At 45.1% G+C, this 72,089-nt stretch overlaps 2 protein-coding genes and 1 pseudogene across 2 annotated transcripts; 2 read left to right on the forward strand and 1 right to left on the reverse strand.

Annotated features, from left to right (window-relative positions):
- The first annotated feature begins 15,406 nt into the window (after window positions 1-15,406).
- LOC125547970 (histone H2A.1-like) lies at window positions 15,407-16,220 on the forward strand. Its single transcript, XM_048711692.1, has 2 exons — window positions 15,407-15,677; window positions 15,766-16,220. Exons 1-2 carry the CDS (start codon window positions 15,501-15,503, stop codon window positions 16,030-16,032), a joined length of 444 nt encoding a protein of 147 aa, XP_048567649.1. The 5' UTR covers window positions 15,407-15,500; the 3' UTR covers window positions 16,033-16,220.
- Window positions 16,221-19,491: 3,271 nt separating this feature from the next.
- Window positions 19,492-20,136, forward strand: LOC125547971 (histone H2B.2-like). Its single transcript, XM_048711693.1, has one exon. The coding sequence runs from the start codon at window positions 19,567-19,569 to the stop codon at window positions 19,999-20,001; it is 435 nt and encodes a 144-aa protein (XP_048567650.1). The 5' UTR covers window positions 19,492-19,566; the 3' UTR covers window positions 20,002-20,136.
- A 17,571-nt stretch (window positions 20,137-37,707) lies between these two features.
- On the reverse strand, window positions 37,708-39,305 carry LOC125547972 (annotated as a pseudogene).
- Window positions 39,306-72,089: the final 32,784 nt, after the last annotated feature.

The following is a 72,089-nucleotide window of genomic DNA, read 5'->3' on the forward strand; positions in this document are numbered from 1 at the left end:
TGAGTGACATGTATGAAAGAATTATGAATGGTGGCTTTGCCACAAATACGATGTCAACTACACAATCATGCTAAGCAATATGACAATGATGAATGTGTCATGATGAACTAGATGGTGGAAAGTTGCATGGCAATATATCTCGGAATGGCTATGGAAATGCCATAATAGGTAGATGGTAGGTGTATAATACCGGCGAAAGGTGCACGGTATTAGAGAGGCTAGCAAAGGTGGAAGGGTGAGAGTGTGTATAATCCATGGACTCAACATTAGTCATAAAGAACTCATATACTTATTGCAAAAATCTAGAAGTTATCAAAGTAAAGTATTACACGCATGCTCCTAGGGGGATAGATTGGTAGGAAAAGACCATCGCTCGTCCCCGACCGCCACTCATAAGGAAGACAATCAATAAATAAATCATGCTCCGACTTCGTCACATAACGGTTCACCATACGTGCATGCTACGGAAATCACAAACTTCAACACAAGTATTTCTCAAATTCACAACTACTCAACTAGCATGACTCTAATATTACCATCCTCATATCTCAAAACAATCATCAAGTATCAAAACTTCTCTTAGTATTCAACACACTAATAAGAGAATTTTATTATTCTTGAATACCTAGCATATTAGGATTTTAAGAAAATTACCATGCTATTTAAGACTCTCAAAATAATATAAGTGAAGCATGATAGTTCATCTATTTCTTCAAAATAAAACTACCACCATGCTCTAAAAGATATAAGTGAAGCACTAGAGCAAATGACAAACTACTCCGAAAGATATAAGTGAAGATCAATGAGTAGTCGAATAATTATGCAACTATGTGAAGACTCTCTAACATTTAATAATTTCAGATATTGGTATTTTATTCAAACAGCAAGCGAAGCAAAATAAAATGACATCTAAGAATAGCAAACATCATGTGAAGAAGCAAAAACTTAGGATCAACCGATACTAACCGATAATTGTTGAAGAAGAAAGGTGGGATGCCAACCGGGGTATCCCCAAGCTTAGATGCTTGAGACTTCTTGAAATATTATCTTGGGGTGCCTTGGGCATCCCCAAGCTTGAGTTTTTGTGTCTCCTTAATTTCTCTCATATCAAGGTCTCCCTAAACCTTAAAAGCTTCATCCACACAAAACTCAACAAGGACTCGTGAGGTAAGTTAGTATAAATCATTGCCAAAACCTTATTATACTCTATTGTAGCAAATCACTAAAATTATTATTCAACATTTCATACTAAATGCCTCTGCATATTTAATAGCTCTATCATCAAATAGAATCATTAAAGAAGCAAACATATGCAAACAATGCAAACATAACAGCAATCTGCCTAAACAGGATAGTCTGTAAAGAATGCAGCAGCATCCATACTTCCCTAGCTCCAAAAATTAGGAAAGAAAATTCCCACTGTAGTAAATTTATCAGAGCTTAATATGCAAAAGGTTTCAACATTTTATCACATTCTGACTTTTCTAGGAAATTATTGCAACAGCGGTAAACTTTCTGTTTTCAAACAGCAACATGTATACTTGTAACATAGGCATAGTAAAGGCTATCAATGCCACTTTTATTGAAATAAAATATGCAAACCATTGTTCTAAATAACAGCAAGCAAATCCTAACAAAATAAATTGATGCTTCAAACAAAACACATATCATGTGGTAAATAAAAATATAGCTCCAAGTAAAGTTACCGATGAACGAAAACGAAAGAGGGGATGCCTTCCGGGGCATCCCCAAGCTTGGCTCTTGGCTATCCTTGAATATTACCTTGGGGTGCCTTGGGCATCCCCAATATTAGGCTCTTGCCACTCCTTATTCCATAGTCCATTGAATCCTTACCCAAAACTTGAAAACTTCACAACACAAAACTTAACAGAAAACTCGTAAGCTCCGTTAATATAAGAAAATAAATCACCACTTCAAGTTACTGTAATGAACTCATTCTTTATTTATATTAGTGTTAAACCTACTGTATTACAACTTCTCTATGGTTTATAAACTATTTTAATAGCCATAGATTCATCAAAATAAGTAAACAACACATGAAAAACAGAATCTGTCAAAAACAGAACAGTCTGTAGTAATCTGGATTAAACGTATACTTCTGGAACTCATAAAATTCTCAAATAAATTGCTGGACCTGAGGAATTTATCTATTAATCATATGAAAAAATAATTAACTAAATAGCACTCTCCAAATAAAAATGGCAGCAATTCTCGTGAGCGCTAAAGTTTCTGTTTTTGACAGCATGATCAACAAGACTTTCCCAAAGTCTTCCCAAAGGTTCTACTTAGCACAAACACTAATCAAACACATAAAACCACATCTAAACAGAGGCTAGATGAATTATTTATTACTAAACAGGAACAAAAAGCAAGGAACAAAAATAAAATTGGGTTGCCTCCCAACAAGCGCTATCGTTTAATGCCCCTAGCTAGGCATGATGATTTCAATGATGCTCACATAAAGGATAAGAATTGTAACATAAAGAGAGTATCATGAAGAATATGACTAGCACATTTAAGTCTAACATGCTTCCTATGCATAGGGATTTTGTGAGCAAACAACTTGTGGGAATAAGAATCAACTTGCATAGGAAGGTAAAACAAGCATAACTTCAAAACTTTAAGCACATAGAGAGGAAACTTGATATTATTGCAATTCCTATGTGACGCCCCCGATTTAATCGTACACTAATCATGGTCGAAACTACGATTGTAAAAGGCCAGATCCCAGATATAATATGAACTTATACCAAGGAAGTAATTAATTTAAGAGAAGCTTTAATGATAAGATCTACATCGTGTCCATGGGCATGAACACAAAGTTCAAGGTCGACTCCCACTTCTCCAATGCATAACCTTTCATTCACTTCTCGCGTTCGATGAAGTTGCAGTGTTGAAATTTTATCTGGCGAAGCACCAGAAGAGTATGACCCGTGAAAACTTCCGGGTTCACACGGTTTAGAGAAGGCATATGTTCAACCCATAGGGGCTTCTTAGAAACATATACCACAAGTTTCAAGAGTAACTAACACAAGTCTGAAAACAGAGCATGGTTGACAAAGCAGAGGATACAATTTACCAAAGGCATTATGTACCCGTGGAAAGGCTCACAAGGTTATTGAATATGAAGGACGAGGTCAGATGAAATCCAACCATGGATCGGGCAATCCACAACGGAGCTGATGTGAGTATCGGTACTCAATCAGACGAAGAAAGAATGCACGGTTATCATTTTATAGAACATCTGAATAATTCGAGGTTTAGATACCAAAGGAATTATGATGTCCAAAACAAGGGATCAGAAGCAGACGCTCTGATCAAGAATGGATCAATTGAATATACCAGAGGCACAATCGACGACAGATAATTTGGTCGAGAACCAGCTCATGTTCAAAATGACGTCTGAGCCGGAAAGATAATCCTAGGACTCGACTGATGATTGTGAACATTCGCACTCATATTGAATCAACAGACTCAAAATGATAATGACAAGGGATGCCATTAAGATTACGAGACTTATGGGATTAACCATAATGCAAGCAAGCAAGAATTTTAGGAGCAATAGGTTGCTGAGGATCTTCGGAAGACCGAATGGTATTTCGAAGAATTTTGTGAACTGCATGAATATCTGGGGATGAGCGGATACTCGATAAATGCGAGTAATTATCCGTAGTGGTATGCATGTGGCAAAGAACTTCAAGGTAGTAGGCACAAAGTATTCTCGGGGTATCTTATAATAACAAGATCGACTGGGAATAAAAGTAAGCACGACAGGTCTAAATACTTGTCCATAGGGATATTTCGGTGGTAGGGAATTGCAAAAGCAACGGTATAAGGTTTCGGGAGAACATCAGAGAGTATTGTCAGAATCTTCTGTTGAAGCAGTCGATCATCTGGCCTGAATGGGGCTCTCCGGGAGGAAGTATTTTCGAGAACCTAAAGTTAGATTTAGCAAAATTCATTTAACCCGAATAGAAGAGAGTTCAGAGTCCCGGAGTAAGGATCGAGGAGTAAAAGATCCTAATACCACCCAGATGGCGACGTGGGCCCGTAAGCCGCACAGCCATGTTAGTAAAAGTTTTTCAATGACTAGACTCGACTTCGGCCAAGGAGTTGGAAGGGGGATTCCTACAGGCAGTCGGCTCTGATACCAACTTGTGACGCCCCCGATTTAATTGTACACTAATCATACACGCAAACGTGTACGATCAAGATCAGGGACTCACGGAAGATATCACAACACAACTCTACAAATAAAATAAGTCATACAAGCATCATATTACAAGCCAGGGGCCTCGAGGGCTCGAATACAAGAGCTCGATCATAGACGAGTCAGCGGAAGCAACAATATCTGAGTACAGACATAAGTTAAACAAGTTTGCCTTAAGAAGGCTAGCACAAACTAGGATACAGATCGAAAGAGGCGCAGGCCTCCTGCCTGGGATCCTCCTAACTACTCCTGGTCGTCGTCAGCGAGCATCACGTAGTAGTAGGCACCTCCGGTGTAGTAGGAGTCGTCGTCGAAGGTGGCATCTGGCTCCTGGGCTCCAGCATCTGGTTGCGACAACCAGGTAGAAAGGATAGAGGGAAAAGAAGGAGAAAGCAACCGTGAGTACTCATCCAAAGTACTCGCAAGCAAGGAGCTACACTACATATGCATGGGTATCAAATGGAATAAGGGTATCATATGTGGATTGAACTGCAGAATGCCAGAATAAGAGGGGGATAACTAATCCTTTCGAAGACTACGCTGCTGGCAGCCTCCATCTTGCGGCATGTAGAAGAGAGTAGACTGGAGTCCTCCAAGTAGCATCGCATAGCATAATCCTAACCGATGATCCTCCCCTCGTCGCCCTGTGAGAGAGCGATCACCGGTTGTATCTGGCACTTGGAAGGGTGTGTTTTATTAAGTATCCGGTTCTAGTTGTCATAAGGTCAAGGTACAACTCCAAGTCGTCCTGTTACCGAAGATCACGGCTATTCGAATAGATTAACTTCCCTGCAAGGGTGCACCACATAACCCAACACGCTCGATCCCATTTGGCCGGACACACTTTCCTGGGTCATGCCCGGCCTCGGAAGATCAACACGTCGCAGCCCCACCTAGACCAACAGAGAGGTCAGCACGCCGGTCTAAACCTAAGCGCCCAGGGGTCTGGGCCCATCGCCCTTAGCACACCTGCACGTTGCGTGGGCGGCCGGAAGCAGACCTAGCCTAGTGGCGTTCCAGTCCAATCCAGCGCGCGCCGCTCCGTTGCTGACGTCACGAAGGCTTCGGCTGATACCACGACGTCGAGTGCCCATAACTGTCCCCGCGTAGATGGTTAGTGCGTATAGGCCAGTAGCCAGACTCAGATCAAATACCAAGATCTCATTAAACGTGTTAAGTATCTGCGAACGCCGCCTAGGGCCAGGCCCACCTCTCTCCTAGGTGGTCTCAACCTGCCCTGTCGCTCCGCCTCAAAGTAACAGTCGGGGGCCGTCGGGAACCCAGGCCCACCTCTACCGGGATGGAGCCACCTGCCCCTTCAGCCCCCATCTCCCAACAGTATCACAGGTAAGGTAACTGTGTAAAGTATATTGTATATGCCCGTGGTCACCTCCCGAAGTGATCACGGCCCAGTAGTATAGCATGGCAGACGGACAAGAGTGTAGGGCCACTGATGGAACACTAGCATCCTATACTAAGCAGTAGGATAGCAGGTAATGGTAACAACAGTAGTAGCAAGGATAGGCTATGCATCAGGGTAGGAATAACGGAAAGCAGTAACATGCTACACTACTCTAATGCAAGCAGTATAGAGGAGAGTAGGCGAAATCTGGTGATCAAGGGGGGGGGGCTTGCCTGGTTGCCCTGGCAAGAGAGAGGGGTCGTCAACACCGTAGTCGATCGGGGTACCAGCAGCAGCGTCAGTCTCGTAGTCTACCGGAAAGAAGTAACGGAGGGGGAACAAAATAAATAACAGAGAAATCAAATGTAACACAAAGCAAGACGCGACAATACGTTGCTAGGGGTGACCTAACGCAGGGATAGGTGATATCGGCGAAGGGGGGAAACATCCGGGAAAGTATCCCCGGGGTTCCGCGTTTTCGGACAGATGAACCGGAGGTGAAATGTTGCAGGTTCACTATGCTAGGGACGCGTGGCGGACGAACGGGCTGCGTATCCGAATTCGTCTCGTCGTTCTGAGCAACTTCCATGTACAAAGTTTTTTCATCCGAACTACGGTTTATTTTATATTAATTTTCAAAGTTTTAATTCATTTTTAGAATTATCAGAATTAATTTAATTAGGAAATGCCATTATGATGTCAGCATGATGTCATCAGTCAACCGTCGGTTGACTGGGTCAACAGACGTGTGGGTCCCGATCGTCATTGACTCGGTTAACTAAACATAATTATTAAGTTTAATTAAGTGATTAATTTAATTAAATAGAGTTAATTAAGTTAATTAATTAATTAATTAATTAATTTTATTTATTTATCCTTTTTTTAATTCTCTAGGGCGGGCCCGGTTGTCAATGAGAGGGTAAAGGTGATTAGCGCCCTAATTAAGCCGGTTAGGCCGGCGGTTAGCTGGAGCACAGTGGCGTTGGCCGTCCGGCCAACTCCGGCGTAGGGAGGGCGCGCGGCTAGGCGTGTTAGAACGCCCCCAGAGAGGCGAGTGGGGTGGTACCCACGGTTCGTGCCAAGGCCGCTGAAGTCGCCGGAGGTGAGCACGACCGCGACGGCTGCAGAGAAGCGACTGCGCGGACGAGCGGCAGTGGCGGAGCTCGCGAGCGAGGGTGGGGGTACGGCCACGGCAGGTGCAGGGGCTCGCGGCGAGCGCGGACGGGGATGGCCGCGGTGACCGTGGGCGTCTGTCCGTGGTACGCGCGAGCGATGGTGGTACAGCGAGTAAAGCAGAGGGGGAAGAAGGGAGCACGCTCACGAGCGTTGAAGGGGAGGGGTCGGCGTGGCTCGGGTCGGCCGACGAGGAGGAGATGAGGAGGCGAGGCGAAGACGGTGGGGCGGTGCCGGGCGGCGTCGAGGCGGCGGGGATCCGCGATGGGGTAGGGGCGGTGATGAGGCGAGGCCGCGGCGTCAGGCGGGCGCCGCACGAGGAAGAGGAGGGGGCGCAGAGGAGTCCCTGAGGGGCGGCGCCGAGCCCGGCTAGCGGTGGCCTTAGCGGCGCGGCCATGCGGGAGGAGGAGATCGAGCAGGGGCGCCCCTCCCCAGGCACGAGGCGTGTGTGTGTGTTGCGTGTGGTGACGGCGGTGTGGGAGACGAGGGGGAGGTGGGGATCGTGAGGGGAGTGGACCATTAGGGTTCCGGTCGGGGTGGGGGCTAAGGAGAGGCCGGTTGGGCCGGCCTGGCGGCCCATAGGCCAGCTGGGCCATGGTCCAGCGGGGGGGAGGAAGGGAGTTTCTTCTATTTCTTTTTTTGTTCTTTGTTAGTTTTGTTTTCTGGTTTTATATTTTCTTTTCTTTTTTTTATTTGTAGTTTCTTTTATTTTTAGTTTTATAGAAATTACCACTAGTGCCTAAATTTGTATTTATCAACAAACTACTGTGAGATTAATTCTTAACCCATAATAAAATAGTTTTAGCATTTTATAAATTCAGTAGGCATTTGTTTAATTGTTTTCACTACTGTCTTAATTGTTTTAGAGTCTTTAAACATTTTATCAAAGTTTGGATTCTCCACCATAATTATTTACGATTTATTTGACACAACCCGAACATTTTAGTTTTGCTATTTGAAAATTTTACTATTTGCCTATATTTCGAATTTGACTTTGAATCGGTTTCGAACTAACGCGAGATTAGCAATAGTAATCGAGGTGACGTGACATCACTAGCAGAGGTTTACTGTAGCTTGATTATCCGGGCGTCACATCCTACAAGCATATATTCCTCCCTCATAATAATTTTCAGTAGCATCATGAATGAATTCAACAATATAACCAGCACCTAAAGCATTCTTTCCATGATCTACAAGCATAGAAATTTTACTACTCTCCATACAAGAAAAATTCTTCTCATGAATAATAGTGGGAGCAAACTCAACAAAGTAACTATCATGGGATTGAAAATTGAAATCAAGATGACAAGTTTCATTGTTATCATTATTCTTTAAAGCATACGTGTCATCACAATAATCATCATAGATAGGAGGCATGCTTTCAACATAATAAATTTGCTCATCAAAACTTGGGGGACAAAAAATATTATCTTCATCAAACATAGCTTCCCCAAGCTTGTGGCTTTGCAAATCATTAGCATCATGGATATTCAAAGAATTTATACTAACAACATTGCAATCATGCTCATCATTTAAATATTTAGTGCCAAACATTTTATAGATTTCTTCTTCTAGCACTTGAGCACAATTATCCTTTCCATCATACTCACGAAAGATATTAAAAAAATGAAGCGTATGAGACAAACTCAATTTCATTTTTTATAGTTTTCTTTTATAAACTAAACTAGTGATAAAATAAGAAACTAAAAGACTCGATTGCAAGATCTAAAGATATACCTTCAAGCGCTAACCTCCCCGGCAACGGCGCCAGAAAAGAGCTTGATGTCTACTACACAACCTTCTTCTTGTAGACGTTGTTGGGCCTCCAAGTGCAGAGGTTTGTAGGACAGTAGCAAATTTCCCTCGAGTGGATGACCTAAGGTTTATCAATTCGTAGGAGGCGTAGGATGAAGATGGTCTCTCTCAAGCAACCCTGCAACCAAATAACAAAGAGTCTCTCGTGTCCCCAACACACCCAATACAATGGTAAATTGTATAGGTGCACTAGTTCGGCGAAAAGATGGTGATACAAATGCAATATGGATAGTAGATAATAGTTTTTGTAATCTGAAAATATAAAAACAGCAAGGTAACTAATGATAAAAGTGAGCGTAAACGGTATTGCAATGCATTGAAATAAGGCCTAGGGTTCATACTTTCGCTAGTGTAAGTTCCCTCAACAATACTAACATAATTGGATCACATAACTATCCCTCAACATGCAACAAAGAGTCACTCCAAAGTCACTAATAGCGGAGAACGAATGAAGAGATTATGGTAGGGTACGAAACCACCTCAAAGTTATTCTTTCCAATCAATCCATTGGGCTATTCCTATAAGTGTCACAAACAGCCCTAGAGTTCGTACTAGAATAACACCTTAAGACACAAATCAACCAAAACCCTAATGTCACCTAGATACTCCAATGTCACCTCAAGTATCTGTGGGTATGATTATACGATATGCATCACACAATCTCAGATTCATCTATTCAACCAACACAAAGGACCTCAAAGAGTGCCCCAAAGTTCTACCGGAGAATCATGACGAAAACGTGTGCCAACCCCTATGCATAGGTTCCCAATGTCACGAAACCCGCAAGTTGATCACCAAGACATACATCAAGTGGCACATGATATCCCATTGTCACCACAGATATTCACGACAAGACATACATCAAGTGTTCTCAAGTCTTTAAAGACTCAATCCGATAAGATTACTTCAAAGGAGAAACTCAATTCATTACAAGAGAGAAGAGGGGGGAAGAAACATCATAGGATCCAAATATAATAGCAAAGCTCGCGATACATCAAGATCGTATCATCTCAAGAACACGAGAGAGAGAGAGAGATGAAACACATAGCTACTGGTACGTACCCTCAGCCCCGAGGGAGAACTACTCCCTCCTCGTCATGGAGAGCATCGGGATGATGAAGATGGCCATCGGAGAGGGATTGCCCCCTCCGGCAGGGTGCCGGAACGGCTCTAGATTGGCTTTCGGTGGCTACGGAGGCTTCTGGCGGTGGAACTCCCGATCTATTGTGCGTTCTGGAAGTTTTAGGTCACGTGGAGTTATATAGGCAGAAGAAGCACGTCGATGGAGCCACGGGGGCCCCACGAGGCAGGGGGCGCGCCCCCCACCCTCGTGGGCAGCTCCCGTATCTTCTGACGTGGGGTCCAAGTCCATCAGATGTGTTTCCTTCCAAAAATAACTTCTCCAGTTGATTTCGTTCCGTTTCGACTCCGTCTGATATTCCTTTTCTTCAAAACACTGAAATAGGCATAAAACAGCAAATCTGGGTTGGGCCTCCGGTTAATAGGTTAGTCCCAAAAATAATATAAAAGTGGAAAATAAAGCCCATTATTGCCTAAAACAGTAGATAATATAGCATGGAGCAATCAAAAATTATAGATACGTTGGAGACGTATCAGCTGACACATGGCAGTAGCGCGTTCTCTGTGAAAGGCGCTACTACTAGGTCGTTTAGGAGTAGCGCCTTTCTCTATAGCACGCTACTGCTAAGCCATTCCATCTCCCACCCCCAATCTCCTCTATCTGATCCACTCACACTCACACTCACTCGATCTCCCCCTCACCCCCCCTCCCCGCGCCGGTCCTCCCCCGTCGCCCCTCCTCCCTCTGCTTCGCCGCCACCTCCTCCTCCTCGCTAGACTCGGTACCGGCCTCCTCCTCCGTCCTCCCTCCACTCGCCGCTCGCCGGCCCCTCCTCGGTCCGCCTTCCTCCTCCGTCCTCCCTCCACTCGCCGCCGGCCGGCCCTTCCTCGCTCCTCCTTCCTCCTCCGTCCTACTCTCTTCTCCCTTATCGAGTCACCCCTCCTTCTCCCTCCTCCCTCCTCCATCCACAACCCCTCCTCCCTGCTACATTTTGATTTAGTAGGCTAGTTCATATGCAACATTTTGATTTAGTTGATTTAGTAGGCTAGTTGATTTAAAACATTTTGATTTAGTTGATTTAGTAGGCTAGTTGATTTAGTTGATTTAGTATGCACCGTTTTAGTGTTATTTTTTCTGTAGATGGATAGCTAGATGCTTTTGTTTTTCTGTAATAAGTTATTTTTTGGCAAAATGTAGGTGTCAATTTAGTCAAATTTGCTACTTGCTTTTTTAACCAATTATCTTAGGCAATAGGGGCCAAATTAGATGAAATGTCTTGGTAGGTGGTACCCTGATTTGGTAGATATTTGTGAAAAGATTTTTCGGCAATAGGTGCCACCGAAATGTTTTGGTAGGTGGTACCTTGTCATCTAATATGTTACTAGATCTTAGGATTATAATTGTTCATCAAATTGCTTCTCGTGGAAGAACCAAAAATAGCACGTGATACTGTTTTTCTTTTCTGTGAAGTGGATCGTTAATCCTTTGCTCATATTGCTTTAGGAAATGGCGCCACCACCACCACCATGTCTACTGTGCAAGTCAAGGTGCGCCAGCAGCCTTGCAACTGGCAAGCTGTTCGGCATCTACTTCCAGCCGAGTTTTCGTCATGCGGCGGTAGGAAATTAGATGAAATATAACAACTATTTTTATTTTTAGTGTTGGCATTACTGCATTGTGTCATTTTGCTTTTTTACACAAATTGTCCCATGCGATGGGAGGTTGAAATTCAACAAGCTGGTAGGAGACACTGTGACATTTGAGGCTCCTGGGGGGCGTACACTATGGAGGTCGAGAAAGGACGGAATATGTCGCAGAATGGAGGAGATGGATGGGCCCGTTTCCTCGCCCGCATGCGTCTTACTGGTGGTGAGTTGATCGGCTTCTCCTTCAGAGCAGAAAGACCAAAGCTGGCTGTCATTTATATCAACCTAGTGGAAGATGATGAAGATGACGAAGATGATGAAGATAATGAAGACCCACTCGATGAAGATGATGAGAACCCACTTCATGAAGCCATCGTAGCTCAAAGAATGAGGTTGGGCGAGGAGGAGGTGTGCAACCTATGGGACATAATTCCGCCACGTGATGACTTTGTCGGGGTGTCATTCGTGACCCGCCTGACAAGTACCATGGTCGATCGGCATGAAATGGTATGTTATATTGACTGTAGTAATTTGATGATATATATATATGCTTTATTGTTATATTTACAAATGCAGATTATCCGATGATATGCTTAGTGTAGAGTCCAATGATATACTTTGTGGAATCTAGTCGATGATATGCTTTAGTGTAGAGTCTGATCGCATGCTTATTAGTGTAGAATTCAAGGAACTATTAATAGTGTAGATAATCCATATATACTTATTAGTAGAATCCATGCTTAATTAGTACAAATGCGTAGTACTGTGTCTTTTGATAGTGTAGAAATCTATACTTGATAGAAATATATTTGCAAGAATATGTGCGAGGCTATTTATTAATTGATATAGTTTTCTTATTCAGAAATTGCCAAAGAACCTATCTGTGAGTTATGGTATCGAGCCTGATGAAGAAGGCTCAGTTGGACTACGCCTTACCGCAAGGGGCTCCGTCACCATCTATACTTACCGCATGGACGCAGACGGTCGCACACACTTAAACTCGGTTGGGTGGAAGAGATTCCTTGTTGGCAAGAATCTTTGTGTTTGACAGCCATCCTAATTACTATCAGGAACACCCACCGCCCATGCTTCAGGATGATGATCGTCATCGATATCATCTAGAACTACATATGTGTGTGTGGCTATATCATCTAGAACTACATATGATGATCATCGTCGATGTCATCAATTTCATGTAGAACTACATATGGTGATTGTCGTCGATATCACCTAGTACTGCTTGAGGATGCATGTTGACTATATATGAAACTGTTATCTAGTAGTACTACCTAGTACCTATAATGCTTTATGAAATTGATATGTAGTAGTACCTAGTATCTGGAAATTGCAGTTTATTGAAACTGAAACGGGGTAGGAATTGGGAAAAATTATGAAAGATATAGCAATAGCGCGGGGTTAGGAAACCGCTACAACTAACTAATACTAGCGCGTTTCGGAAAAGCGCTGCTGATATAGTCTATAGTAATAGCGCGTGTACGGCACGCACTAATACTAATAGCGCAACCACCCGCGCTGCTGATAGCATCAAAACCCGCGCTACTACCAGGGTTTTTCCTAGTAGTGTTACCATATGTATCAAATGAAAAATGCCATGTTGACTGCTTGAAATTTGAAAATCCACTAGGTGTACCTCATATAATTCCTGTTGTGCTAAAATCAACTGATAAAAAAATGAAACAGAAAAAGCTTCACAAGATAGCTCAGAAGAGAGCATATTGAAGAAATCCTGCTGTGCTAAAAATGGCGACGTTGATCCCAAGCCTCCTCCCAGTGCCCCTCGGCAAGAAAAACCTCCTCCTTGCCCCCTCGTCAGGCCCCGCCTCCTCCCGCGGCGGCCACCCGCACGCTCCTCGCAAGCAGCTGATTGATATGACAACAGCGGGCCCTGCAGAGGTCGATGGAGACGAAGATGGGGGCCGTCGAGGGCCGCTTCCATGTCGCCGGGCCGCGGCAGCCGCGGAGGCGCACCCGTCGGCCAGCAGCACCTCCACGCACGTCGGCGTCTCTTCATCGGAGCAGCGCGTGCTATTCCGATGACCACCCGCGTCAGGAATGGACGGTGGCAAGCAGGAGAGTGCGCGACACATCGTCGCGAGCTCGTGCAACTCCCGCACCACCTCGAAGTCCCTCCGTGCAGTCTGTCGGCGAGAGGAGCGGACATGGCTGCTCGAAATCTTTCGTTCGCCCCACACCGTCGCCCCCCTACACGAACTCGCCGCCGAGCACCCACCTCCAACGACGCATGAAGGAAGACAGCTACCCCGCGAAGAGAACCTCGGTCGGTCGCCTCTCTCGAGTGGAAATGGCAGAAGACAAAACAGGGGAAAGGAATAGGGAATGGCTAGAAATCAGTGAGGTGAATTTTTTGTTTGAGGTCACTCAATTCTTGAACCGTTGGATGGGGCCCAAGAGTCTTTTTTGTTGGACATGTCTCCTTCCTTGAGCCGCCAGTAACCACTGGCCTAACCGCCGGGCCCCGCCGCCCGTGGCCGGTGGCGCTCCCGCATCGCCTCGTCGCCCCGTCCTCCTCGGAACCACTTCCCACCGTCGGTCCTCTGTCGCCATGGCCATCTCTCTAGAGCCCCTCGCACTGAGCTTTTTCTTCGACGAACCCCCACACCACCGTCCCCCACCATCATCGTCCACCACCACCCTCACCCTAAACCCCAAGGTAGACATTGGGGTGATGACGGCGGCCCCTTCCTTCTCCTCGGCGAGTCTCCCCCCCTTCTCGTTCCTGCTTCTTCCCGGAATGAGAAGGGGGCGGCAACAGGTATAGATTGAGGTGGTTACAAGACAAGCTCACAGCCGTTCCATGCTTGAGTCGGGGTCGGCAAGATGGGATAGGGGAAGAAGAATATGTACGCGAGGAAAATATCTGGAGTTTTGCTTTTGTTTTGGCTGTAAAAGGAATGGACGGAGAGGGAAAATGTTGTAGCCGTTGGATTAATAAGGGCATGTACAATGGTTGATAAGATGGTTTTATCTTAAATCTTGCATGTAATTTAGAGATGATAATTTTTTTTGTCTACAATGGACCATCACTTAACCTTATTTTCAATAATTAGACATTCCTAAATACACTAGGAGTCATAAAACTTGCACGTGACGGTCAGTTTGATGCATAAACTTGCAAAATACATAATTGTGGTCAGCTAACTTGTCCTCCCGTTCATATACGATGCATCCGTATGTATTCCTTGCCTCCGTGGCTTGCCAGCGTAGCGGAGGCCCATTGTCAGTGACTATCAGTGGCGGAGGTGCTTGGTCTAGTGGCTGTGGCTATTTTTTTGCAAAAGCATCCCCTAATTTTTTTCGTAATTATGTCTGTGTAAACGCATGTAGCAATTACTTCTTTTTACATCTGTGCGATCCACTTGTCGGTCGACCTACTCACAACCTGTGCAGGACCTATCTGCCATGGGCACACGAAGGAATTTAAGATTTAAAAAATATTGCCTATGAGGATTCGAACCTATAGGTAATGCATGCGCTAACCACGAGAGTCGACGCTAATTGCTGCCCCATACAGAGATGCATATCATATTCTATGGGCCAGCCCGACAAATAAATTCAAGGGTAGGTGATTTTTTTTCATTTCGCTCAAAAAATTAAGTTACATTCATTCTGAACTATATTTTCGTGTATTTATACTTTCAAATCTAAAATTATTCGAATTAAAAAATCGTTTATTTGACCGAAAGATTTTTCATACATTCTTTCTGAACTATATTTTCCTTGATCTAGATTTTTAAATTTAAAATTATTTGAATTCAACTAATTTTTTTGTTGATTTGTCCAACAGAATTTACATACATTCATCCTGAACTATATTTTAGCATTATCTAGATTTTTAAAGTGAATCAAGTGCTAAAACAAAATCTCTGCGCTCTGATTGGTCGGCAGGGCCATCCCACGGATCACGCCCCCTACTAATCTCCACCGTCCACTATGCCAAGATCCAACGGTGAGCGCAGCATGTCACGCGGATCGCTCCCTCCTCCTGCTTCCCAATAAAACCCGCGCCCTCGCCGCCGTCCAATTCCACGAATTCAGAGCGGTCCGATCCACCGCCGCCGCCGCGTACACCACACCTCGAGAGTCCTCGTCGCCGGAGAAGTAGCAAGCAAGATGGCCGGAAGGAAGGGCGGTGACAGGAAGAAGGCGGTGACCCGCTCCGTCAAGGCCGGGCTCCAGTTCCCCGTAGGCCGCATCGGGCGTTACCTCAAGAAGGGCCGCTACGCCCAGCGCGTCGGCTCCGGCGCCCCCGTCTACCTCGCCGCCGTCCTCGAGTACCTGGCCGCCGAGGTATGCGCCGATCTCTCCCCTCCTCGAGCCTCTGTTCTTCCCTCCTCTTGTCCCGATTGACTGATTTCGTTGGCTTTTGAACGCGCAGGTCCTGGAGCTTGCCGGCAACGCGGCCAAGGACAACAAGAAGACCCGCATCATCCCGCGCCACCTGCTTCTCGCCGTCCGCAACGACCAGGAGCTCGGCAAGCTGCTCGCCGGCGTGACCATCGCCCACGGCGGCGTCATCCCCAACATCAACTCTGTGCTGCTCCCCAAGAAGTCCCCGGCCGCCGCCGAGAAGGAGGCCAAGTCGCCCAAGAAGAAGACGGCCACCAAGTCCCCCAAGAAGAAGGTCGCTGCCACCAAGGAATAGCCGCCCCCATAACCTAGTTGGTGTTGCTTAGATCCATTTCTCATGGACTAAGATGAGATCCTGCATGTAATGCCTGCTAGTCTTTAGTGTCTGTCAGATTCGTCGAGCAAGGATGACATTGTACCTGTGATTTCTGTGAGGATGGCTAAAGATGCAATCGTTTCAGTCTATGGCTGCAATCACTTCAATCTCTTGTGTTCTACCTATCGCTGCCATTGATCTTGCGAAATTTTCCGTCTATACGTCTCAAGGTCACTGCTAAATACAGTACGCTTTACTTGTAAATTCTCTCTTGTGTCATCTGAAATTTTCCGTTGGTCTGTAATTTCCAGCGATTTATCTTTACCTCCTTGTGAAGTTCACTTCGGTTTTATTCCTATCAAGCTGTGGGTAACTGAATCTACGAAGAACTGGCACCTTGGATTCCCAATCATCCTCCACCTCGCCCTGCGTGCGTGGCAGCTTACAAATCGAGCTTCAGAAGTCCTGCAGTCAAACATTTCAATTTAGAGCTTGACCACGCTGAAACATTTTGCAGAAATGTGACCTTGATCATCCTCTCTGTAGTTGAGCTGGTTACATGTTGCTTTATTCATGAGCCAAAAGAATTCTTAAACTTGGAGTTGAGCCGACAACATGCCAACTGAAGTTTGGATAGTTGTTTGATGCAGGTAACTAGCCAGATGAGGTGCTGATTTTGTAATCAGATAAAGCTGAAACAGATATTGAGGAATTTAGATAGGATTAGTCAGGCCCTTGAAAGACTCCAGTACAAAAATGTTCTTCACCGGAGTGCATAGGATGTCCTGGGTAAATAAGCAAGTTAATGTTGCACGGTGGGAACAATAATAAGCAAGAATTTCAGTAAAACTGATGAATAGGAAAAATATAGGTTGAATGCAGAGTGGGTATTCCGTATATTCATCAGTTATTTTTTTTAATCCAAAATAGGCCCAGTGGCGGGTTAACTTTTCTCCATTCTGCTTCCCCGTTGAAATTTTAAATTTGTTGGGAAAACAGGCATGTGGTATTTTTGAAGTCCGGCGGATGATTGTTTAGATATTTTCTACTTTAGAAAAACAAGCTAGATAAAACAATTTAGATGTTTCATTCTAGCTAAAAGTTTTCTAAAGGAGCTAAAGACTTTTCAATATTTCCGCATATACTGACAGGTATGTTTGATGCATGATGTGGACATGTTCAAATGAAACACTTTGTGAACCGGCATGAGCTGTGATTCTGGTTCGAGTTGTGGTATGACCGAACGCGCTCATACCACTGCTCGTCTTCTGTTTTGTTAAATCTATGGCTTGTGTCCGACTTCTTCTGTTTTGTGGTATGCGTGGATAAGTTTGCAGACGCACTCGTACGAGTAAGAGTGCTCGTCAATCCTTCTGACAACTTGGTCATGCGTGGTCTCTGGTGATACGAGCTACACTATGACCGGGGACTGTTGTATCACTAGTCAACTGATGGTGCCACGGCCCAGGGGTGCCTCACCTTGTCGGTTATCGGTCCAAGTAGGACGGCCCGAGGCCCCCTAGGCCGGTTCCGCTTGGGCCATCTTGTTAGCCCATTGGCCCTCTAGGAGAAAGAATTTGAAGCCTTTCTGTTCAAGAGAAATAAGTCGAATCCGTGGAGGACTCCTTTCCGCCGATGTAGCCAACTAGGACTCTTATAACCCTAGGGCCCTCGATATCTTATATAAACCAGGTTTGGGCTAGTCGACAAAACATACTAGACATTACAATCCTTCGGTATTATATGTACTTCACCCCGGTCGAAATATACACAAAGTAGGAGTAGGGTTTTACCTCCATCATGAGGGCCCGAACCTTGATAACTCACTTCTTCTTTCTCCTCTAACCTAATTGCCACGCCGGGATACCCTATCGAGGGATCTACCAGAATCATCTCCGACACCATAAAAGAACCACATCAGGCGTAGAACAACACCACATCAACACCGATACTACAATACCATTAGAGGGACAAACTTACTGTTAAGAAGTACATGTCCCATAAGAAGTAGGATTGCCAGAACCCAAAGAACAAGCTACCTAAGCGATAAGGTAGGAGATAAGGATACTGTCAGGTAGCATAGAGGTGGATGGTTGCTCCAGATCCAGGCAAGGGCATGGCGGGGCACGGTCCGATTCCGGGCGTGGCAAACGGGCGCATGCACGCGATGAGAAGGTGCGCATGGTCCAGATCCGCATGGTGCACGACGAGCTGGAGCAGGCCGGTGTAGTAGGGCCTGACCAGAAGGTATTTATGATCCAGATCCATGTGGTGCGTGCTCCTAGTGGCGTGTTGCTCGCGAGTGTGCACTTTGTGGCGCGATGGAGGAGCTTGATGCAGGATGCTAGTGCGATGCGCAGATGGCTTTTTAGGGGGCTGCCTGAGTCCCGAGGTTTGGAGGGTGATGCCGGCGAAAGCTGTACTCTGACGATGGCGCCTTCGGGCCCCCTTTCCTTGTTGGAGGTGTCAAGGTGGTAATCCTCACTTTTCCTTCCGACAATTATGATGAAAAACCTAGATCTGGTTTACCCAATCGGGTGATGGCAGCGTTGTTAGCTTTGCTTGGTGTTGCACGCATTCCCTCTTGATGGCATCGTTTCGGAGGTGCCGGTCGGAGGGACTTGTGGCTTGTGGAGTTGGCCGGTGACGACTAGTGCGTTTTCGCCCGTGTGGCGTGGTTACTGAATTGGGTGGTGGGTAGTAGGAGAATCCTTCACATGTGACGTGCGTCTGGTGGGGCATACCGGCCAACCTTTTTTTTTGCGATAGAAAGAGAGTTTTATTCCATAAACATAGGGTTACGATCAAGAGGCACCAAATCCTCAATACAAGGAGGGCATCTTCCTAGCCAACCTGATAGGATGAAAACTGCATATGTTCGATTTAACGGACATATCATGCCTCTCTGGCGTTGTCGTGGTTCGTGGACAATCTAGTGACAAGCCCAAACTAATGCAATGGTTTTCGGCGTGCAGTCTGGTAGCAGCGAAGGCGCTGGAGCCGGTTTTCCTCCATAAACCGAGCGCCCCCTTTTTCCATTCTTCTTCTCTAGCACATGCTTATGGAGTGCACTGCTTCTTTGAGGTGTTCTTGTAATACCCGTTTCTAATCAACGCGTTTTTTTGCGGGGTTCTAATCAGTGGTTTTTATTTTTTTTCACTCTTTTTTTTGCATGCTCTGCAACGTGCAATATGTACACGGGCTGGAGCGTACGTCGTCCCACAGTCGACACGCCATGGATCCGCGCCGATCCAGCGTACGTCATCGCCACGTCATCGATCCGCGCCGAAGCGCATCGGGTCCGTCCGTTCCAAGCATCATCGAGCGGCTGGAACCACTCCACGCCATCGATCCGAGGCAGCATCCTCTCCGCCAACCGCAGCCCACCTCCTTCCTCCTCCCCGCTCCCTACATAACCTCGCCGTCTCTACACATCTCAGCATCAGCACTCAGCAGCCCCCCTCACATAGCCCCCAAGCTCAGCCTCCCCACACGCTCCAACCACCAGCACCCATGGCACCCAAGGCGGCGGAGAAGAAGCCGGTGGCCACGGCCGAGAAGGCGACGGCGGGGAAGAAGCCCAAGGCGGAGAAGCGGGCGCCGGCGTCCAAGGAGGCCGGCGGCGAGGGGAAGACGAGGGGCAGGAAGAAGGGCAGCAAGGCCAAGAAGGGCGTGGAGACGTACAAGATCTACATCTTCAAGGTGCTGAAGCAGGTGCACCCGGACGTCGGCATCTCCTCCAAGGCCATGTCCATCATGAACTCCTTCATCAACGACATCTTCGAGAAGCTCGCCGGCGAGTCCGCCAAGCTGGCCCGCTACAACAAGAAGCCCACCATCACGTCCCGGGAGATCCAGACCTCCGTCCGCCTCGTCCTCCCCGGGGAGCTCGCCAAGCACGCCGTCTCCGAGGGCACCAAGGCCGTCACCAAGTTCACCTCATCCTAGACAGCTTAGGCTTGATCCTCGTCGCTTCATGCCTTCTGTGTGTACCTAGTCGGCAGTATGATGTTACAATCTTTGTAAGGATTCTGCTGCTTGCTTGCGGCCTTGAAAGAAATAGTGATGCTGTTGTCTGAATCAGTGTTCATGTGTGCTTGCGTGTCGCCTCAGTTCAGACTCTTCTTCATGCCATTTGTTTATGTCAAAAAATTTCTGTTTCACTCATTTTAATTTGCTGCCATTTTATCTACTGTGGTAGTTTCTAAGTCTACAGACAGAAACCTCTAATGGCAAGAGGCCAAGAACAGCTTGCCAACTCGCTCATAAATTTAGAATGCATTGGATTCAGATTAGCTTCTTGAGATAAATCAGAGGCTTTTCACAAAAAAGAAGATATAAATTAGAGGCGGCGCACCTATGTTTTTTTAGAGTCAAGGAACATGCCAGATGCAACCATCATCTTGAGTATTGAGACATGTGAGTTCTTCCTCTACTATGTTTATACTACACTAGGTATTTTTTTCTTTCTAGTACTGCTACACTAGGTAATTTGTGATCACGAAGCGACCAATTTTGTGAAGGCGCAAAGTTTTTCTAATGATCCATTTCTCTATGTTTATGTATATTTGTATGGATATATGAATTCTAAGTTATGTGCATTGGCAAGAACCATTCACCATTTGCCATCTTTGGGTACGGGAGCGGTTCCTCATTTGTGTTAGATGATGTTACTGTCTTGTAAGAGTTGTGTCACGTGAATATGAAGAAATAGCATTGCTGCTGCTTAAATTAATGTTCAAGGTAGGCTTGCATGTCACATCAGATTCTTTGCATAGAAGTTTTTAGTTTGAATTTCTATGAGTTAAATACACTAGGGGTTCAACATGTTTTAGAATATGTTCATCAAGTATTAAAAAATTGGTGTGTAAAATTCTCCTTACAATTCTACAAACATGGTTGACATGTTTTGGTACATTTCTATAATTTAATATTATTACACAATCATTTTTATATATGTTGAATAATTTCAAAAAATACAATGTTGTCATTTTTTTTAATAATTTTGTATTTTAGAAATACAATGAAGACGCACAATAATTGTGTATGCTTCTGATCCGGAATGAAGATATATAAAGTTACACAATAATATTAAATATTCATTGAAAATTTTAAATCCACAAACAAAATTAATTTTACCTCTTCAAAGTACACAATAATGAAAAAATTAAAAATATTTAAAAATACACAGTAACTGCATATCAATAGCTATTATATTTTTATATGGAAGAATTTACGTGTCATAAAACTAAAGCGGAACTTGGGAAAAAAATAAAAAATAAAACCCACGAATTACGCATCAGCAAAATAGCGACGCGACACGTGGAATTGGTCTACATAATTTTCTAGCTATTACTGTACGTACCGGATAGTTTGCCTGCGTGGGCAGATCGTGACGTTTGGTAACCTGGAAATGTAGGTTAGAAACACCGCCATGGAGATTTTTTTTCATGTTATTTCTCTCTAGCATACTCTGTATTTGAGGGCTTTCCTACATGATTAAATAAAATATAAGGGATGTTTTTGCAAAATAATTCCTCCCTGCACGTACCCACTTACATGTGGGTCACTGCCATGCTGGCACTGTGCTGGCACTTCATGCGGGCAAGGCGTATGTCTGAATACAGAAGGATGCACCGTATTTGCACGATTGAACAAGTTCGAACACTAGTTTTATGTATTTTATAACTTTAGGCACCAAACTGACCGCACAGAACAAGTTTAGGCACCTCTGGTGTATTTAACTCGAAAAGGTTTGTCTTCTCAGAGAAGACAAGAGGTGATCTCTTAGCATAATATGTCGAGTTAAATACACCAGAGATGCCTAAACTTGTTCTGTGCGGTCAGTTTGGTGCCTAAAGTTGTAAAATACATAAAACTAGTGCTCGAACTTGTCTGGTCGTGCAAATACGGTGCATCCTTGCCCGCATGAAGTGCCAGCATGGCAGTGACCCACATGTAAGTGGATACGTGCAGAGAGGAATTATTTTGCAAAAACATCTCTTGTATTTTATTTATTCATGTACGAAAGCCCTCAAATACAGAGTATGCTAGAGAGAAATAACATGAAAAAAAAGTCTCCATGGCGGTGTTTCTAACCTACATTTCCAGGTTACCAAACGTCACGATCTGCCCACGCGGGCAAACTATCCGGTACGTACTGTAATAGCTAGAAAATTATGCAGACCAATTCCACGTGTCGCTTTGCAATTTTTCTGATGCATAATCCGTGGGTTTTATTTTTTATTTTTTTCCCAAATTCCGGTTTAGTTTTATGACACGTAAATTCTTCCATATAAAAATACAATTACTATTGATATAAAGTTACTGTGTATTTTAAATATTTTTATTTTTTCATTATTGTGTACTTTGAAGAGGTAAAATTAAATTTTTTTTGTGGATTTAAAATTTTCAATGAATATTTAATATTATTGTGTAGCTTTATATATCTTCATTCCGGATCAGAAGCATACACAATTATTGTGCATCTTCATTGTATTTCTAAAATACAAAATTATTAAAAAATTGACAACATTGTATTTTTTGAAATTATTAAACATATATAAAAATGACTATGTAATAATATTAAATTATAGAAATGTATCAAAACATGTCAACCATGTTTGTAGAATTGTAAGGAGAATTTTACACACCAATTTTTTAATACTTGATGAACATAATCTAAAACATGTTGAACCTGACAAAATTTGAAAACACGTTATAACTTCTGAATACATGTGAAACATTTTCCAAAAGCATGAAATGCACTAGCACTTTCTTTTAAGTTTATGGCAGTTGTAACTTTTTCTTACATTTCTTCTTTCAAAAGGTAAAAACATTATCAAAGAAAAAAAATGAACACAAACTTGAAAAACTAAAAATAAGACTTGTGTGGGCCCAAACGAGCTCCATATATAAAAGAATCGCTCGAAGTGGTACATAGCAACCAAAGCTGATTTTCGGAGCACGCTGGCCACTGGGCATTTTTTAAAGGTTAAAAACTGTCACTTAAAAATTCAGCTTCTTTATTTTATTTTATTTACACCAAAACGTACGTATGTGCTCTGATGCTCAAATTTCGTACGAAACTATGTTATATCATACCCTGCAATGAAGACAAAATTCCAGCCAAAAAACAAGCTAGTTTTGCATGTATTTGTCTTTTTTGTATCTCTCACATACAAACGCGAATTTTGATGAAAATTCGCACAATATATTACACTTCTATGTGTACATGTTTAAAAGATTTTGGATTTTGTAAAAATTCATTTCTCTGAACTTCAAGAAACAGGCACAATGCGCCCGTGCTCCAAAATTTCCTTTTGCATAACAACACCGTATATATAACTAGAAGATACCCCGCGCGTTGCGGCGGGAATCCTCGAGAACTTGTATGGAAATTCTGTGTTGAGAAGCAAAGGAAAGTTATCTACAAAAAAAGGGTAAAATGAAGGGAAGTTTAATATGCATAGTGTAATAGTTGCAATATGAAATGTCTTTTGCTTTTATTAATTCTCAATGTATTATGTTAAGTCTAGGAATCATTGGGTAATCAAACAGAGGAACCAATCTGCATCGATTACATTTTAATCATGAGAAAATGTATTATTATTTGTGATGGTTACACCGAGCAGACAAAATCAATAAAATAAGCCAAAGGGTAGATAAAACACATCATAAATAGGAGGTGAAGCGAGGAGACGAAGTGTGGATGGCCCTTGTATTTTGAATTGTGATGACATGATATGGCAAGTTCGCATGGGAAGGAAATATAGTTGGTCCAGATCAACTTATTGCTATAGGATATGATGTAGGGGTTGTGTTGTGTTATAAAATTGAGATGTATATATGCATGTATCAGTGCATTATTCATCACCAAAAAACTAAACAAATGACCTGTACAATGAAAGATAGTTGCAGGGTTTTTATGAACATAATCGACATGTAAGAATAATATCACTTTGCAAGAACATATAGGTGTAAAAAACCGAACTATAGTCTATAACCCCAAAGAAAAATAACACACACCGGGCACATCACTATAGAAATGATCATTACAAAGGGTACAACTGAAGATAGTTTATCCAGAGGGTAAGAACAATTGCACCTTGTCTTTTTTTTTCTGGCCCTTTCTTATCCCGCTATGAGAAAAAACTGAAGTACAATATATGATTCCAACTGAAAAGAAAACACACTGAGCACATCAGTAAAGAAATGAACACAACCAAGGGCAACCAAAGTGAGTTGGTATCTGCGTATATATGACAGATGTAATGAAATGGTCTACTCAGATTTGCAGGCATGAACGGAACACCTGGATAATGTAAGACGCCGTGATAAATTGTAGAGTAGCACCGTTTGAGAATAAAATTGTCCATATCACCATCAGACTGAGAATAAATGGTCATAATCACTTAATCAGAGAAGGGAAAGGAACCACATGACCATTAGGGCATCATACAGAATATATGCAAATATTATTTACAATCCGATTTGTTTGTCTGTACCTTGAATAAGAAACACCCAGCTTTAATCTTTCTCGTGTACATAATGTGTTCAACCTGCATATCATCCAGACTACAGACAATTTTGGCAATAGTTTGGAAGAAGTCCAACTTGAACTGCTGCTGGCTGGATCAAGACAGAGGAAGAAAAGAGAGAATAAATTTGCTTCTTGGATATCTGCTTGATGGCGCGCATCTAGGAGGAAAAATAAGGCACTGGAAACATACAAATGTGTCATTGGATTCAAGATGCAAACCTGTATGCTCTTTCAATGGTTCTTCTACCCCGTACAACATGTGGATGTGCCGTAGCTGTGTGAAACCTGCTCCTGTGTACGGGATCAAAATCCAACAGATGAGGATAGAGATCCGAACCTGTCTGATCTTTCAATGGTTCTTCTACCCCGTACAACATGTGGATCTCCTGCAGCTGTGTGAAGACCTGTTCCTGCACGGGATCAAAATCCAACAGATGAGGATATAAATCGAGATCGAGATCAAGATCAAGAGAGAGCCTGTAGATAGGGAAAGGCGGCCTCGTCCATCCATCATCACGCTCGAGGAAGACGGTCAGCGGGAAGCCCTAGCGGCGGAGGAACACCTGGTTGTGGCTGGTTGAAGTAGATGTCGAGTTGTCTGCCCTCTAGTGGGGAAGGGAAACGATGGGTTCCCAAGCAAGATCGCCCCTCGGTTACAAACTGTAGCGGATCTTCACGGCTGAAACGAAAAACATGGGAGCCGGAGTGATTGTCACCAGAATACTAAACGTTTTCCTAAGCGAGCGAGGAACTATCCTTTTATTACGGAGAGAGGTTGAGCTTTGATCGGCTGTTCCGTTTGGAAACGGACCTGCTGGGAATTAAATAGAAGTACATAGTGGACGGTGGCTTGGAAAAAACCTTGCAGGGGGATATGCCAGCAAGCGATGGTAAGTATATGCGGAGAAGGAAAAATAACTAAGAAATGAAGTGACGTGGGTGGAATTTGCTGAGGTGGCATGATGATGATGTGGACGGGCTGCATGTTGAGAGAATAGGTAGTAGTGGGGATCAACTTTTTAAGAATGTAAGATTCCACCTCTTAAAAATCCACTGTTCATATTTTGGCGTGGTAGATAGCCTGTGCTTACAATGCAATCCGCAACCATGAGATCTCAGCATCGATTCTACATCAAGCAATATATTTTTACTGTTGGCTCTGATACGTGATTAAATAAAATATGAGGCGATTCCTCACACACGGGCTACCCAGCTCCTCTCTTGCTCTCAGCCACTTACACGTGGGCCACTATCACGCTGTCATGGCATGCGGGCATAGTGTATGCCCACATACAGAAGGAGGCACCGTATTTGCACGGCGAAACAAAGTTCGAGCACCAATTTCATGTATTTTACAATTTTAGTCACCAAATTGTCTGTACCGAACAAGTTAAGGCACCCCTAGTGTATTTAACTCAACCTTTTCTTATGAGTTTTCTCTCTTTCAACTCATCATTTATCCTACGTGGCACGTCTAAGATAACACCATTGTACGGAAAAAATTTCTGTGCAGACCGGTTGTAAACTGCTGACCTGAAGTGATCTGCTGCCACGTGTCCTTCGGATGCATCACACGTCGATCGTTCGCCCACTCCTGATTGTCTCCCTCGGCTTATTTGTATCCCCATGCACGGCTCCAAAACCTGCTGAATTGTTCTTCGACGGCCATGGCGGATGAACCGTCTGCTCCTGATATCATGCTGCCATGGCGGAGGACCCATCCGCTCTCCAACACTTAACCATCTCTGTCGCCGCCGTCTCCAGGTCGAGCCAACACACCCGCGCCTCCCTTTGCCTCCTCCCCGGTGTTGGACAAGTCAATGCATACACATAGATCATACGTACAGAAAAAGATGCACGCATCAAGCAAGCATTATCTGATCAATCAAACATCAGTTTTACATAAGACACGCATCATAATCATCAAATTCGATGATACAATATACAAACTGTAAAATTACTAGTCACATACAGGATACAACCGTACGTCCACCCTTCCTTCAACAAAAATCCGTACATTCATACGTCCACACGCCAGTCGTCGATGGCCTCGATGCATGCGATCATGGCAGATAGCTCGTCGCTCTGCATAGGGTTGCCCAGCTTGCCGGCGGGAGTCTTCCAGCTCCCTCGTGTGATGCTGTCGTCAGTTTCAATCGAACAACTCGAACACGTGCGCCAGATCTGCGCGATCTATAGTCTTCCCCGACGACATCTTGCAGGCGACGGTGACTGTGAGTAGGCCGTGTTGACGGCGGAGGCCACGTCGCAGCCGTGGACGGGGGGATTGAGGAAAGTGCCGCGGCCGCCACTCTCCTCGCCAGATCCGTTGTGATCGTCGGCTTCTTGAGCCGCCTGAGCCAGTGAGCCGAGGGGAAACGAGCCGGGAACATTACGATCGGGAGCCGAGCGACCACTGTCGAGCCGACGGAAGAAGCGCCCGAAGTGCGCCGTCCGATTTTCTGGCTGGACACGTGGCAGCTGATGGCTCCGGGTACGCATGGATGGAGGTTTACAACCGGTCTCCATGGAATTTTTTTTTCTAATGGATGAAGCGGGAGCACGGATGGGAGCACCGAACGGGAGCAGGCAAGCCCCATCCGTTCTTTCGCAGGATTTCAAAGCACAAACGCGCCGCCTTGGCTCGCAACCGCCAGAGCCGCCGGCCGGAACGGACGACCGGCGGCTGGGCGTCTCTCCCCACGAATATAGTCAGCCTCGTCGCAGACCTGATCCTGGATGCCGTGGACTACGTCGCCTTCCATGCCGTCTGCACCAGCTGGCGCGCCAGCACTCCCTCTGGCCCCAGGACTGGGTGGCGCTCTGCGACGGCGATGCGGTCCGCCCGGAGGACGCGCGGGAGATCGCCCTGCTCCACTCGCGCACGGCCAGGAGCGTCCGCGTCCGCCTGCCGGGGCTACGGGGCTACCGGATCGTCGGCTTCAATGACGGCCTCCTCGTCCTCCTGCGCAAGAGCACCGCCGCCGTCCGCGTGCTGCTACACCCCGCTCGTCGCCGTCGACTTCCAGTCCCTCACAACCGTGTACCACGAGGAGGTCGATGACATGGGCTCTCTCCAGGAGATGGAGGCTGCCGTATGCAGCAGCAGGGAGCCGTCAATGAGCTCGATCGCGGCCGTGGTCCGGTTCCCCAACGCCAACGGAAATGTGGTGGTCGCCGCTGAGGCCGGCAAGGGCCATTGGGAGGTCCTCCAGCGCCGCCACTGGAAGCTCACTATCCGGAACGCCTTGCCCTTCCAAGGGAGGCTCTACGCCACCACTTCACACCCGGCGTCACCGGATATCGTGCAACTTTACCCTCCCAGGCCAACACTCAACAACATGGTCTCCACGGCGCCGGGCGCCATGCGCTTTTCGCGCTACCATGACACCCTCCACCTCATCCAGTCCGCCGGACGGATGCTGCTCGTCGTTTGGCATGTCATCGTCCGGGCAAGCACAACTCAGAGGTGTTAGATTGGATTGGTGAAGCGTTCCTACTCCTCCGTAGAGGAGCCGTGGGTATATATTGGTTCGGGGCAGGAACAACCTCTGCCGTGGTTTACAAGGAATCCACCGATCGCTAGGATTCAGCAGGATGAGGGATAGGAAGTTAAACGGGAGATGATAGAGGAAGTAGTTAAGATTACATGAACGTTAATATCTCTAAGTCTAACACCCTCCCTTAATCTGAACTACCTATCCTAGATTGAGATTGTCCTTGAATGCTTCAAATGGCTTGTATGGTAGAGCTTTAGTGAACCCATCAGCCACTTGATCTCTGGAAGGAATAAGCCGTACGTATCTCCAACTTCTTCTCTGCAACTCTTTCTCGTACAAAGTGAAAATCTATCTCAATATGCTTGGTTCTGGCATGAAAAACAGGATTAGCACTTAAATAAGTGGCACCCAAATTATCACACCATAGGCATGAAATACGATGTTGCTTCACACCCAATTCCTCAAGCAAAGATTCAAGCCAAATAATTTCAGCAGTAGCATTTGCCAATGATTTGTACTCAGCTTCAGTACTTGACCTTGACACTCTTGTTTCCTCGCACTCCATGAAATAAGATTAGAACCAAAGAAAACAACAAAACCACATGTTGATTTTCTATCATCACTGCAGCTTGTCCAGTCTGCATCAAAAAAAGCACTAGCAAGTGTAGAATTGGAACGTCTGAAATGTAGTCCCAAACCCACAGTGTGCTTAACATACCGTATGATCCTTTTGACTCCAATGAGCAGAAGTAGGAGCATGCAAGTATTGACATACTTTGTTAACAACAAATGAAATATCTGGTCGTGTCAAGGTTAAACATTGCAAGGCTCCAACGACACTTCTGTATCTAGTGCTTTCTACCTCCTTAAGTGGCTCCCCTTCATATGCTGACAATTGTTCTGATGAAGATAATGGTGTGGGTGAAGACTTACAATCCTTTATCCCCATCCGAGCCAAGAGTTCAGTGGCATATTTTTCTTGTTTCAACACCATACCATCCTGAACCTTCTTAACTTCAATGCCTAAAAAGAAACTCAAATCACCAAGATCCTTTCAGGCAAATTCTGAGCTCAGATCATGCAGGAGAGCATTAGTAGCGTTCTGAGAAGAGCTTGCAACTATAATATCATCAACATATATGAGCACAAAAATAACAGTATTTGCTTTATTGTATATGCAGAGAGATGTGTCAGCCTTTGATGCAATAAACCCAAGATGTTTCAACTGCATACTTAACCTGGAGTACCATGCTCTAGATGCTTGTTTCAAACCATAGATGACCTTGTCAAGTTTGCATACATGATGAGGTTTTTGTTTATTTTCATAATCTGGTGGTTGCCTCATGTAGACCTCCTCTTCCAGAACACCATGCAAAAACACGTTCTGTACGTGTAGCTGCCTTATGCTCCATCCCCTAGACACAACAATAGCTAGCACAAGTATTATGGTTGTAGCTTTTACCACATGACTAAATGTATCCTCATAATCAATACCATAACGCCGCTTAAAACCTTTAGCAACGAGACGTGCTTTATACCTCTCAATGGAGCCATCTGCCTTTTTCTTGATCCTATACACCCACTTACAAATAATATTTTTACCTTTCCAGTTTGGCACCAAGTGCCATGTTTTGTTTCTCATTAGAGCTGTATATTCCTCATCCATAGCCTTTTCCCACTTTTGATCTCCAAGTGCATCATCCAATTTTGTCGGCTCACCTGAGATGCACAACATGCCATACAGTATAGTGCCATCAGTTCTTATTTTTGGATTTTTAATACCTTTTTGTAGCCGAGTTGTGACCTTGATGTGGCTGGTAGAAGTTGTTGTACACGCGTACGCACAACATCACTGGTTGCAGAAGATCCCGGAGAGGAACCAGGAGACGCCACATCAGATCTAGTGGCTGCTGGTGTGGCCTGCTCATTCATGGCCGCACTGTCCGTTGCCACATCCGACCCCACGCCAGGTGGGCCTGTCGGCCGCATGTGCGAGCCACGCCTCGCGGTTGGCTGCATGCGCGGGCCGACGCTCGAGGACGATTCTCCGCGTGGAGATGTGGCGGTCGCTGATTGCATCGCCCGGCCCTGGCCATGCAGGCCGACCGGCTCGCGATCCGGGGCGGATATTCGCGCCCGATCCGAGGAGGATTGACGCGCAGGTGTGGCAGGCACCGCCATATCATCTTCTTACGCCGTGCCGGCTTCGTCTTCTTCTTCCACATGCAATATAGCTTCGTTTTGGACGGGATTTTGATCGTTTTGAGCTCCGTTTTCTTCAGAGACCCGCACACACGGAAGACATGGACTGTTTCCAGTAGGAATATTATCATCATGTTGGTTAGTGCAATTATTTCCCCCGTGATCGAAATCTCAAAGTGTAGATGGAAGGAGAAGAATCTCTTGATAGAGGAGAGCGCCGGCATTAGGATGAAGAGATTCAAACGGGAAAACTGATTCATCAAACACAACATCTCGAGAAATATAAACTCGGCCTGTGGGGACATCTAGACACTTAACTCCTTTGTGCATAGGGCTATAGCCCAAAAACACACATTTTTTTGAACGAAACGCAAGTTTGCGTGTATGGTCTTAGGTTCGGCCAACATGCACATCCAAAAACTCGAAGGGATTTGAAATCTGGTTTGATGCCAAAGAGACGTGTGATGGGGCTCTCGAATTTGATGACTTTACTTGGTCGAATATTTATGAGATATGTGGCAGTGAGAAAGGCTTCATCCCAGAATTTTAGGGGCATGGAAGCATTGGCTAGCAATGCTAGTCCTACCTCAACAACATGACAATGTTTGCGTTCGGCCGACCCGTTCTGCTGGTGAGCGTGGGGACGAGAGACATGGTGAGAAATTCCAATTTTTCGGAAAAAGGAATTTAGTTTTTCATACTCACCACCCCAGTCGGTTTGCATAGCAAGAATCTTTGAGTCTAGTTGGCGTTCTACGAGGTTTTGGAAGTTAAGAAACACTTGGAAAACATCAGATAATTTCTTTAGCAAATAAATCCAAGTGAACTTGCTATAATCATCAATGAAACTAACATAATAAAAAAATCTGCCAACTGATGTGGGAGCTGGTCCCCATACATCTGAAAAGACTAACTGCAATGGAGCAGTGGATACACTCGTAGATATAGGATAAGGTAGTTGATGACTCTTAGCTTGTTGGCAAGCATCACAAATTGACTCAACACTAGACTCATAAGGAAGATTATTCTTGCTAAGGACATGCTGAACTATAACTGAAGAGGGATGACCAAGACGACTATGCCACTTTGTCGAGGAAGGTTTGGTGACACTCCACGCTTGCTTATTCGACCGTGATGAAGATGAAGATGATATGAGTGGATATAGGCCTTCCTCACACTTTCCTCTAAGGATGACTCTCCTCGTTTCCAAGTCCTTGATCACAAAAGAGTAGGGATAAAATATTATGAGAACATTGTTGTCAAGGGCAAAACGATGAACATAAATGAGATTCTTGGAAGCATGCACTACTAGGGAAAACCCTAGTAGTAGCGCGGGACACCGCGCTACTAGTAAGGCGCTACAACTATTCCTTAGCAGTAGCGCGTGCAACACGCGCTACTGCTAAGACATATGGCCGCAACGTTGGTTCACTCCGGCGCTACTGCTAATATAGCTAGTAGTAGCGTGTTTACTCTCCATCGCTACTAGTATTCTTTTTCTCATTTTTTTAATTTTTAGTGTATTTATACGCCGTTATACAAATTTTGGTACAATACCAATTATGAGGATGTTATATCAATATGTCCATAACAGTGTGTCAAATGAAGATGGATTAGGTTCAAGTGGAGGCACATGTGGTGCATGTCAAAAATATACTACTAATCCAAACTTGATCTAGTTTGGACTAGTAGTACTTTCGATGTGTATCACATATTGCCTCCACTTGAATCTAATCCACCAACACAAGCTATTTAATCATCATCATAGTCATTACCACCAACAGTAGCTATTTAATCATCATAGTCATAGTGTAGCACACATCATCATCTTCAAACTCATTCTAGCTAGCTAATCACCACCAACACTAGCTGCGGTAGCTATCTAATCACCACCAACACTAGCTAATAATAATCATCATAGTCATTACCACCAACACTAGCTATTTAATCATCATGACTCATTTCTAGCTAGCTAATCACTCGTGCTACCCTCTCTCAGGTAAAATAACATAAAACATGTGTAGCACTCTTGCTTCATCAAGTTGGAGCATGCAGATGAACATGTCTCCTAATCGTGGGTTGCGCTTATGATTGCTGCCCCCTTGTACTTCTCTGCGATCGTTCACAATTTTGCTCCAGACTTTCACTATTAAGCATTCCTCGCTTTTAGAAATCCTGAATGCACTAAAGTGCATTGTAGGATGTCTTGGCCGTAAGCTAACCATTCTCATGTGACATTAGTCTGGATCCAATGAGGCACAACATTCATCGGGAGTCCCTGTTGAAAAACATTGTATAGTAACAAACTTAGCAATGAAGTTTAGTTTAAAAAATAATATATGCAAAAGATGCACTGAGGACAAATAGTAAAAATCTTACCATCTTTCCTAAATAGATGTGACCGTAGTTTAGTACGAACACTATTGGTCGCACGTTTTGAGTACTAAGATTTTTAAGTCCAGAAAAATAATTTGTCTTGACAGTATGAAGATCCTCAAGCCATGAAACATAATGACTTATCTTCTCGCAGTTTAGTTCAGCACCGGGACAGTAGTAGGTCATGTCTACCAAGCGCTGGACATGTTTACTTGAACAGAAATAAGCTGTCAATAGAAATTAGTTGTCAACTATTTTTGAATAAACAATATCAAAGACATAAATATGGTTGAGAAACTCACATAATGGTATAACTGGAGGCGTCTGCACATCGACCCAGATGTCGATATTACCTTCAATATCATCTTCCGGACGAATATCAAAGGTGATAACCATATTAGGCTCAAATGCATAAGTCTTGCATAGTGCTTGCCAAGTTTTGCCTTCAAAATAGGTGTAGGTGTCTGTGTTGTATAATTTTGCGTGGAAAGTATAACCATGCTCGGTCTTCAAGTAAACTCTCTTTACCTCCATAGTAGTTTTCATAGGACTGAAACCTATCTTATCGAAGACAAAACTCTTGCATGGCAGGGATACGCTAGTAGAATAGTAAAAAATTTAAATTATAAGTTGAAGCAAATGAAGTAGATGTCATGCTTAATTACTAAAAAAGACTTGTCGTTGTGACTTACTGTATCCACTTCAAAGTTCTTGTCCAGCTTGATGCTGAAGCACCTATCATCATCTAGGAAGATTCTGTCGCACAGGCCGCGCTCGTCTTTGTAGTATTCGCAAATACCAAAATCCTTTCCGTCGTCAGACATTTCCTATGTTCATAGTTGAATCATTAATTGAAAATCAGTCGAAGGCAACTACCAGGATACTCAACACACAAATCCGGGGCACTCGATATTTCCTACATATTCTGGCACAAGTCATGCCAAAATTCACGGAAAAATCCGGCATGACCTTTGCTAAAATAGAACATATCGAGCGCCTGAAATTTGCCGGAACGGAAATGAATCAACACTCCAGCAAAACATAGGCCACTCAGAGGTGTAACCTGCAAACATGACCGGCCACTTGGGCAAGCACATATCCTATTTGAGCAACACAAGATATACATTTCAAAATATCTTATAGGACTCATATTGACATGAGCATTCAATAAGCAAAACCAAATCATAAAATAAATAAGTATTCAAATTAGCGTGCATTCAATAAGCAAAAGTAAATCATCTCATGCGTCCGTACATCGTCGAATATTATCACTAATACATCCCGAATAGTATTATACATATAACATCACTAATACCCTAGCACACGCCAGGTATTGACACATGCGGTGGACATCCAAAGAGAAGGAACCATCACAGGATCATAGCTCTAGTGAGATCACTGGAGAACCTGCCAGGTATTGGAGAACCCGTGCTCCAACGCAAACAAGTAGCGACGGACGTGCGCGTCCTCCTCCCTGACACGGTGACGTACCACCTCTGCGGGATCCTCGAGCCTCTGGACCGTCACTGGCCCACGCGACCGCCACCAAAGAGGGTTCGGGTCAACGACATGCTGACTCCTCACCAAGCTGCGCCCGCCGGTAGGTAGCGTCTCTCAGTACCAGCCCGGTGGAGCCCAGTCCCGGACATGGCCCATCTGGTCAAGCAGGTGTCCTCCGTCGAGTCGACGACGACGAGGATGCGGGATAGGCATCGTCGACGTCGATGCGGGAATAATTGCTTTAACTAAAAAAATAACAACAAATGTGACATGCTCAACTAGTTCTATTAATTCAACTAGTCCTTACTAAAAATAAACTTATTATAAATAAAAATAAACTAGTACCTAATTAGTACCTAGTTCTTACTAACTAATTAGTACCTAGGAACTACTGCCCTAATTACCATCTAATTTGATGAACCTAGGGGTGGAAAGTGGTAGCGGATATTCCAATTATCCAACTTAAAAGTGAAATAAGTGATCAAATTTTACTCGTTTTATTATGCATTACAATAGTGTTTATTCATCATCTAAGAAAACATCATCTAAGAAGACATCCGAGTTGCGTCTGTATCCGATAACATCCGCATTCGATTCGTTTCCACCCATAGATGAACCCTAACTAATTTGATGCAACTAAAATTTGAAGAACCCTAGGCAGAGGTAGGGGAGGGGGAGGAGTAGGCGTGCTCACCTCGGGTGCCTGCGGCGAGGGAGGGGCAGGCGGCGTCGAGGTCGGGGTCGGGGATCGGGCGCGCGGCGGAGGGCGGCGTCGAGGTGGGGGTCGGGGGCGGCGTCGAGGTCGATCGGGGTCGGGGGCGGCGTCGAATCCGGGGTCGGGGGCGGCGTCGAGGGTGTGCAGAGAGCGACGGGAGGGCGCGCGGCGGCCGGCGGGCGACGGCGGCGGCGACAGCGGAGGAGTTGGATTTGGGGGAAGTGGTCGTGGGGAAGAACGAACCGCGTGGTGAAGTCAGAAGTAGCAGTAGCGCGTTCCAGGAAGTGCGCTGCTACTAAGCTAGCTACAGCGCGTTCCTCGATACGCGCTACTGCTATTCCTTTCTCTTTTTCCCTCTTTTTTATTTATTTTTGTTTACATTTTATTTTTTCCTTTCACCTTTTTCCATTTCTTTCATTTTCATTTACTTTTCTATTTGCTTTCCATTTAATTTTATTTCATTTAGCAGTAGCGCCTTTCAGCGTAAACGCGCTGCTACAAAGCAAGTAGCGGTAGCGCGGTTCTACCTAGATCGTTACTACTATGTGTAGCCTATCAGCTAAGCCGTGAAAATTTTAGTAGTAGCGCTTTTATGTTCAGGCGCGCTACTGTTGCACCGTTTACATCAGCGCGCTACTGCTACTTAGCACCAGAGTGCTTTTTTAACATGCGCTACCGCTAAAGTTCTGTGTATAAGGTTTTCCCTAGTAGTGATGTGGAACATGTAAGACATTATTAAGGTGTAAATCTTTTACAAGGATTTTAAAAATTGATTTTCCAACATGAGTAATGTCCATACCGGTTCCGCTTGCCATGTGTATCTGATCACCACCATGATACTTTTCCCGCATCGTTAGCTTATCAAGCTCCTCGGTGATGTGCTCAGTGGCGCCGGAGTCTACGTACCGGTTGGTGTCGATACCGTAGTTGTTGGTGACGAGGTTTGCTGCTTTCTTCTCATCATGGTCATCATCATATCGATGCCAGCATGCTCTTACGCCACCAGGATGAAACTTGTAGCAGATCTGGCACTCTGGATAGTCTCCTTCTTCCTGCCGTTGTTGTTGTGGTTGGGAACGAAATCGTTGCTGCTGATGGCCGCCACCACCACCGCCGCGACTAGGGGAAGAAGAGGACCGATTCCCTCGACCGCATCCTCCTCGGTTGCTTCGGCCACGGCCTCCCCTGCCACGGGACTGCCCGCGCCCCCTGTAGACGGCGTTGGCAGAGGAGCGAAAGCCTGCTGGTCCGTCTCCCAGCATCTCCATCCGCTGATCGAACACAGAGATCTACGTGAAGAGATCGTCAACGCTGATGGAGTTCTTGATGGCGCTGACCGCTGCCACGATGGGATTATAGTCCCGATCAAGGCCAGCCAGGATGTAATCCATCATCTCTGGATCGGTTACCGGACGTCCAGCCGCAGCTAGCTCGTCCCCGAGGTTCTTCATCTTGGCGATGAAGGCGTTGCTCGACATGTTGCCCTTCTTGGTGTTGGAGATGGCCATCCGCGGATTGGTTATGCGGGATTGCGACTGTGCAGCGAACAACGTGGTAAGAGCAGTCCACAGATCAAAGGTGTTGTCCTTACCGATGACTTGTGCAAGGATTTCCTGGGTGAGAGAGTTCAGCAGGTAGCTCAGAACCTGCTGATCCTTCGACAACCACGGGTCGTACAAAGGATTGGGCTCGATGGCCGTGGTTTTGTCCGCCTTGGTGACTTCTACTGTCTTCGGCGGTGCGGCGTCGCTGCCGTCGAGAAGACCGGTCACTTGCGCACCTCGCAGTGCCGGCATGACCCGCGCCTTCCATAGGAGGTAGTTCCCCCTTGCGAGCTTTTCTGTTGGTGGAGCACCTAGGTTGAGGCCGACGGTGCTTGAGCTCATAGCCATGGCGATGGAAGGGTGTTTAGGGTTTTGGTTTTGCTAGACGATACGAAGAGACTTGGCTCTGTATACTATGTTAGATTGGATTGGTGAAGCGTTCCTACTCCTTCGTAGAGGAGCCGCGGGTATATATTGATTCGGAGCAAGAACAACCTCTGCCGTGGTTTACAAGGAATCCACCGATCGCTAGGATTCAGCAGGACGAGGGATAGGAAGTTAAACGAGAGAGGATAAAGGAAGTAGTTAAGATTACATGAACCTAAATATCTCTTAAGTCTAACAAGCGGCAACTGCTGACCTTCGCGATCTACTCGGTGGACTTCGACGACGACGACAACGACAGCAATGGCACGCTCCCGTGACAAGCCTCGGCTACCGCGCGCAGTTTCTCGGCGAGGGCGGGTGCCTGTCCGTCTCCGCCCAGGACCTCCCTTCGCTGAGCAGCAACTCCGTCTACTTTGTGAGTTAATCCAACTGCCAACTGTGTATCTTTATACATCTACTAGGCACCTAGCTGCTCTCAGACAGAGAAGTTTCAGGCTTGCTGTGCTCTTCAAAAGCAAAAGTTAGGCATTAGTAAGAAGAAGAAGAAAGTTGTGCTTCTAGAATCTGAAGACGATTGAATTATGTGGTAAAGTAGGGTAAGCATAAGGGAGTAATTCAGTGGGATCCAAATTACCAAGTTCTTTTTTGTTGGCAAACAAAGTTACCATGTATAACGGGGTAATTGAACGGTGCCTACAATTTTTGAAAGTCAAAATATTATGAAGAGAACACACATAAGAGGATTTCAATAGTCTGTTTTCTGCTTGTAAATTCTCATGAGAACATGTTTTTTTTTGCCCCCATAAGGTTTCAGTGCTCTTTAGAGCAGAAAACCTTTTCCGAACGTGCTAAAATGCTCTATTTCGTTTGAAAACTTGCATGGTGTAAAAACCTTGAAAACTCAGAAGTTTCCTTCATTTGAAAGTATTATTTTACTCCGATGCTAGTAATACCCGGCGAGCAGGGAAACTTGTTGATATACCTAACATAATAACGAAGGTAAAAAAGACAAAGTAGTTCTACCTACGTGTGTCTCATATCTTAACATGAGAAGCACCAATGAGGAGGTGCTGCATAGAGTATTAGCCCCACGCGACTGCTGAATCGTCACCATCTAGGATTTCTGCAATCTGAATGTCGGCAGCCATGCTACGTCAGGCACACAGTGTAAACCCTGTTGCCATGATATCTATCTATCTTATCTTACAGCACTAACAGCAGTTCACACCTCAATTCTGGCACAAAAATATACTTACTCCAGAAGTACTCATCTATATGGACATGATTGAGTAATGCGACTCAAGAATCCTCTGCCTCTTGCTCTGGAACTGGAACGGACTGCCGCCACACACCAGCTCTGATGAAGCAACCTTGGCCAGAGCAAACCTCACAGCCTCCTTCAGGGAATTCAGTCCAGCACACCCTGCACTGCCTTCCTCCTCCTTGCAGAGTGTGAAGACGTGCTGCACCCTTCCTCCCAGGGAGGACACCTCCGCTCTTAGTGTCCTAAGTCTCAGGCCATGGAGCGCCTGGATGAAACCGGCGACGAGGTCCGGGCGGTCATCGCAGCTGACAGACGCCTTAATGTACAGGCGGCTGTCGTCGTCGTCGGTGTCCCCTGTGCAGCAGAATTCGACGGAGACCTCGTCGGTCTCCGGCGGGACGTCTGCTGTGCGGCCTCGCTTGCTCTCCTCTTGAGGTGCCTCACTTGGTCCACCACCCTGGCTAGCAAGGCGGCCTTGTCCATCTGCACAAGGGAAGATGAGAGACATTTTTCTGACAAGTCACATAACAGCAGTGTACCGTGCTGTACTTTGTCTTACTCTACAAATTCCAGGGTGAAAAATCTGATGAAATGTGAACACCTGTACGAGTTTTCAATGTTCTTGATAAAGTTCTTGACTGATGCTGACACAAATAAAGGTCGATCAGAATTGTTCGAACTTCTTAATGCAAAGTCAGTTTCTACCAGAAAAGATGATGAGCTAACGACAATAATTATGTGCAGCTGAGCTTTGTTTGGTTGATGCCTCACAGCACTGAAATGGTGAAATGGGTAAGATATTGTTGGCGCAAACCTGCTTGGTATCAGGGATCATCCTCCTGAGCGCCGTGAGATGGGCGTTGATCCTCACCCGACGCCGGCGCTCGGCCTCACTGTGGACCTTCAGTGCCCTTGCCTCCGTCGCGGTCCTCCCCGACCCCGTCGACGAGGACGTCGTCGACAGCTCCGGCGGCCCAGCCGGTGGCGCCGAGCTGGCCTGCCGGGGCAGCAGGACCCGGCCTCCGTACACCGTAGGATCACAGTCATCGTAGAGCTCATTTCCTCCTTGGGGAGATTGGCATGGAGCTGCCATCAAGCCAAGCATATTACAGCTCCTGGACAGTGAAGAAGGAGAAGAAATGGAAGCGGGGGTGAGACGAGGCGAGTGGATAGGAGGAGGCTCACAATAATTAGTGCGGCGGCGTCTTGTCACCTCATTCTCTTCGTCATATATAGAGTAGGATGGATACTGGATAGGTAGGAGGCAGATGATGATGAGCTTGCCTGTGAGAGATGACCGCCCTACATACATACGCATCTCTTTTCTCACATGTGATTACCGTACCCCACCATGGGGATAATATAGGGGAAATTTTGTTGTCGGATTGGCATGGATTCGGCCAATGGGTGAGGTGGCGTGTATGAGTGTGCCATGAGTCGGATATACTACAAGTATGTGGAAAGAATCATGCCATGCCAAACCATTAGTATGAATGTAGTACTATTGATTATACTGTAGTGTAGTATCTACGCACAGCAGCCTATAAGGCATGATGGATGGTTCTGGCTTTCAATGAAATTTCAGCGAAAACTTGGCAAGTTTCAGTTATTTCAGTAGGTGCCTAATCAGTCGACAATAGATTTTGCTTGTGAACTTGGAGTGCCCACACGCACAGCTGACTCACTGGAGAGCAGTGCTAATAAGTCGCTAGAGGCAACACCACTCTGTTTGCTTAACACGATATAATAACCGTGTCAGAACTCGCGTGAAATCTTCATGTGCACCTACTCCAACTTGTTTTTGGAACTTTGTATAGTACTCCTAATACTGTTGATTGACATCCTTGATTTCAAAGAGAGGGACCCTTAAATGGAGGAGAGAATTCCTTATTTGACACTCCCTTAAAATTATGTTCCTTATTTGACACTGAAATTTTTTTCTTCCCTATATAACCTATAGTCTTAATTTCTTTCCCTGTATGACACTCTAGTTCATTTTGTACACGTGAAAAAACCTTTTTGCCCCTGTACATAATGTGACCAGAAATATGTAGCATTGAGCCTAATTAGGGAAAATTCGTTTATGAGAGTGAGCACAGCTGAACATGTTATCTCCTCCGTTGGTCTTTTTTGGGATGCGTGTGTATTCTGTATACCTGAGCGCATGCATCCAATGTATTTAGGCCTAATTTCATAGGAATTCTAGAGGATAGGATTCTTATAGGATTTTTTCTTTTAGAGCCCTTTGGTTCATAGGAATGGATTCCTATTCCTACATAGGATTGGTTCCTATCCTTCACATTTTATAGGAAAATAAAAAAGAGCCTAGACTCAATGGAAAAATTCCTTTGGTGTCAACCAAATGACATCTTGTTTCCTATTCCTACTCATAGGATTTGAGATACATGTCATCTCATTTCCTACAAGATTCCTATTCCTATGATAATCTTATCTTATGAACCAAAAGAGGCCTTAGAACGTATTCAGCTGTGGGTCTAGTTTCATGCGGTATGGTTTGTGAGTGCGACTGTTTGACTTGTACGTGTGCTTTAACACTAAAATGCATTCTTAAAAATGAATGAATTTTTGAAGCACTTTTGTGTGTGCTTCGGTGATCACCTACGTGCATGCCATTAGTGCATGTGCACGTATTTGCATGGCCCATGCAGGACCTATAGCTGTATGGAAGGAAGTTGCGTGCTAGCACGAACGTACGCCCGGTTCGGTGCAGCCAACATGCGTATGTATATGAACCGGGTCATACGAAGCTAGAATATATGTATTCGCTTGATCGTCAGGGTGCGCGTACGTATTTAAATATCTATGCTCCGGCAGGCAAGCTGGCCGCGTATATGTACACAAATATGTATAGACAACTAGCCAGACTGGTCAATTAGCACATGAACCATCGAAGGCCTCGGTCATGATTTCTTGTACCGGCTGGAGATTTCCAAAGAGCGAGAGACAAAGGCTCTGTTTGCTTCAATTTTTTTTTTTGAATTTCGTTTGCTTCAATTTGTATCGATGGATTCTGCTGCCGCACATGGCCAAAGATTTAAACAACCTTCAAGGGGTTGAGGTAGGGACGCGTTTATCTTAAACAACGTTATATCCATATCGCTCCATAAAAATCGGAACGGCAATGGCCAGCGCCGGACCTTCTCCAGCTGCCTATAAATACCGAGGCAGAACGCACGCACAAAAGGAGGCAACACACGGTACACCCACGGGGAGCCACCAAGAGATCCATCCATCATCCATCCATAGCACGCCTCAAGCATCACGCATCAGCCAGGAGATCAACGCGAGCTCGGCTGTCTTCTGGAGTAGATGGCCGGGAGGGAGGTAGCATAGCCGGCTCCGGCCGTGTTGCGGTTGCTGTCCAGCCGGCTGACTCTGTCCGCCCACCCCGCCGCTTATCCAGAGGAAAATTCCTAAACGTAGTAGACTTGATCTGATTTTTTACCGGCCGGCCTAATTCAACAGACTTTTCGAAAGCATATTTGTGGTCACATTATACATATGGGTAAAATGGTCTTTTCACGTGAACAAAATGCACTAGTGTCATATAGGGAAAAAAAATTAAGACTAGAGATCATATAGGGAAGAAAATTTTCTTCAGTGTCAAATAAGGAACACAATTTTAAGAGAGTGTCAAATAAAAAATTCTTTCTAAACGAGAGAGGAGGGTCTGCTGTATCTTTTGACGTCCTGCGCGCCTTCTGATAGGCTAGCTAGCAAGCTAGAGTCGCATTTTCCTTTTGAAATATTTGATGAATCGATCATGGGAAACGACCGCCTCTTTCTCGATTGCACTTTAAGTTTTTTTTGTAGAGAAAAGGGCATAATTTGGCAAAGCTGATTACACTCTGATCACTTTGCAAAACCCTTTGGTAGCTCTTGTTTTGGACAACCCTTTGTTTCCTTTTTATTTTATGCCCGTTGTAAAACTAATGTACTGCTCATGCAACATTCATAATTGATCTACTGCAATTCAATTAGGTACACGTCTTGTCTTGGTCACGGAGTGGTGTCTAGTCATATATAATATACTCCTTCCGTCTCAAAATAAGTGACTTAAGTTTAATATAATTTTGTATTAAAATTAATACAAAGTTTTGACATTTATTTTAAGACGGAGGAAGTATGTATTTCAATTACCATTCGTGTTAGCGTCCCACTTGCTAATCAATCAACAGAACAAGACCACAGAGTTTGAGGTAGCTAATTCGAGATGCACGGGTAGCATGAAGGGGTCGACGGAGGTGGGAGAGAAGAGTTTGGTGCCTGTTTCGGCCTCCTCCCTAGCAAAATATGGAACCTCCTATTCGGCGACCTAGGCAGTGAATAGGAAGGAAAGTGCACCTCCTGCTTCCCACGCAAGCATTTTCCGGCCGACCCATATGCGAAACGGGACGCCCCCTTCTTTTCATTTGCATTTTTGTTTTTTTCCTTCTATTTTTTTTACAAATTTAAAGAAAATTTCGTTTACAAAAAAGCCAATTTTGGAAAAAAAATGTTTGAGATGTCATAAAATGTTCATGAATTCAAGAATTGTTCATGATTTTGAAAAATGTTCGTGGATTCAAAAAATATTCGTGGTATTGAAAAATGTTTGATATAAAAAAAGCATTATTTTGAAAAATGTTTGTGGATTCAAAAAATATTCGTGATTTTAAAAAATGTTCACATATTTAGAAAGGTTCATGATTTTGAAAAAAAGGTTTGGAAGAAAAATCATTCTTTCAAAAACATGTTCGAATATTCAAAAGAAAATTCATGGATTTTTAAAATTGTTCAGTAAATTTCAAAATGTTCACAAACTTCAAAATTGTTCCCAAATTTCAAAAAATCCTCAATTCAAATATGTTCATGCATTTAAATAACTGTTCGTCAAAACTAAAAAATGATCATGAATTTCAAAAACGTTCCCATATTTCCAAAATTAATTGCCTATTCAAAAGTTTCAAAAAATGTTCAAATTTTAAAAATTGTTTGAGAACTTGTAAACAATGTTCACGATCTAAAAAATGTTCGCAAATTAGTATAAGATGTTTGTGAATTTCATAAATCTTCACGATGTCAAAACAATGTTCGTGAATACGAAAAGTGTTTGTAATTTTAAAAATATTCATGAATTTGAAAGATGTTCACATAAAGAAAAGGAAGGAAAGAAAGAAAAGCAAAAAAGGAGAAAAAATAAAAGAAAGAAAAGACAAGCATGAAAAAATAAAAGGAAAAAACAAAAAGGAAAAAGGAAAGAAAAATGAAAAATGTAAAAGAAAGAAAAAACCAGAAGAGAAAACAAAGAACAAATTGGTTCAGGAAAGGTTCTAGAACCTTCCCAATACTGGAATAGGGAGTCTGCTCGTACAAGCCTCCTCGAGTCGGCCCAATATCAAATGTAGCGAACGCAGGCATCTGTGTTTGATTTCTATCCAAACACGTACGCTCCAACTAGGAGCCGCAACTATTATAGTCAGCCGCCCTGGGGTGGTGCATGTCTGGCCCGACCCATGTGCTCCCCAAGGGCAACCCTAGCTATGAGTAAGGGTTAGGGCAGGTCCCTAACATCCCTCCCTCCTTAAAACTCAACCTAGCCCCAGGCCGACGTCGTCGAGAATCGCTCGGATCCCATTGGACTCGATGTTTCTAGACTTGATAGTAGTCGCGGTGGTACCAAGGACGGGGTAGACTTCAACAAGGTAGTAGTAATCATGGCCGGCGGAGACCCGGTTGAAGGAGCCGCCGATGAAGTGGTTGACATCAACATAGTCTTAGTCAAAACCGGGGTCATACTTTGCTCGAAGAAGGCGGCAATAGCTATGACATTCCTCCCTCCTTTAAAATGATCTTTATTGTAGCAGGTAGAGGATGTAATACCACTCTTGGCTGGTGTTGTCTTGTTGATTATCATCACCATTAGAATTGTGGCTGGTTGACGATCAGAAGCTGGCATGGTGATGCTACAAGGGTCCAAAGACATATGCACTTCGTTGGTTGGGTATTCAACCCAAATAAGAGTAGAAGCATCGGGAAGATCACATGAGCAATCATAACATAAAGAGTACCATCTTTGGTCCCCCTCAACTGCGATATGTATGTGTGTTTGCACACGAACATGTCACCGTGTACGTCTAGCATGGAGCTTAATACAAATGCCAACATCGTTAGAGGTGCCTCGCCGGGAGCGCGATACGCCAAACATGCTGACGCGATCTTTTAGGACCCCAAACCCCACAGCCCCGGAAGGACCCCATCATGGAGTGCGGCTTCTATGGGTCGTCCTAGGTTGGTCCAACTGTCCATATAGCCTCGAGGATCGTTTCTACCAAACACGAAGAACAAGGAATCAAGAACAAGCGAGAGATGTAGGGGTTGCCCTAACAATACGATAAGGTAGCACTATGATAGGGGAGGCGATGGCTCGGGCGCTCCCGCTGTCGCCCGCGGCGGCCCCTTCCCTCGCCGCCGGGAGCTCCTCCCGCTTCGTCCCTTCCCCGCCGCCCTTCCTCGCCGGCCCCTGCTCCCGCCCCACTCCCTCGTCCCCGGCTCGCCGCCTCTCTCCCGTCGCCAGGACGGCCTCGCTGGGCCGATTGGGCGGCCGAGGAGGACCATGCCGAGGCCGCGGCGGCTGCGGCGGGACTCCCCCGACCCCCTCGCTGGTTCGGTGACCACCTGGCGGAGTGCGTCGAGCTGGCGGGGCTGCTGGCTCTGACTGCCTCGACCCCCCTCCCTCCTTCCCTTGCCGGTGCGCCCTGTGCCCACCGTGCACCACCTTCCCCACTACCGCCAGTGCCGCGCCGTGAGGCCGACCGCCATGGTCATGGGGCCCGAGCCCATGCTTGGGGGATGGCTGGAAGGTCGGAGGTTAGCCGGGCGACGGTCTTATGGCGTGGCTCTTCGTCGGCACGGCTCGACGCTTCACCGCTGACGGTGTGTCCTCGGGCGATGGAAGCCGTGGTGATCTCCCGGGGGCCGAAATTCCGCCCCTTTCACCCCTCTGCGGTCGCGCCGACCGGTGTGACGACGGCAGCGGCGACGACCGATCGGGCTCTCGGAACCCTAGCACTCTCCCTCCCCTCCCCTCCTGGGAGGGTTGGGCCGTCCCGGGCCCTCTGGGCTGGCTGGGACGGGGGCGGCTATTGGGCCTCCTAGCTAGACTGTTGCTGGCCCACCCCCGGCTCTCTCTCCTCCCTTGGGCTGAGGCCCATCCCCTCCCGCTTTAGGGTTGGACTCAGGGCAATCCTCCCGTTCCTCTCCCCGATTCCGCCCTGCGCCGCCCTCTCCTCGTCCCGTTCCCGCGACACATGTCTCCTCCGCCACCTCCTCCAGTTCCCCTCCCCTCCCCCCGAAGGGCTGCCCGCCATGACCCATCACGCTAGGGATGGGCCCCCGCCCCAAACGCCGCGCTGGGGGGCGGGATGCGCCCTCTCCCCGGGAGACGCGCCGCCCTTCGCCGGAGGGCTCCCGAAGGGAGGCTGAGCTTCACGACGAGCTCCTCCGCAGCAAGGGGCCGGCCGAGGCTGACAACGCCGATTGGCGTTCCTCGCGGGGCCGCGACCGTTCTCCCGGGGAGTGGCACGGCCGTGGTCGGGACCGGGACCAGGACCGGCGCTCTTCGCCCCGCCGCTCTCGTTCCCCTCGGTCCGAGTGGACACTGACTTCCCCCTCCCCCCCCCCCGCGGCGCTATGACCCGCCTCATCGTGAAGCTCAATTTCCCCCGTCCGGCCCCAACAACAACAACAACCGCAATGGGCGGGGGGCGTTCGCCAAGAAGAAGAAGAAGAAGCGGGGTGCTTAGCCCCAATCGGGTGGTCCAGACTCTTCGGTCACTAATCCGACTATGGTGCCGACGCCCCCTTCGACCGCAGCCGCGGCCACTTGCTTCAATTGCGGGGTGGCCGGGCACTGTCAGGTGGATTGCACCGTGCCTCCAGCGTGCTACCTTTGCAAGAGGACAAACCACCCCGCCGCCCTCTGTTCGGATCACCATCCTCCCGGGACGCTTGGGTTGTTCGGCTATGCGTTGGATGACCTGGGTTTCTTTCAGATGGACCTCCCCGAGGTTCGGGGCACCCCGCCCATGACCGCCATCATCTCGGTCCTGGATGGCTGGACGGCGTCCCCGACCATCATCGCTGAGGAGCTTCGTCACCTGTTTAACCCGGACTGGGATTGGGAGGTGACCCCGATCTCAGACCGGGAGTTTACCATGATCTTCCCCGACCTGGTCAGTCTTCGTTACGGCACCCACAGTGCAAGACTCATGCTCGCCCTCAACCAGCTCTGTCCGCATCTCCGTTCTGTCCGTGGACCCCCTTGTGGTGGCCACCCTGTCCATGGTATGGGTGCAGATCCGTGGGCTCCCGCCTAATGCTAGGGACGAGGGAGACGTCTGTGGCCTGTCCCGTTTGTTGGGAAAGTTTGTGGCAGTCGAAAGCGCCTCTCTGTCCGAGGGCCCGACTGTTCGGGTGCAGATCAAGTCTCCAGACCCCTCCACCCCGCAGCCCCCCCCCCCACCCGGAGGCCTCCGACAATGACCTGACAGATCCTGGGGATGACCACCCCCCAGCCGGCTCCTCCCACCCCTTGTCTACCCACTGCTCTGGGGCTGGCTTCCTCGACGCCTGCCCCGCGGAGGGGTCCGAGGACATCGCGGTGATTGCAGCTATGCTCGACGAGGTCACCACACTCCCCCCTGGCGCCACTCTCCCTCCTCCCTTCCTCCCCCTGCTGTCCGTGTCGGATGTGGAGGAGAGTGGTGACAGTTGGGGCAGTATGGAGGTCCGTCCCCCATCATCACCACGGCTCATGTCTTCAGTTGCCGTCTGGGCGGATCCCTCAGCGCCGGCTCTCCTGGAGCCCGCTCCCGTGGCTACCTCCTCTCCCACATTGTCCAGGCCACCCAAGTCCAGGGGCCGCCACCACTCGGCCTCTACCCCGGTCTCGTTGGCCCGAAAGAGTGCCCGGCTCGAGGCGGCTCCTCGGCTGGCGGGGGCCTCGCCGACCGCGGTGGAAAAGGCATCTCGCCGCGCCGCCATCCGCAACCTCGACACAGGTTCGTCCGACTCCCAGGTTGTAAGTGCATCTAGTGCCACCCCTAGTTGGTTTTGGAGTATTGACGACAAACTTGGTTGAGGGACTAATGTGTTTGTGAGAATTTCAGGATAACATAGGTAGTAGTCCCTCATTGTTTCAGTTTACCTACCAGAGATGACCCCTAAAAATGCGTGAAGACATTGAAGACAATGGTGGTCTGTGAAAAGATTCACATTGAAGACTATGACATGAGAAGACATCGTATGAAGACTATGGAGTACGAAGACATAGTTGTTTCGTAGTTTCCTTTTCTTCTTTGTTGAGTCATAGGAACCACCGCACTGTTAAGTGGGGTCCAAGTGAACAAAGTCAGAGTGACTGATGTGATGCTCAACCAAATCCTATGTCTTCGAGCGAAGACAACACTACAAGAAACCTGTTAATCCACGACGGATTTCCGGTGAAAATATTGAAAACTGTCATGAACAGCCTGGTACAGCCCCGCAAGCCCGCTGAAAGCCCGCTAAAGCCCGCCTAACCGTCCCCGTATAAAATGAGAACCCTAATCCTCATCGGCCCTCCTCTCTCCCTACACAGCCCCCTCCCTCATCTCCCACACCACGCCGCCACTCATCGCCTCTTTGCGTCCCTCCTGCCATAGCTCGCCGCTGGCCCTTTCCCTCCCTCCCCCTCACCTTGCAGCTCCGGCAACTACCAGATCCGCCGCATCCCCCACCCATCCATCCCTCTCGCAACACATCTCTCTCTCTCCCTGGTGCAACCACTCACGCCGAGACCAAATGCCCGACGATTCCGACAACGTCCGTCACCAGGAGTTGTTCTCTGACCCCTTCGTCCTCCAGTCCGGCTGGATCTGTCGCTCCCGTTATTTGGCGCTCGCCCGCGACCCCTAGCCATGGCTAGGGTTTCGGCTGCAGCATCATATCCAACGCTGCACATCTCCGGCGGCTCCTCTTCGTCCACACAACGCCTCTCCGGCAGCTCCTCTCTGTCCACACCGCCCCCTTGGAAATCACCTTGTGGGCTGCACGGTGCTGTCGCTGTCCAACATCCAGCGGCGGGCGACCAACCCCTGGGCCGCCGTCGGGAACACCTTCTTCTCTACCAAGGTTAGCCCCCCCCGTCCGACCCAGATCACACTAACTCGTCCCTGATGCCCCCCAACCCACCTCTCTTGATTTGGTCTGATCCCCCTGTGCGTGCGTGTAGGAAGTGTTTGAGAGCCCCGCTGTTTGCGATCTGTTTATGAGTACTTGGCATTCAAGGAGCAGACTGTCGATGAGCAGTAAGTTTCAAGACGAAATCTTAGCAGTTGTAGGTAAATTGTTCATTCTACTTGTAGTGAATAACCTTATGAATTCATTCTCTCTGTCTTGACAAAAGTTCCAGCAGGAAATTTGTGTTTGTGCTTGATTGACCCACTACTCTACATTCTGTCTTTGGGTTCAGAGTGTGTTGTTGACTCACCCGATTGATGGCCTTTTTTTAATGGCGGATGTATTTGAGGGAGGCAGTGAGTAATATACCAAGTTACAATCTTATGAGTTTTTTCCCAATCGCTATATACTATAGTGCTTATTTCAGTTGCAATGCTAGATTCTTTGGTGCCAATTGGTTTAGCCAATCCGTTAATCCTTTTTGTTCCTATATAGATAGTACTTAATGATGCACGCGTATTTCGACAGTCGCTTCACCTCTGTTCCTATATAGATTGATAACAAAGGGCCAAACTGTTACCGTCGACTGCCTAGTGTGGCCACCGCCTTCTCTAACTATACGTGTGTGTTGAGTGTGCGTGCTGACAAGGTGGCGCCAGCTGCTATCGAGGGCTCTGGTGCAGCAGCCGGTGTGTTGTGTGTGCGTGCTTCCTCTCTGAATATTTAACACTATTTTTTTCTCTGAATTTCTTCTGTATCTTGTACACTGCAGGGTACCAAGTAGAGACAAACTCCAGGGTGCCAAGTAGAGACAAACCGATGCACTGTGGTATGTGGCCTTCTATCAAGATCTAATTAAGTTTAGATTCCTCCCTAGGTCTTGGAGAGATGATTTCTGCTACTGTATTAATATGTCAACATGTTCTATTTGGAGTTTTCTCCCTAGGCATTTCTTTTTCTATCCTTGTTGTCTCCTGCAGCCCGGTGAATATGTATTCCAGAAATAAGTTTAATCCGATTCTAAGAAGAAAATTACATTGTTACATTGTGGCAGTGCTACAGTAAGAATGCAGAGGTTTAAATCTGTTTATTTTTGTACTACGCACATGTATTAGTGAGTCAATTTAGAGTAGTAGTACTACCATTGGTCGTGCACCTACTAGTACTAGTACCAAGGCCACGTGTTCGCTCACTCTATATCAACCTGGAGGCACAAACAGAGCTAGCACTTGCCAACACAGTGACACAATGCATTTTTTCTTCAACTCCTTTGCTCCATCAGTAGGTCGCCCTCCTCAATAGTGCTCCTGACAAGTGATCCTAAATCTTCTTTCTTCATTTTATTCCTCTCTTTTTATTTTGATAACTTGACACTCTAATTTTCTGACAATGATCTCTTGTTTTCGGTATGCAGGTCTGGGTAGCTTCGTAACAGCCGTGTCGTTGCATGGCGCACAATAGAGCTTCAGAGGGCGATCACGATGGCTGTTGTGGAACTGAACCGCTCTCAACCAAGGTTTAGTTCTCTACCGAGTGATTCGGCATATTTGGATTTCACTACTATGATTTCTCTGTTTTTTGCATTCGCCAGCTCAATTGCTATTGAACTGACCTATTTAGTTGATCTGGTTCGAATTTACGCATTTATCACTAGGGTGTGATTCCGAACTAATTTTTTTGTGCCCCATGGATCTTGGTGGTTAATTTTATCATCTCACGCACTCGAATCAAAGTAAACCTATACATCCTAACCACCATCTCAGTACCTCCTAACAGAACCATTTGCCTCTTATTTCTATAGATCTATTAGTGGCCATGGCTCTTAGTTATTTTGCATGCCGTTTGAGTTGACTTGGCATTTAAGTGTTCACTATTGTCAGTACCTTGATAAATATTTAGTTTCATGTGTAAACTTGTTGAGATATTAACATTAGAAGCTTACACCAGCCAGGTCGACGAGCGGTGGCTCCATGCCATGGATATAGTTTGTTGGTGATGCCATTTTTTGTTGGATTTATATGGCCTCAAATGCTGCTGCTATAGTACTTGAGTTCTGCAATGTATGTTCTATTATGTTATCACTTCTAGGTCAACTTGATTATACTTTCATTTGACACATATCTATTTGATTAATTTGTAGCAACCTCATGTTTATTGTTGTTTTATACTAGATACTTTGTTATTCTCATTTGTAGGCACAATAAGATCTAAGAATTTTGGAAAGCATGTAATTTGATTTTTAAGTTTCTTCTACTATCTATTCATATCTACAAATGTCTAATGTTGTTGTGAATATGGTAGGTATGATTGGGTAGAAGGCTACTTGGTGATGTCCATCACAATCTGCCATGACATATAGTTGCCATCAGGAGAGTCGACGACAAGAACACGAGTGACAACCTTAGTAGTGAATTGGATTGAACCAGTTCCTAATCCTTGCTGTGTGATATATTGTGTCAATATATGTTGTATATTATCATTTCATGGAGGATATGATAAATTTCTTTGGAAATATTGTACTTTGGAAATATTTGTGTAACGTATGGTACTTTGGAAATATTGTTCTGGTCCAAAATTCGCATTATGATTTACATGATGCATTATGCTAAAAGTGTATTTGATCAAAGTTGGGCCGAAAGAAATGGATGAGACCAAATTTAAATTGATGCTAAATCCATGACGGTTCCTGTGACAAAAAAATGGTGTCCACGTAGGTAGCCACATCATTCCACGTGGCATTGGTCCATGACGGTATGTACCGTCACAACCTAGTTTGGGCTTGGGCGGGCCTGAGGTAGTTCCATGACGGCCAAAAACCGTCATGGAAGCTACGCTGTCAAATTATGACGCGATATACATGACGAATTTCAAGTCCGTCATGGATGGGCATGCATGACAGTTTTTGACTAATCTGTGACAGCTAAGGACCGTCACGTATTAACAGATTTCTCGTAGTGCAATGAGAGCAAATCTTATCCAGAGCTGGATGAGTCAGCTTTACTTGTAGCCCAAGTCAAGCTGCCGCGTGTGTTTGAAATCTGACCATTGGACATGTGTGAGTTCCTTAGTGACCCAGGGTCATTTTGGACAAATCAGGTCGGGTTACCTCCTGGCTATAAATAGCCCACCCCTACACCATAAATTGCTGGATGCTCAGAGTTAGTGCACGACTTTTGTCGTTTGAGAGCAACCCACCTCCGAAGCTTTTTAAAGAGAGAGATCCTTGCGAGGAGAAAGCCCAAAACACCCAGAGCCAAAGAGTGTTAGGCATCACTGAAGTCTTTCTATCTGCGTGACCTGAAGACTTGTTACACTTGAGGACTGTGAATCCTCCAGCCGGTTAGGCATCGCGTTCTGAGCATCCAAGAGTCATTGTGGATCGCCGGTGAACGAAGTCTGTGAAGGTTTGGAAGTCTATCTTGAAGACTTACCAGAGTGATTGGGCAAGGATTATGTGTCCTTAGCTCAAGGGGAATAAGGTGAAGACACGGTCTTCTGAGTTGAATCTCAGCCTCCCTAACCATACATACAGTTGTCACAAAAACTGGAACCGGTCTACCAAATCCTTGTATTCATCAAGCTACAGGTTCTATCCTTCACTTCCCTTTACTTTACAGTTTGTCTTCGTGAAGTCATTGCATGCTTGTATGATCTGATTGACTTCACTAAGTGAAGACTCTTTACTATTTGGCTTCATACTATCTTCCATCCTGATCCACACTACCTAGCTGCTGATAGTCTTTGTGTTTTCACTTCATTGCTTACTTGACTATGGCTTGTCTAGTGTAGTCTACCTTCCGCTGCATATCAATAGGTTCATTTCTATTGTTTGTCTTCAAACCCCTGTGTTTTGAAGACTTTCATAGAAATCGTCTATTCACCCCCCCTCTAGTCGATAACTAGCACTTTCAATTGGTATCAGAGCAAGGTGCTCCCTTGTTCTGTGTGATTCGGTTTAACCACCTGGAGGTTTAGCTATGTCGACTGCAGGGACAATCAAGACCTCCGCTGTGTGCCCCATTTTCGATGGTCATGATTATCCACGATGGAAGGCTATGATGAGGAAGCGCCTTCTAGCTATGGACAGTGAGCTTTGGACTGTCACGGAGATTGGTCTCACCGATTTATGCAAGATGGCGTGTGCTGATGAGATTCGGAAGTACACCCTTCTGGATACAAAGGCAAAGGCTGTTATATGCTCATGTCTGTCAAGAGACGAGTTCAGGCGTGTCATGCATCTATGCAATGCAAAGCTTATATGGAACTGGATCTCTGACGTCTATGAAGGTCATCGAACATGTCAGGACCCATGGTTCCTCGAATTCAAGGAGTCTCTCAAAACGATGACTCCCGAACATGAGCCATCTTCTCCCACCTACTGCTTCATGGCACGTGGTGCCAAGGTAAACTCACGCGATACTTACTTTCAAACTTCAAGTGAAGATGACTCTGAATGTGAATCTAAACCTAGCTACAAAACACTTGCTAAAATTGCAACAGAACAACAAAATGCTATGGAACATATTCATAAGTTGCTAGACAAAAGCGATGACATGTTGGACGCCGAAATGACTCGAACCCAGTCCTTAATTGAAGACATTAAAAGTCTTCATGTTAAGTATGAGGAACTTGAAAGTCGTCATGAAACGCTCTCAACTAATAATGAAAAGCTCTCCTATGATTATATTCAAAGGAAACAAGAGCTTGAGAACTTGTGATCGGCTCATGAAGATCTTCAAAAGGAGAATGAGTCACTCCGTGCTCAACAGATCAGTTCCGCTCAGGAAGACTTTGAGTCACCATGTTTAAAATGTCTTGAGTGTGATAATGCTGCTTCTATTGCTGGATGTTCTACTGCTACTACTGTTGCTATGTCTTCAACTGCTGATGTGGAGACTAACCCCTCTTCTGAGGATACCACTACTATTTCTGATGAGAATGCCAGGTTGAAGACATTGCTTGAAACAAGGATGTACAAAAGCCTCAAAGGGCATCAGACACTGTGCGATGTCCTCAAGAAACATATTCTGAACCGAAACCCTAGGAAACAGGGTGTTGGGTTCGAGAGGAAAATGCATGTTGATGGTTCCTACCGGAAGCCTAAGCAGTACCCCAAAACCACATGGGTTGCTGCAAAGGGACCTTTAGTGGATCCATCTACCATATATGACTTCACTTGTGCTAACCCTATTATCATTGATGAATCCTTTGATGCAAACTATAAACTGTTTAAGAATCAGAATGGTGAAGTGTTTGCCAGGTATATTGGTACTAACTACAGGAATGGACCCCCTTTGAAGAGGATCTGGGTGCCCAAGAGTTGTCTTGAAAATCTTCAGGTGAATGTCATCATGACACCTCCTCGGAAGAAGACAAACCCCAAACCAAAGGCCTCATATGGTCCAAAGGCTTCATACAGACAGAGGACTCACCAGAGTCACCCTAACGCCAATGTTTTGCAGGGAAACCATACTCAGACTTATGAATATGAGCATGTTTCGTGATACGTCTCCGTCGTATCTACTTTTCCAAACACTTTTGCCCTTGTTTTGGACTCTAACTTGCATGATTTGAATGGAACTAACCCGGACTGACGTTGTTTTCAGCAGAATTGCCATGGTGTTATTTTTGTGCAGAAATAAAAGTTCTCGGAATGACCTGAAAATCAATGGAGATTATTTTTGGAATATATAAAAAATACTGGAAGAAGAATCCACGTCAAGGGGCCCACACCCTGTCCACGAGGGTGGGGGCGCGCTCATGGGCCCCCTGACGCTCCACCGACCTCAACTCTAACTCCATATATTCGTGTTCGGGGAGAAAAAAAATCAGAGAGAAGGATTCATCACGTTTTACGATACGAGCCGCCACCAAGCCCTAAACTCTCTTGAGAGGGCTGATCTGGAGTCCGTTCGGGGCTCCGGAGAGGGGAATCCGTCGCCATCGTCATCATCAACCTTCCTCCATCACCAATTTTATGATGCTCACTGCCGTGCGTGAGTAATTCCATCGTAGGCTTGCTGCATGGTGATGGGTTGGATGAGATTTATCATGTAATCGAGTTAGTTTTGTTAGGGTTTGATCCCTAGTATCCACTATGTTCTGAGATTGATGTTGCTATGACTTTGCTATGCTTAATGCTTGTCACTAGGGCCTGAGTGCCATGATTTTAGATCTGAACCTATTATGTTTTCATGAATATATGTGAGTTCTTGATCCTATCTTGCAAGTCTATAGTCACCTATTATGTGTTATGATCCGTTAACCCCGAAGTGACAATAATCAGGACCATTACCGGTGATGACCGTAGTTTGAGGAGTTCATGTATTCACTATGTGTTAATACTTTGGGCCAGTACTCTATTAAAAGGAGGCCTTAATGTCCCTTAGTTTCCAATAGGACCTCGCTGCCACGGGAGGGTAGGACAAAAGATGTCATGCAAGTTCTTTTCCATAAGCACGTATGACTATATTCGGAATACATGCCTACATTACATTGATGAACTGGAGCTAGTTCTGTGTCACCCTATGTTATAATTGTTGCATGATCGATCGCATCCGACATAATTCCCCATCACCGATCCAATGCCTACGAGCTTTTCATATATTGTTCTTCGCTTATTTACTTTTCCATTGCTATTGTTACAATCACTATAAAACCCCAAAAAAATTACTTTTGGTACCGTTACCACTACTATCATGTTACTTTGCTACTAAATACCTTGCTGTAGATATTAAGTTTCCAGGTGTGGTTGTGATGTCTACTACACAACCTTCTTCTTGTAGACGTTGTTGGGACTCCAAGTGCAGAGGTTTGTAGGACAGTAGCAAATTTCCCTCAAGTGGATGACCTAAGGTTTATCAATCCATAGGAGGCGTAGGATGAAGATGGTCTCTCTCAAACAACCCTGCAACCAAATAACAAAGAGTCTCTTATGTCCCCAACACACCCAATACAATGGTAAATTGTATAGGTGCACTAGTTCGGTGAAGAGATGGTGATACAAGTGCAATATGGATAGTAGATAAAGGTTATTGTAATCTGAAAATATAAAAACAGTAAGGTAACTAATGATAAAAGTGAGCACAAACAGTATTGCAATGCGTTGAAACAAGGCCTAGGGTTCATAATTTCGCTAGTGCAAGTTCTCTCAACAATAATAACATAATTGGATCACATAACTATCCCTCAACATGCAACAAAGAGTCACTCCAAAGTCACTAATAGCAGAGAACAAACGAAGAGCTTATGGTAGGGTACGAAACCACCTCAAAGTTATTATTTCTGATCGATCTATTCAAGAGTTCGTACTAGAATAACACCTTAAGACACAAGTCAATCAAAACCCCAATGTCACCTAGATACTCCAATGTCACCTCAAGTATCCGCGGGTATGGTTATATGATATGCATCACACAATCTCAGATTCATCTATTCAAACCAACACAAAGTACTTCAAAGAGTGCCGCAAAGATTCTACCGGAGAGTCAAGACGAAAACGTGTGCCACCCCCTATGCATAGGTTCATGGGCGGAACCCGCAAGTTGATCACCAAAACATACATCAAGTGGATCAATAGAATATCCCATTGTCACCACGGGTATCCCATGCAAGACATACATCAAGTGTTCTCAAATCCTTAAAGACTCAATCCGACAAGATAACTTCGAAGGGAAAACTCAATCCATTACAAGAGAGTAGAGGGGGAGAAACATCATAAGATCCAACTATAATAGCAAAGCTCGCGATACATCAAGATCGTACCACCTCAAGAACACGAGAGAGAGAGAGAGAGATCAAACACATAGCTACTGGTACATACCCTCAGCCCCGAGGGAGAACTACTCCCTCCTCGTCATGGAGAGCGTCGGGATGATGAAGATGGCCACCGGAGAAGGATTCCCTCTCCGGCAGGGTGCCAGAACGGGTCTAGATTGGTTTTCGGTGGCTACAGAGGCTTCTAGCGGCCGAACTCCCGATCTATTGTCGTCCCCGAAGTTTTTAGGGTATATGGGTATATATAGGAGCAAGAAGTACGTCGGTGGATCTCCAGGCTGTCCACGAGGCAGGGGCGCGCCTAGGGGAGTGGGCACGCCCCCCACCCTCGTGGGCAGCCCGGGACTCTCATGGTCCATCTCCGATACTCAGTGGGCTTCTTCTGGTCCAAAAATAAGTTCCGTGAAGTTTCAGGTCAATTGGACTCCGTTTGATTTTCCTTTTATGTGAAAACAAGGAAAAACAGAAACTGGCACTGGGCTCTGGGTTAGTAGGTTAGTCCCAAAAATAATATAAAAGTGCTTAATAAAGCCTATAAACATTCAAAACAGATAATATAATAGCATGGAACAATCAAAAATTATAGATACGTTGGAGACATATTAGCAACCCCAAGCTTAATTCATGCTCGTCCTCGAGTAGGTAAATGATAAAAACAGAATTTTTGATGTGGAATGCTACCTAACATATTTATCCATGTAATTCTCTTTATTGTGGCAAGAATATTCAGATCCATAAGATTCAAGACAAAAGTTTAATATTGACATAAAAATAATAATACATCAAGCAGACTAACAAAGTAATCATGTCTTCCTAAAATAACATGGCCAAAGAAAGCTATCCCTACAAAATCATATAGTCTGGCTACGCTCCATATTCACCACACAACGTATTTAAATCATGCACAACCCCGATGACAAGCCAAGCAATTGTTTCATACTTTTGATGTTCTCAAACTTTTTCAATCTTCACGCAATATATGAGCGTGAGCCATGGACATAGCACTATATGTGGAATAGAATGGTGGTTGTGGAGAAGACAAAAAGGGAGAAGATAGTCTCACGTCAACTAGGCGTATCAACGGGCTATGGAGATGCCCATTAATAGATATCAATGTGAGTGAGTAGGGATTGCCATGCAACGGATGCACTAGAGCTATAAATGTATGAAAGCTCAACAAAAGAAACTAAGTGGGTGTGCATCCAACTTGCTTGCTCACGAAGACCTAGGGCACTTGAGGAGGCCCATTGTTGGAATATACAAGCCAAGTTCTATAATGAAAATTTCCCACTAGTATATGAAAGTGACAAAACAAGTGACTTTCTATCATGAAGATCATGGTGCTACTTTGAAGCACAAGTGTGGAAAAAAGGATAGTAGCATTGTCCCTTTTATTTTTTTTTTATTTTTTTGGCCTTTCTTTTTTTGGGGGACAATGCTCTATTAATGATGATCATCACACTTCTATTTATTTACAACTCAATGATTATAACTCGACACTAGAACAAGATATGACTCTATATGAATGCCTCTGGCGGTGTACCGGGATGTGAAATGAATCAAGAGTGACATGTATGGAAGAATTATGAACGGTGGCTTTGCCACAAATACGATGTCAACTACATGATCATGCAAAGCAATATGACAATGATGGAGCGTGTCATAGTAAACGGAACGGTGGAAAGTTGCATGGCAATATATCTCGGAATGGCTATGGAAATGCCATGATAGGTAGGTATGGTGGCTGATTTGAGGAAGGTATATGGTGGGTGTATAATACCGGCGAAAGGTGCGCGGTATTAGAGAGGCTAGCAATGGTGGAAGGGTGAGAGTGCATATAATCCATGGACTCAACATTAGTCATAAAGAACTCACATACTTATTGCAAAAATCTATTAGTTATCGAAACAAAGTATTACGCGCTTGCTCCTAGGGGGGTAGATTGGTAGGAAAAGACCATCGCTCGTCCCCGACCGCCACTCATAAGGAAGACAATCAATAAATAAATCGTGCTCCGACTTCGTCACATAACGGTTCACCATACGTGCATGCTAAGGGAATCACAAACTTCAACACAAGTATTTCTCAAATTCACAACTACCCACTAGCATGACTCTAATATTACCATCCTCATATCTCAAAACAATCATCAAGTATCAAACTTCTCATAGTATTCAATGCACTTTATATGATTTTTTATTATATCCCTCTTTGATGCCCATCATATTAGGACTGATTTCATAACCAAAGCAAATTACCATGCTGTTCTAAAGACTCTCAAAATAATATAAGCAAAGCATGATAGTTCAACTATTTCTTCAAAATAAAACCACCGCCGTGCTCTAAAAGGATATAAGTGAAGCACTAGAGCAAATGACAAACTACTCCGAAAGATATAAGTGAAGATCAATGAGTAGTGATGACCCACAAGTATTGGGGATCTATCGTAGTCCTTTCGATAAGTAAGAGTGTCGAACCCAACGAGGAGCAGAAGGAAATGATAAGCGGTTTCCAGCAAGGTATTCTCTGCAAGTACTAAAATAAGTGGTAATAGATAGTTTTGTGATAGGATAATTTGTAATGAGCAACAAGTAACAAAAGTAAATAAAGTGCAGCAAGGTGGCCCAATCCCTTCTGTAGCAAAGGACAAGCCTGGACAAACTCTTATATAGAGAAAAGCGCTCCCGAGGATACATGGGAATATCGTCAAGCTAGTTTTCATCACGTTCATATGATTCGCGTTTGGTACTTTGATAATCTGATATGTGGGTGGACCGGTGCTTGGATGTTGTCCTTACTTGGACAAGCATCCCACTTATGATTAACCTCTATTGCAAGCATCCGAAACTACAACAAAAGTATTAAGGTAAACCTAACCATAGCATGAAACATATGGATCCAAATGAGCCCCTTACGAAGCAACGCATAAACTAGGGTTTAAGCTTCTGTCACTCTAGCAACCCATCATCTACTTATTACTTCCCAATGCCTTCCTCTAGGCCCAAATAATGGTGAAGTGTTATGTAGTCGACGTTCACATAACACCACTAGAGGAGAGACAACATACATCTCATCAAAATATCGAACGAATACCAAATTCACATGACTACTAATAGCAAGACTTCTCCCATGTCCTCAGGAACAAACGTAACTACTCACAAAGCATAATCATGTTCATAATCAGAGGGGTATTAATATGCATATAGGATCTGAACATATGATCTTCCACCAAATAAACCAACTAGCATCAACTACAAGGAGTAATTAACACTACTAGCAACCTACTAGTACCAATCCCGGACTTGGAGATGAGAATTGGATACAAGAGATGAACTAGGGTTTTGAGAAGATATGGTGCTGGTGAAGATGTTGATGGAGATTTCCCTCTCCCGATGATAGGAGCGTTGGTGATGACGATGGCGATGATTTCCCCCTCTCGGAGGGAAGTTTCCCTGGCAGAACAGCTCCGCCAGAGCCCTAGATTGATTCCGCCAAGGTTCCGCCTCGTGGCGGCGGATTTTCGTCCGAGAAGATGGCTTATGATTTTTTCCTCATCGAAAGACTCCATATAGCAGAAGATGGCCATCGAAGGGCCACCAGGGGCCCACGAGGTAGGGGCGCGCCCAGGGGGTAGGGCGCGCCTCCACCCTCGTGGGCAGGGTGTGGCCCCCTTGGTGAATGATGACCGAAAAGTATAGGGGATCTATCGTAGTCCTTTCGATAAGTAAGAGTGTCAAACCCAACGAGGAGCAGAAGGAAATGATAAGCGGTTTTCAACAAGGTATTCTCTGCAAGTACCGAAATAAGTAGTAACAGATAGTTTTGTGATAAGATAATTTGTAACAAGCAACAAGTAACAAAAGTAAATAAAGTGCAACAAGGTGGCCCAATCCTTTTTGTAGCAAAGGACAAGCCTGGAAAAACTCTTATATAAGGAAAAGCGCTCTCGCGGACACATGGGAATATCGTCAAGCTAGTTTTCATCACGTTCATATGATTCGCGTTCGGTACTCTGATAATTTGACATGTGGGCGGACCGGTGCTTGGGTGCTGTTCTTACTTGAACAAGCATCCCACTTATGATTAACCTCTATTGCAAGCATCCGCAACTACAACAAAAGTATTAAGGTAAACCTAACCATAGCATGAAACATATGGATCCAAATCAGCCCCTTAGGAAGCAATGCATAAACTAGGGTTTAAGCTTCTGTCACTCTAGCAACCCATCATCTACTTTTTACTTCCCAATGCCTTCCTCTAGGCCCAAATAATGGTGAAGTGTTATGTAGTCGATGTTCACATAACACCACTAGAGGCTAGACAACATACATCTCATCAAAATATCGAACGAATACCAAATTCACATGACTACTAATAGCAAGACTTCTCCCTTGTCCTCAGGAACAAACGTAACTACTCACAAAGCATATTCATGTTCATAATTAGAGGGGTAATAATATGCATAAAGGATTTGAACATATGATCTTCCACCAATTAAACCAACTAGCATCAACTACAAGGAGTAATTAACACTACTAGCAACCTAGTATTACCAATCCCGGACTTGGAGACAAGAATTGGATACAAGAGATGAACTAGGATTTTGAGATGAGATGGTGCTGATGAAGATGTTGATGGAGATTGCCCTCTCCCGATGAGAGGAGCGTTGGTGATGACAATGGCGATGATTTCCCCCTCCGGGAGGGAAGTTTCCCCGGCAGAACAGCTCTGCCGGAGCCCTAGATTGGTTCCGCCAAGGTTCCGCCTTGTGGCGGCGGAGTTTCATCCCGAAAGGTTGCTTCTGGGTTTTTTCTCGACGAAAGACTTCATATAGCAGAAGATGGTCATCGGAGAGCCACCAGGGGGCCCACGAGGTAGGGGGCGCGCCCTAGGAGGGCGCCCCCCACCCTCGTGGACAGGGTGTGGGCCCCCTGGTCTTCATCTTTGGCGAGGATTTTTCATTATTTATTATAAGGTATTCTGCGGAGTTTCAGGACTTTTGGAGTTGCGCAGAATAGGTCTCTAACATTTGCTCCTTTTCCAGCCCAGAATTCCAGCTGACGGCGTTCTCCCTCCTTATGTAAACCTTGTAAAATAAGAGAGAATAGCCATAAGTATTGTGACATAATGTGAAATAACAGCCCATAATGCAATAAATATCGATACAAAAGCATGATGCAAAATTGACGTATCAACTCCCCCAAGCTTAGACCTCGCTTGTCCTCAAGCGAAAGCTGATAACAATAAATATGTCCCCATGTTTAGAGGTAGAGGCGTCGATAAAAATGAAATACGGACATGAAGGCATCATGATTATTCTCATAACAGCAACATAAATAGATATTGTCATATGATTACTTATGTTCAAGTGATGATCTATTCACAATGCAAAAGTATGAATCAAAAACCTTATTGAGAACCAACAAACTATAACCTCAGTCATTGAAGCAATTGCAATTTATCATAACATCAGAAAGATTTTATGTCAGAGCTAAAAAGCAAGTGCACATACTCAACTATCATCTAGTCCTTCATAATTGCTAACACTCACGCAATACTTGTGGTTACGGAGTTTTAATCGGACACAGAGAAAGATAGGGGCTTATAGTTTCGCCCCACAACCTTTTACCTCGAGGGTAATGTCAACAATAGTAACTCATGCCCCCCTACATCCAATTAGATATATCTATCAGGATCTTTCCAACACAGTGTGCCTGTCAAAGGATAAAATGTAAAAAGGAAAGGTGAAGATCACCATGATTCTTGCATAAGGTAGAAGATAATAATAAAAGATAGGCCCTTCGTAGAGGGAAGCAGAGGTTGCCATGCGCTTTTATGGTTGGATGCACAAAATCTTAATGCGAAAGAGCATCACTTTATGTTGCCCCTTGTGATATGAACCTTTATTATGCAGTCCGTCGCTTTTATTACTTCCACATCACTTAGCTGTGAAGCAAATTCTTTGGTATTTGGCTTACACCCCAACACTAGGATTATGGTATCCAAAGGGCTCAGAGTTTGATCTAGTTGGATTCTCAGATGCTGATTATGCTGGTGACAAGGTTGATCGCAAGTCTACATCAGACACATGTCACTTTCTTGGACAATCTCTTGCCTGATGGTCTTCAAAGAAGTAGAACTGTGTATCTCTCTCCACTGCTAAATCTGAATACATTGATGTTGGATCTTGCTGCGCTCAGCTTCTGTGGATGAAGCAAACTCTCAAGGACTATGGCATCCACCTGAAGCATGTTCCACTCTACTACGACAATGAAAGCGCCATCAAGATTTCCAATAACCCAGTTCAGCACTCGAAGACAAAGCACATTCAGATCCGTCGTCATTTTCTCATAGATCATGTCATGAAGGAAGATATTGATATCATTCACGTCAACACTGAAGAGCAATTGGCAGATATCTTCAAAAAGCCCTTGGATGAGAAAAGGTTTTGCAAGTTACGGTGTGAGCTAAATATCTTAGAATCCTCGAATGTCCTGTAATTGGACACTCATCCTAACGCTTATGCATGTTGATGACTTAGATGTGCAACACACGAAGTAACGTATATCTTCAATCAATGAAGAAATACACTATAAGTGTGAATACATTAACGCGGAATTTGACTTTGGAGTGCCACGATAATTGTGCGTCGTGTCTGGGTCTAATACTTCCTATACGGTGGGTAACACCACCACCAAAATTCTTTTGAGGTATTTCATGTGGCATCATAATTACATAGTCTTCGCTTTTGGTTTTGTCTTCAACGTTGATTTGATTTGACTTCAAGGTTTATCTTCGAAATGTTGAGTTGGTCTGATACATACATACATACATATATATATATATATATATAATAACTATTTGGATCACACCGGCCCTATAAGGGCTCGATCATAGGTTCCGGAACTCCCGAACCGCGCTGGAACGAAGTAAAAAAAATACTATGACCATCCATCCCGCATCTCCCGCACTCCCTCGATCCCACCTCATGCACTCCGACCCATCGCCCCCCACCATCAGCCCCCAGAATCGCCGCCGCCGTCGCATCTAACCCGCGTGCCACTCCGCGGGCCGGGATCCAGCCCCCGCGCCTCCCCACTCCTGCATCCGTCCGCCTCGCTGCTCCCGCGCCTGAGCCGGCCTCCGCGCCGCCCCACTCCTGGATCCGTCCGCCTTCCCACCTTGCTCCCCCGGCAGCACCCGCCTCAGGCCGACGGCACGAGGAGGCCGAGCTCGGCCGTGCTCGCCACCTCGGTGGCTCACCCCGCCCCAGCCACCTCCGCCCTTGCCTCCAACCACCGCCCCGACCACCTCCACCACCGCCCTCTGCCCCGACCACCTCCCTTCCACCCGCCCCCAACTTCCCCTCCGGCGTGACCTTCCCAGCACTCCGCCGCGACCTTCCCTCCCCTGTGACGCGGCCTGCCCTCCGCCCATGTTTCTTGCACCGTGCTGTCGTCCCCACTCGCAAATCGAGCCATGGCCGACGAGATCCATCATGGCTCCCCTGCAGCAGCTATTTTTCCATATGTAGTGGTTGCAAAATATCTACTATCCCTAGTTTACCAACTAGTGCTATCGGCCTCTGCAGCAAAACCTGAACCATCTTCTCTTGAATTCCTCCAGCCTAACACACCCGTGAGATCGCCTGACTACGAAAATGACGTGCAAGGGACCCTCACCATGGGTGTCACGGACGAGTATGTGGGCGCCGTCATCGGCTATGCCGGGAGGACCATACGTGAGATCGAACGGGTACGCACATATCTCCCGCACCACCGAAGCGCAACCACAAATGGTTAACCGACAAGGCTATGGTTTGGACTAATGGTTCGTCGTCAGAGTGCAGGTTACGGGCGTGCAGATCAGTATCTCTAAGGGGGAGCTCAAAGCTGGGACGAGCGAGAGGTAGGTACTACAACAGGTCTCAGCCGGGTTTGCATGTTCTTTACCCACGAAATCAGTCCTGCCTGTATGTCATTTTGACCTGCAGCGTGTGTGTGGTGCAGGGAGGTGGTGATCAATGGGACACGGGAGGCGGTCGATGCGGCGGAGGTGATGATCGTGCAGCGGGTCTCGGACGCCGCAAATAGTCACTGTCGGTAGCAGGGTGGCGGTGGTGTTGACAGGCGGCCTGTCAAGGAAGTGGAGTAGCAGCAACAGTAGCGGTGATACAACAGAGCAAAGCGGAGCAGAGCATAGTACTGAATTACTACTGATGGTGGTAGTAGGGCAGGAGATGTCCCAAGTTTTTTGGTCCCTTGCGTGCGTCGCCGGAGCAATTTATTAGCAAGAATTGCTTACTTGGGAGGGGAAGGCATGGTGCAATTACTGACGGCTGCATGGTTAGTTTTGGTTTTGGTCAATGTTGCTTCCATGTTTGACTACTAGTGTATCCGTGCCTTGTGTTTCGGTGAGAGGATGGATGGATGATTCCTCTAGGTTTGATTGATCCAACCCAAGAGGAGAGGACTTCTGAAATGGAAGGCCGAAGAAAAGTTGTTTTTTACTGCACACAAACTTGGATGATTTGATCTGATCAGATCAGACTTCCACTGTGGAGCATGCTGCAACTTTCATTTAGTTCCAAGACTCTAATTTTGTCAGTTTAGTCCTTGTATTGTTCTTTTACGAAAAAAATTGAAGAGTCAAAGAAAATGGAAAAAGAATGCATCAGTATAGCTACTTAGCAGAAAATGTTCAAAGAGTATGTTGCTTCGGTGGTTTTTTGTGTGCTTGTATTTGAAAAATTACATCAAAGAAAATTCAGCAACTTGTGTACTTATGTGGATAACGTGGGAACAATATTCTGCCCACCGTCTATTTTTGCTAATGATTTTGTTTGTCTTCCATTTTATATGTTAGGAAAATTGACGCTAGAACTTTTTGTCTTGAAAATAAGTTCAAATAAATAGACAGGAGAAGGTCACATATGTGTACCAGGAAAATTTTTGCGGTTTGAAGGAGGACTGAAGTTCAGAGTGATGTGGATGTGAAGGTTCAGAGATGTTTTTTTAGTATATTCAGACATGTTTTTCCTCTCTTGTTCTTCATTTCTTAACTTCTTCATAATTGATTAGATAACTTCTAAGGCAACATGTTGTTGTCTGAAAAGCTTATGGACTCTTGTGTGTACGTAAAACACTTTGATCAATATACTCTTTAGTTTATGATTCTTTCTTTCCACTATCACTCAAGCTTGGTGTTCCTAAAAAATATGGTGCACCTCCCATTTGCGAGTCTGTGTGCCCACAATCTTGTCGTTAAATGACCTTTGTGAAATGTGATGATTCTTCGTAAAGTAGTTTGTGCAAAAGGAAAAAGGTATTCAAGTGTCCGCAGCAAAACTCCAGTGCATAAAACATATGTTTTGTGTTTATCTATCTGAAAAATTGGCCACTATTGCAGCTTTGCCTGGTGTATCAGTTCAACTACAAAAAAAAGTTTTGCCTAGTTTAGTCAGTTGTTGGAACAAAAAAAGGGGCTGAAAGGTCAAAATGTTTTATTCGTGAAGGTCAAAAGTATGTTAAGTATATTTTTCTGGAACACTGGCACTCTTTGTACATCATGTTGTCAAGTTATTCACACTTGCATTCTGCAGAACAGAAAAAGAAAAGTTAGGGTGTTTAACTTAGTAACCCGCCTAGTCACGATGACGACACGGCACTCTTCCTTGTCTGGCGACGACTTGGTGCTCCTATGGATCAACAACAACTTGTGACCTTCTAGCGACGGCCGACTTGACCTTCCTAACGAATCGGTTCAAAATTTTTGCTACAAAAAACAAGGGTATTTCTGTTACTAACAGAATAAACCAAGAAGTCCAAATTAGAAAAATAAAAAAGTTCAATATTTATAAAAAGTCAAATTTTCCTTGTTACCAAAGAATAAAATGACAAAGATCAAATTAAAATAATGGAGTAGTTTGATGTATATGAAAAACTTAAATTATTTTCGTTTCTAGGAAAAATAAAAGTATGAAGTTTAAATTTAAAAAGTTTGATGCTTATTTAAAAATATATTTTTAAGAATAGGACTAAATAAGTTCAATTTAAAATAACAGAGAAGTTCGTAGTATATAAAAACCTCAATTTTTATGCTAAACTATTAATTTTTGTTTTTATGCCTATGTAAACTATTAATTTCGTTCATCTCAATTCGGTCATAGCATGGCTGCAATTAATTACAAAAAAAATCAAGAAAAGCCTTATAGAGTAGAAAAAAGAATATGTTCGAGAATTCCCACTTCATCTTCTGCGATAGTTCAAAGGCGGACGTCCGAGGAATTCAAAGGGTTTGTTCATTTGAAATGGTGAAGTGCGTGTAAAAAATAGCAAAAAATATTTCAAAACTAAGTTTTTCCCATATAAAAATTGAATACAATTCTTCACTCAAAATATAAAAATGTGAAGTTCAAATTGAAATAACAGAGAAGTTCGGAGTTTATTAAAACCTAGGATTTACCTGTTCAAAAAATAAAAACGCAATGCCATTTTTTGCACTTTTAAAAACTATCTCATAAACGAAAAAAATGTTGCTAGAAGTTCAAGTGCTCGGCGATGAAAAGTTAAAAAATTCTTGTGAGAGAGGTTCACCGTGTATTTAGATGTCCAAAATACATAAAAATATGTTGTTTTTTGTGTTTTAAAATAACTCTCTCAAAGCAAAGAGAAGTTCAACGTGATAACAACCGAAAGTTCACGTACTACATGGTGTGTGTTTCATATAAGAAAAATACAATAAAGTGAAACAGAGTGAAGTTCAAACAGACTTGCCCCAGAAGTTCAACTACTTCACGCAGTGCAAAAAACAGCGCATCAAAAACAGAGTGAAGTTCAATCAAACATGCCCGAGAAGTTCAACTACTTCACGCAGTGCATTTCCATTCACAATGAAGTCAGAAATCATGATCTCGTCATTTCTCTAATTTACTTCAAAACGACAGGAATATCATTTGTGTAAGTTCAAGTCCTCCGTCGGAGAAAATTAAAAAAATTATTGTGAGAGAGGTTTGTACAAAATAAATATCATTTGTGTAACACTGATGAAAATGGATGGGAAAATTAAAAACAAAAATACGTCATAGATGTTCAACATGAAAACAGTAGGAAGTTCAACTACTATAGTGAATGAATTTCAAATGAAAAACTTTTAAAATTGTCGCGAGTATGAAAAAACGATCAACACGGGAAAGTTGCGTGTTTACAGCAGTTTTCCATCGGTATATCACTTGCTCAATTCTGGTGAGTGGATGGAGAGCTACGAGCAAAAAAATCACGTGAAAAACAGAGTGAAGTTCAGGTACACGCGCCGAGAAGTTCAGGTTCTTCACACGGTGCATTTTCGAAGAATCTGTTTCGCGATAAAGGTAGAAAGAATGATCTCGCCATTTTCGAAATTACTTGAAAACGGTCAGGATTCAGAGAAAACCATCAACATGAAAAAGTTTCGTATTTTCCGTAGCTTTTCAGCGGTATATTATTTGCCCCATTCCGATAAAGTTTGTAGAAATTACGGCAAAAATACGTTTTTAACCATTTCCAAAACTGACATAAAACTGTAATGAATTAGGAGAAACAATATATACAAAAAAGTTTCGCATTTCTTCAAGCTTTCCAACGCCATATCATTTGCTGCATTTGGACGTATGGTTAAAAAATTAGCTTGAAAATATGAACTCGGTGGAACTTGTACCGTTTTCTAAATTACTTTTAAACCATTCAAAATTAGAAAAAAAAATTTAACATAAAAAAGTAGCGCATTTACATAAGCTTTCCAACGCCATATTATTTGCCTCAATTGGATTAGCTGTTTAGAAATGGCGTCGAAAATACGAACTCGGGTGTTCGGTTTGTGAAATTTCACGATTTTCCGAATTACTCTTTAACCGTAGGGAATTAGAGAAAACTTTCAACATGTGGAAGGAGCGGTTTTGCAGCGACTTTCCAACGCCATATTATTTGCCTCATTCCGATAAACGGTTTAAAAATGCAATCGATAATAGGATTCACGTTTTTTATATGAAGAAAAAACGATTTTCAAAACTGCTCTTAAACCGCTTACATTTTGCCAAAAATTTAACTTGGGTCATGATACTGATGTCCATAGCTATCCAACGGTATATCGCAAGCCCCATTTGGACACCTTTTAGCTGAAGTTCAACCTAGTACTCGGGGAAGGTCATGCGCGTTACTCGGGAAGTTCATGTTGTGATCAGAATATTATTCTGATCCCGTGATCAGAATAGTGTTTATGTATATATATATATATATTCGTGTTCTATCCTCTAAAACATTCACTTATAGCTATGTATTCATGCTTGAATCTTTTCTTGATCTAAGTGAATGTGATCAGACCCTTACCCCCTCTGTGCTTCTATCTCAAACTCTACCTGTCCAAATCATATGTATTCTATTGAAACATGTCGATTGTCTTCTCTGAGTCCTTGTCAGTAGAAGACATAGAGACAAACATTTAAATCTGCTTTAATTGCCATATCCTTTTTGCCTGAATACGGGAGAAGCCGGAACGACCATCCGACAAACTAGGCGTGCATGGGAACATGGATCAACTCCTAATGAGTTGCATGTCAGCCACATGTCCTTCAGTTGTGAACCGCCAGGGGCACCTGCATAATTACACTGTGCTGTCCCTATCCCTATAAATACACAACTCACCGCGATCATTATCTCTTCTTCCACCTCTCCGCCTCGCACAAACCCTAGCGCCTCTGCTAGCTCGCGTCGACGCCGGAGACGAAGCGCTTAGCTGTCGCGACCTCTTCGACGTCGTCCTCACGCCGGCCGCGGACCTCGTCCTCTCCGCCGCCGCCAAGTTAGGGCGCGGGAGATTGAACTGCTCGGCCTCTCTCTTCACCTTGTCTAGTAGTTCATCAAGCGGTAATGAAATCTTACTTTTTACTGCTGGTTAGATCCGTCAGATCCATCCACTTCAACCAAAAGTGGTTTCTTCACTTCCAAATATGGATCCATCCTTATCTGCATCTCATATCATGCCAAGTATATTCACTTATGCTTCATAACTAGTTAGATTCCTCACTTGTACTTATTCATTGATTTGTACAACTCTAGAACCGACTCTCTTCAAATAAGTGAATGTCCTCGAGCTATGAGGTCAATGTCTTCAAAACTGATTTATCTTCAAAATCTTCTGAGAATGCATATGACCTCTTCCCCTTCCCTCGCAACTCTAATGCTGTCACAGGTACATGTCCGTGGGAGAATCCCTTTGTTCTCATAGTCTGCATTCATTTGCAGAGTTCTTACAGTGTCATATTCACTCACCTGAAGCCAGTTCCTGTCTGACCAGCAAGAGGAAGCCATTCACTGTCTTGAAGCCTTTTAATCTGAATACAATGGCAACACAAAAATCAGCTAGAAAGGGCGGCATGCAGTGTCGTGGAGATACATCCAAGGATTTGCCTCCAGATCTGTTTGAGCTATACAAGTCAGATCCTGAGGAGAGCTATGGCGAGCGCAAGACCCGAATCCAATGGATTCGAAGATATTGGGCAGAGCAATGGTTCATGTACAGATTTGTGACTGCTGAATATGCTGAAAAGAATGCCATCAAGGGCCCCTGGGGAGATATTCTCTATAGAAATCTGCAGCCCAAGTCCAAGTCTGAAGTCATTTCTAAAGGCTTCTTCCCTTGCATGTTCCGAGGACCACAGCCAGAGAATGCCAACCCATCATCACTGTTATGGTGTCGCGACGACAATCTCTTCAAGCGCAATTATCAATTTGCCAAGGAGTCTGCTGTCAAGAACAAGAAGGACCCGGGACTCGACTTCAACCCTGGTCCATCTGCTCCAAGGGCTGATGGCACCCGTGATGCCAACCAAATGTCATCGGCCCCTTCTACAACCTCGATGGCCTTCTCACTCACATAGATGTACAGAGGGCTACGGTGGAGCACTCAACTAATGACGTAGACTCGGAAGATGCGCCAGCGCCACCGAAGCCACTGAAGAAGAAGAAATCAAAGGCTTCAAAGCCCCCTGCCTCACCAAAAGTTTCACGTGTGAAGTCATTGGCCACTGCACCTCCTGAAGCCAGTGTGCACTCCGAAGACTTATTTAGTGTCTCCAAAAAGGCCGATAAGACAAAGAAACCCAGGAAGCCCAAGAAGATTTCCGGGCATGAACTGACTCCAACTGCCTGTCACAGCCCTAGAATTGTTTGCAATAGTTGCATAAGAGAGCATCCATGCATCATGTCTAAATTCTGAAAGTTGAATTGAGGTTACTTAAAACCCCCAGAAATCACTTCAGAAATAATAAACATTAAAAATCTTTTCAAATGAGTCCAAGGAAATGTTCCTGTTATTCTGTAAAAATATTGGCAAGAGGTAAAATTCAAACCAATATTTTTGGAGTTTCAAAAATATTTATTTTGGGCATTTGAAATTAATTCAATAAATATTTGAATTGGATCTATATTTATTATATAATAAATACATGTTCAATAATTCTAAAAATTGTTGTGTAGCTTTGGAGAAGTCCATTTAGTTCACACAATTATTTTCATGAATTTTGGAAATGGTTTGGTCTTTGAACTAAATCAAAACATAATAGCAAAAATAGAAAAGAGAACAAATTAAATAAAAGGAGAGCGAGAGGTTACCTGTGGCTTACCTGGCGCCCACTTGGCCCAACGCTGTGCGGCCCAGCCCACTGGCCTGTGCCAGTCGTCATCGTCCTCCCGCCAGTCGGACAGGGCGCGTGCTCCGTGTGCCACGCGAGCTGCCTGCCTGCCCTCCCCTGCCAGCGCGACGCCTCGAACGATCCCGCCACCGCCGTATTGATCGAGCCGGCCTCTCCAGTCCTCCCCCTCGCCTCTCCCTCACTCCCCTCCACCATGGCCGAAGCCGCCATGGACGTGCCGCCGTAGTTCTTGCGGCCACAGCCATCCCCGCGCCTCCCCGTGCTATCCCCACTGTCCGCCTCGACGCCGTGAAGCTGCCCCCTCAACAAGCGCAAGCCAGGATGCTCTGCCGTGTTGTCCCCAACCTCATCTTCAACCTCGGGCGCCGCCGATCACCCTCGCCGATTCTTCGTCCACAGCACGCCCCCGAGCTCGCCAGAGGCACCAACAGAACCGCTGTGAGCTCCACCGTCTTCTCCCCTGCTCCCCGTGCTCATCTGCATCCTCTAACTCCCCGAGCCACCAGAGCCGAGAGCTCCTCGCCGCCGTTCATGAAGCGGTCGTGGCTAGTGCAAGCTCAGCTCGCCCCTGAGCTTGTCATCGTGCTCGGGCTGCTCCCAGGAGACGAACGCACCTGCTAGCTCGCATTCCCATGCGTCGTAGCGAGTAGCCGGTCCTTCCCGAGCTCCGGCCGCTGCTGATTTGGTCGTCGTCGTCATCTCCGGCGACCATTTGGTCCCGTTCTGCCGCCAATCGACGCGGACGAGGTCCAGAGCTCCAACGGTGCCACCGGAGAAACGAACCATGGCCTATGGTGCGATTCCGCGCATCGCCGCCGTCTCGGCACCTCGCCAGTGACTAAACGCCGGCCTAACCCCGATCAAGTTAGTGCTAACGGCCCACCCGTGCCACTGACATGCGGGACCAGTCCGCCTAATTAACCTAGGTTAGCTTAGGTTAAATACTAATTAACCAAGTTAGTTAGTTTAGTCACTGAAGCGCGGGACCCACTGGTCAGTTTGACCCTGGCCACCCTGTTGACCCGGTGACATCACTGTGACATAATGCTGATGCAATAAAACATTTTCTGGATTTATTCTTTTACAGGAAATTCCAGAAAATTGCCTAAACTTCTAAAAATCATAGAAAATCATATTGTTGCATTGCATTGATTGTGTCCTTCTCTGTTTGCCGGTAACCGTCCCCTCTCAGTCGACGATGGTTTTGACGATGTGATCGATGATGCCGATGAAGAGCTAAAACATCTTCAGAAGTGCCAGGCAAGCAAAACCCCCTTGGTCATTCCGATACAATCCCACTCTCTTGCTCCTGCTCTCTTTTAC

This window comes from Triticum urartu, chromosome 3 (assembly GCF_003073215.2).
Source record: "Triticum urartu cultivar G1812 chromosome 3, Tu2.1, whole genome shotgun sequence".
NCBI lineage: Eukaryota > Viridiplantae > Streptophyta > Magnoliopsida > Poales > Poaceae > Triticum > Triticum urartu.

Excerpts from the sequence above, each read along its gene's own strand:
- LOC125547970 (XM_048711692.1), top strand. The coding sequence starts at position 15,501 with ATGGCCGGAAGGAAGGGCGGTGACAGGAAGAAGGCGGTGACCCGCTCC. Across the intron at positions 15,678-15,765 it reads TCGAGTACCTGGCCGCCGAG|GTCCTGGAGCTTGCCGGCAA; the intron begins GTATGCGCCGAT and ends TTGAACGCGCAG.
- LOC125547971 (XM_048711693.1), top strand. The coding sequence starts at position 19,567 with ATGGCACCCAAGGCGGCGGAGAAGAAGCCGGTGGCCACGGCCGAGAAG.